The sequence below is a fragment of the Arachis ipaensis genome, chromosome B6, assembly GCF_059453495.1.
Source record: "Arachis ipaensis isolate K30076 ecotype BB chromosome B6, ASM5945349v1, whole genome shotgun sequence".
Classification (NCBI taxonomy): Eukaryota; Viridiplantae; Streptophyta; class Magnoliopsida; order Fabales; family Fabaceae; genus Arachis; species Arachis ipaensis.
The window spans coordinates 69,919,556-69,984,827 of NC_142441.1; the positions used below are offsets into that span (position 1 = coordinate 69,919,556).

The 65,272-nt window shown below is 28.5% G+C and overlaps 3 protein-coding genes across 7 annotated transcripts; 2 read left to right on the forward strand and 1 right to left on the reverse strand.

Moving 5' to 3' along the window:
* Window positions 1-27,026: 27,026 nt before the first annotated feature.
* LOC110265782 (uncharacterized) lies at window positions 27,027-27,582 on the forward strand. The gene is made up of 2 exons (XM_021109031.2): window positions 27,027-27,083; window positions 27,178-27,582. Exons 1-2 carry the CDS (start codon window positions 27,027-27,029, stop codon window positions 27,580-27,582), a joined length of 462 nt encoding a protein of 153 aa, XP_020964690.1.
* Window positions 27,583-41,581: 13,999 nt separating this feature from the next.
* LOC148561254 (adenine phosphoribosyltransferase 5-like) lies at window positions 41,582-45,848 on the forward strand. Of its 2 annotated transcripts, none has more exons than XM_088492012.1 (7): window positions 41,582-41,877; window positions 42,158-42,268; window positions 43,060-43,152; window positions 43,981-44,130; window positions 44,272-44,330; window positions 44,711-44,781; window positions 45,657-45,848. In XM_088492012.1, exons 1-7 carry the CDS (start codon window positions 41,787-41,789, stop codon window positions 45,682-45,684), a joined length of 603 nt encoding a protein of 200 aa, XP_088348138.1. In that variant the 5' UTR covers window positions 41,582-41,786; the 3' UTR covers window positions 45,685-45,848. The 2 variants fall into 2 exon arrangements, with proteins under 2 accessions (XP_088348138.1, XP_088348139.1); XM_088492013.1 differs by lacking the exon at window positions 45,657-45,848 and adding an exon at window positions 45,366-45,577 and having other exon boundaries at window positions 41,593-41,877.
* Window positions 45,849-46,317: 469 nt separating this feature from the next.
* Window positions 46,318-53,487, reverse strand: LOC148561255 (PX domain-containing protein EREL1-like). Of its 4 annotated transcripts, none has more exons than XM_088489340.1 (10): window positions 52,859-53,487; window positions 51,864-51,974; window positions 50,805-50,903; window positions 49,809-49,895; window positions 48,871-48,979; window positions 47,958-48,766; window positions 47,720-47,884; window positions 47,392-47,634; window positions 46,886-47,104; window positions 46,318-46,760 (listed from the first exon to the last, which is right to left on the reverse strand). In XM_088489340.1, the coding sequence occupies exons 1-10, from the start codon at window positions 52,949-52,951 to the stop codon at window positions 46,533-46,535; spliced, it is 2,163 nt and encodes a 720-aa protein (XP_088345466.1). In that variant the 5' UTR covers window positions 52,952-53,487; the 3' UTR covers window positions 46,318-46,532. The 4 variants fall into 4 exon arrangements, with proteins under 4 accessions (XP_088345466.1, XP_088345468.1, XP_088345469.1 ...); XM_088489342.1 differs by having other exon boundaries at window positions 50,805-50,895; window positions 52,859-53,474; XM_088489343.1 differs by having other exon boundaries at window positions 50,805-50,895; window positions 52,629-53,307.
* Window positions 53,488-65,272: the final 11,785 nt, after the last annotated feature.

The following is a 65,272-nucleotide window of genomic DNA, read 5'->3' on the forward strand; positions in this document are numbered from 1 at the left end:
AGCCTTTTTAACCCCCTAGCTATGAAAGAGTCAAGGGACATTGTCTTTATTTAATCATTCAGTTGCTTCAATAATTAAAATACTTGTTATTATTTTTTTTTTTTCTCACGGTATCTCCCAATCTGACAGGTCAAAAATTAATCTGTTGCGGATCTGAGCTCCATTTAAAAGTTTGTCGTTAGCTAATGGGTTGCTACATGTACAAAACAAGAGTCGAATCCCCAACACTTACTTAAACAGACGAGTGAGCTGACCACTCGACCAACCCAAATTGGTTAACATACTTGTTAGTTGTTATTGCCTTTTAGTTCCTCTAATAAATCAATACACACATATACATATATATTCAAGTCCATCAAATAACAACTAGCATATAAAAAATATACTCCCAATTGTCGTATATATATATATATATATATATATCCCGAGCCCCATTAAAACAATAATCCAACTCACCTTTATTTTTGAAATCATTGTAGAAAAAAAAACAAAAAAATGAAACAGTTATTAAATATTTTAGCGGTGTTAGTAATAAGTTTTGTGAGTATAGTTCCATTATTGTGTTCATTAGAACAAGTACCACTAAGCTCTCCACGCGACTATCTTAAATATCACAACGAAATACGTGAAGAAGTTTGGTCTCTTCCGCTGAAGTGGGACACGCAACTAGAAACACATGCACATAATTTCTTGAACACTCACATTAAGGACTGCTTGGGAAGTAAACCTTCAACTACAAGCGGTATTGGTTGGAACATTGCACGTAAATTGGGAAATACAACCTTTTTTGGAACACAGGCTGTGGGGATGTGGGTCAAGCAGAAATTCAAATACGACCGTGGAACCAACAAATGTGTTGGTGGTGACTGTCGTAGCTATACTCAAATTATTTGGAAGCATTCTAAGCTTTTGGGTTGTGCTAGAATCAAGTGCCACAATAATATAGGCACCCTTGTTAGATGTAATTATGATCCTCCCGGTAATATTCCGGGTAAACGCCCAGTTTGAACTTAATACGTACTTTATATATGTTCGTGATTAAAAAAAATTTAATTATTAATTAAAAATTATTATTTTATATTTTTAAAATATTTAATTTAATTTGATATATTTTAATTTTATTTATTTAATTATTAAATTGAATTTTATGTTTATAAGTTTAGAATTTTTTATTTTAATTTAATAAGAGGTTATAAATATTTCATTAATTATTATATAGTAGTTGTAATATAGAGAGATTAAAGGAGTGCCTAAATACTTTTTAGTTTTGTGATGAAATCATGGTATAGATAAATAAAGTTGAGTGAGTTATTCTCTTGTTATATTAGAAAACGGGGATGCTACACATCCATGTAATCATGTAACCAAGTTGGTCCAACACTAAAAAAATTCAATACCATTAAATGAAACGTGAAATACACGCGCCCAATACACACGAAATCGCCCAACGCTTCTTCTCCCCCACGCTTCTTCTTCTTCTCCCGTGCTTCTTCTTCTTCTTCTTCTTCTTCTTCTTCTTCTTTTCACGCTCGTTTACGCACGGAGCGTCTTCTTCTTCTTCGCCTTCTTCTTCGCATTCCTCCTTCTCCTCCTTCTCCTCCTTTTTCGCGTTTCTTCTTCTTCATATGTTTTCTCCTTATCGTCATTCTTTTGTTGTTGTTGTTGTTGCTGCTGTATTTTTTTGTCTTTTCCTCCTTCTCTCTAGTGAAAAAGCAATAGAAGGTGAGGAAGAAGAGTTTTGAATAGTGCAGAATGAACCGAACACAGTACTCATGGTGAACCAAAAACAATACAATTATATAGTACTGAGTGAACGAAACATAATCCATTATATAAAATCAAATTCAAACAGCTTTCTGCAGAATGAACCGAACACAGTATTCATGGTGAACCGAACACAGTACTCATGGTGAACCGAACATAGTACTCATGGTGAATCGAAAACAATACAATTGTATAGTACTGAGTGAACGAAACATAATCCATTATATAAAATCAAATTCAAATAACTCTGCCTACAATTTACGTATTATCAATTCAATTCAATTCAATTCAGTACACCTCCGTCCATTTAATTCAATTCAAATTAGCAATTGCATTCCATTCAATTCGATTCAAAATTGAATAATCTAAACTTTGTCAGTTTGATTCGTTTCAGAAGAGTAATCCAAATCGCTCTCCTGTTTACCAAGAAATTATGAACCCCTAAACACTGAACTCTAAACACTAAAACCAAAACCCTGAACCCCTGAACCCATAAACCCTAAATCCCTAAAACCCTAAAACCTAAATCCTACACACTAAAACCTAAACCCTAAATCCTAAACCCTGAACTCGAAACTTGAAATTTGAACTCTGAACCCTGAACGCTAAACCCTAAACCTTGAACCCAAACCCTGAACACTGAACTCTGAACCCTAAATGCTAAACCCTAAACTCTGAACCCTACCGTAAACCCTAAACCCCTAAAATCCTAAACTCTAAACCCTAAACCCTAAACCTCTAAACCCTAAAACCTCAACCATGAACACGGTGAACCGAAATTAATACACGGGACAAACCGAAAGTTTGAAACACACTGAACCCTGAACCCATAAACCTAAACCCTAAAACCCTAAACCCTGAAACTCTATCGTCATTCTTTTGTTGTTGTTGTTGCTGTATTTTTTTGTCTTTTTCTTCTTCTCTCTCTGGTGAAGACGCAGTAAACGGTGAGGAAGAAGAGTTTTGAATAGTGCAGAATGAATCAAACACAATACTCATGGTGAACCGAATCTTAGCTATGGTGAACCGAAATCTTAATTATGGTGAAACAATTATATAGTGCTTAGGGAAGAAAATAGAACATATTGGTCTAATTTTTGTTAGACTTCTTTCTGCGGACTGAACTGAAAACATGAAAGTGATGAACTACCTCTTTAGTACTTATCGAACCGAAAAGTTACTCACATTTACTCAGAGTTACTCACAATTACTGACACTCACAATTACTCACAGTTACATATTATCAATTCAATTGAATTCAATTCAGATGTAGATCACCTCAGTCCATTCAATTCACTTCAAATAAAATTAGAAATTTCATTCCATTAAATTCGATTCAGAATTCAATAATCCAAACCTCATCAAATTGATTCGTTTGAGAAGAATCATCAAAATTGCACTCATTCAACTGATTTGAAGTTGATTCATTCATTGTTTCAATTCAAAAGTGCAGATCGAAGAAGAAAACGAAGAAGAAGATGAACGACGAATATAATTGCGTTGAATCAATCCAAATCCATAATGCAGAGAAGAAAAACGCGAAAGAGGAGAACAACGAATTTAATTAGGTCAAAGAAGAAGAAAAAGAAGAAGAAAAAGAAGAAAGAGGTTTATGTTGTATGAAAAAGTTTACGTTGAGAAACGTTGATAATGCAAAATAAGGATTCGTTATCTAGGTTATAAGAGGCGCGTGTAAAACAAGCGGGGTGTGGGGCGTGGAGTGAAAGTTACATGGATACCATCCATTTAATTTTTACATGGATGTAGAGCTTTTCCCATTAGAAAATTGGGTAGAAAATTGAGTGAGTCACTTCAATCTAATTTTTGAACTATGGTGTGGACAAGTTAGGTTGAAGAATCCCTTTTTTTTCATCAAGAAATCGAATAAAAAATTGAGTGATTCTCTTATATTTAATTTCAATTTATCCCTTTCATTTCAATGTATACAATACCTCTACACATCTAAGTCTTTTTGACAAACAAGTCCAACCAAGTAGGTTTAAATCTAACAAAAACCAATTTTATTAGTGACAGCATGTAGACATGCTCCAACTCCCAGCGACATCGCATGCCTCTTCTTCTTCGCATTCTTTCTTCTTTTTCGCGCTCCTTCTTCTGCTTCGCGTTCCTTTTTCTTCTCTGCATGCAGTTGCTGCGTTTTTCTTTTCTTTTCCTCTTCATCTTTCTGGTAATTTTTTGTCGTATTATGTATGTCTTCTTTTTCTTTGTTTGATTTTTTCGTCTCTTTTTCTTGTTTTTATTCTTATTAACAGGATAAAATAAGAAGAATTATGAGAATGTGAGACAACAAAAGAAGAAGATGATGATAATGAAAAAGAGGATGATGAGTTTTGAATTATACAAAATTTATTAAAAAATAACCCAAATTTTTTTAACAATAATACCAAAACTTCTTAATTTTGATACTGAAATTTAACTACAAAACACATCTTTTTTAATGCATTATTTTTTTTTCCTTCTTATGATGATGATAATGATGATCAGAGGAGTTTTGAATTGTTATTCTTACTTTTTTAGGAGTATTGCTTCTCATATTATACTTGAATAAACATGCATTATAGTCTTATTTAATTGAATAAATCTAAAAAGTATATTACATACTAAAATATCACAAAATAGCACCCAAATTACATGAATGAATATGTTTGTACTCTATTGCACTCTTATTTAGTTAAATAGATGTAGGTTCACATTTATTGAATTGAATTCTTGTCCGAAACAAAATATACTAAAATTTCTTAATTTTGACACCAAAATATTTTTAAAAAACACAAAAATTTCTTAATTTTGACACCAAAATTTTACTGCAAACACAAAAATGTTATCTTAATGTCTTTTTATACTTCTTATGCTTCAATGAGAACTTCTTTTTTTTCTTCATACTTACTAACTAAAGATAATGAGAAGGAATATATTAATTGGTGTTCTAATCTTGCTAAATAATCATGATGATCAAGATAATGAAGAATAAAAGAAAGAGGAGGAGAGGTGTTTTGAATTGTATATTCTTACTTTTTTTTTTAGTATTGCTTCTCATATTAGACTTGAATGAACATGTATTATAATAATCTTATTTAACTGAATGAATGTAAAAAATAAATTGTGTACTAAAAGATCACAGGATAACACTAAAATTACTTGAATGAACATGTTTGTACTATCTATTAGAATATTATTTAGGTTTACACCGAAATTTCTTAATTTTGACACTAAAATATTGCTACAAAAATATAGAAATCTTTTCTTTAATGCTATATTTTTTACTTTTTTTTTTCTGTTACTTTTACTTCTTTTATGAGCATTGTTTTTCAATTAGACTTAAATGCACACTTATTAGCTTGAAATCTTATATATTAAAAAATTTGAAAGAGAATAAAGGAAGAAAAAAAACTCTATAATTTATGTATAAGAATAAAACGATAAAGACAATGATAACGATGATGATAATGTAAGAGGAGGAAAAGAAAAGAGAAGAATAAATGCAAATGAGAAAGGGAGGAGAAAGAAGAGGAGGAGATGGTGGTGGTGGTAGTGGTAATAATGATAATGAAAAGGAAAGATGAAGAAAAAAATTGAGAATAAAAAAAAACAATAACAGTAGTGATGATGTACAAAGGAAAGAAAAAAGAGCGTAAAAAAAAACGTATAAGCGTGTATGTAAATGATTTAGTTGGATTTAGTTACTAATATAACTTAAATGCGAAATATTATTTTTTTATTCGGTTTAGATTTTTTTTTTATCCTCTTTATTCACTTTATTATTAGAATAATGATATTATAAACATATTTTGGGATCATAGTTCGAGAGCTATATAAATAGTATGCTAAAATAAATATATATATTAAATGTAATAAGTATATAGTTATAAATATTATACATATAAAATTATAGATATTAAATTAAATAAGATAATTTTAAATTTAAAAATGCTTGATAATTAAAGGAAATTAGTTGAAAACAGTCAAAATTTACTTTATTAATTATTTATTAATAATAATTAATAAATACTAAATTAAATAAAACAAATTTTATTTTTTATTTTTTTTGTTTCTTTAGTATTACCATTTTAGATTATTATCTCTCTAATATTATCCGAATATTATCACTTCATTTGTCTTATGTGATTTTTTAATTTTCTATTTATAATTTATAGAAATAGAAACCATGTATCCTCTCGATAACTTTTGGTTTAGATGGTAGAATTATCCTCAATTCAAGAACCATTATTTTTGTTTTTAATGAATGAATGATAACGCACCAAAAGGAATAAGCAGTATGTGAATTATCATCTCTTCCTTCAAGACCTGCTCAAAGACTCAAAGTCATAGGCCTTTCTTTCGGTGTTTGTAAAGTTTTTTTTTTTTTTTTCCCTTTAATTTAGATCTATCTTATAGTATTGAAGGCTAAAGCAAACATTCTTTTACTTTGAATGTTTAACCAATTTTTAAATTTTTCGCAAGTTAATGCCGGCGAGTAGTGATATTGTGGAGTTGGAAGGAAAAAAAATAAAATTTCAAAAAGAAAAAAATAATTGATCTTAGGTACTACAATGTTGAGTTCTTAATTAAAATCAAATAATAAATAAAATTGAGTAAAGTATCATTTTTGTTCCCAACGTTTGGGGTAAGTCTCAAAGTTGTCTCTAACGTTTCAAAACTGACCTAATGTTGTCCTGCCGCTAGAAATCCGTTAACAAAATTGACGGCGGGACAAAATTGAGACGATTTTAAAACGTTAGGGACTTAAATAAGACGAAAACATTAGGGACAAAAATGATACAAAGCAATAAATTTTAATTTTATCTTTCAATAATATCAATTTTTTACTATACATAGTATTCAATTATTTTTTAATCACATCTAAGTAAATTACACTTAATTATATTATTTTTATTTTAAATAAATTATTTTTTTATAATTTTACTCTTAAAGATTATTAGTTATCAATGAAATGTTTGTAAAATGACTAGTATATAAACTTGTAGAAAAGAAAAAAATAATATATATACAATAAAATATAAATTATACTTTTTGTCTCTAATATATCAAAATTCTTTAAAATTATAAAAAAATAAATTTATTTAAAATGAAAGTAATGTGGTTAAATGTAATTTATTTAGATATAATTAAAAAATAATTGAATACTATGTACAGTAAAAAATTAATATTATTGAAAGATAAAATTAAATTAAAATTTATTTTTATGCATTGTTTTTGTCCCTAACATTTTTGTCCTATTTAAGTGCCTAACGTTTCAAAATCGTCTCAATTTTGTCTCGCCGTCAATTCTGTTAACGAATCCCTAACAGCAGGACAACATTGAGTCAATTTTGAAACGTTAAGGACTTAAATAGGACGATTGAAACGTTAGGGACAACTTTGAAACTTACCCCAAACGTTAGGGACAAAAACCATACTTTACTCAATAAAATTTTATACTAGTTCTCTCTCTCTTTCTTTCTCTCTTTATATATGCCAGATGTATAACAAACTCATTTATTAATATAAAATATATGTTAAAATATATATAAAATATAAATTAAAAATAAATTATATATATATATATATATATATATATGCACAATGGCTAATTTTAGTAGTATATATATACATAATATTTTCGGTATATACATATATAAAATTATGTAACCGTTCACAAGTCTTTTTGACCCCTCAAGTTCTAAACGAGCCAAGGTACATTGAGCTGCTTCAACAATTAACACACTTTTTATGACCTTTTAAATCCTCTAACAAACTAATGAATATGTACATATTGAAGTCCATAACAACTGGTATTTTAAATTGCCAATTGTCATATATATCCCAATTAATCCTCATTAAAATAATATCCAACACAAAAGACCACCTTTATTTTCGAAATCATCCTAAAACAAAATAAAGAAAAAAGAAATGAAAAGGTTACTAAATGCGTTGTTTGTAAGTTTTGTGAGTATAGTTCCATTGTGTTGTTCATTAGAAAGACTAAACTTTCCAAAGCACTATCTTAAAAATCACAACATTGTACGTCAACATGTTGGGACTCCAGCGCTGAAGTGGGACCGACAACTAGAAAAACATGCTCGCAATTTTGTAAACGCATACAGTGTGGACTGCTTAGTAAAAAAACCTTCAATTAGCAGCGGCATAGGTTGGAACATTGCACGTAATTGGGGCAATGACACCTTTGTAGGAGCACATGCTGTGGTGAAATGGGCCCTTCAGCAAGAAAACTACGACTATGTAACTAACTCGTGTGTTGGTGGTGAATGTCATGCCTATACTCAACTTGTTTGGAAGCGATCTACTCGTTTAGGCTGCGCTGGAGTCACGTGCCACAATTTTTCAGGCATTCTCATTAGATGTAATTATGAACCTCCGGGTAATATTCCAGGTGAACGCCCCTATTAATCAATTGAAGAGTGTTAGGACAACAGGTTTTGTGATTGAGTAATGTTAGTGAATCAGTAGATTTTGTGATTTATAGTTATCACTTAGTTATTAATAATATTTTTAACAGTATGAGATTATATCTAATAATGTAAGATTATTCACTCTTTTTATTAATTAAATATTAGTCAAATTTTAATAAAAATACTAGTTTCTTAGATTTTTTTTAATTGAAGAATACTAGGGTTATTTAATTAGTTATTTTCTAGTTATGGATCATAATTTCTATTACGAAGATAATTAAATAGCATAAAATAAAAAGGTAAAATTATCGATTAATATGAGTTTGCATTTTCGACTACTAAAGATATTTAAAATTTAACATATTGAATTGTCTTTGACAAAGTTAACTCGAAAGGATGCGCCGTTTACTTAAACCTAATGAGCCTTTTGAAGTGTATTGCGATGCTTCGTTGAAAGGTATGGGGTGTGTGTTGATACAACACCAGGACGTGGTAGCTTACATATCGCGTTAGCTGAGACTTCATGAGATGAATTATTCAACTCATGATTTGGAATTGATGGCGATTGTATTTGCATTGAAGATTTGGAGGCATTACTTGTATGGAGTGAAGTTTCGAGTCTTCTCTGATCACAAGAGTTTCAAGTATCTCTTTGATCAGAAGGAGCTCAACAAGTGACAAAGAAGGTGGATGGAGTTGCTGGAGGATTACGACTTTGAGTTAAATTACCACCCAGAGAAGGCGAACGTTGTAGCGGATACCTTGAGTCGGAAGTCATTGACGGTCTCTTGGATGATGATTAAGGAAGAGGAGTTGATGAGCAATTTTGGGAATTATTTAAGATTGGTTGTCGAGGATCTAGTGGGAGTGTATGCCTAAACCAACTACAGATCTCTAGTGACTTCAAGGCCAAAATTTCAAAAGCTCAACAAGATGATCAGGAGTTATAGAAGGTGTTGCTGGCAATCGAGAAGGAAAAGCGATGGGGAGTTTTGTGGGACGGAGATGGAATATGGAGGTATAAGAGCAAGATTTGCGTGCCAAATATTGGAAATTTGCGGCAAGATATCTTGAAGGAGGCGCATAGGAACGGATTCTCTATCCACCCAGGAAGCACCGAAATTATATGAATGAATATGTTTGTATTATATTGCACTCTCATTTAATTGAATGGATGTAGGTTCACTTTTATTAGATTAAATTCTTGTAAAAAAAAAATTATACCGAAATTTTTTAATTTTAATACCTAAATTTTTTAATTTGACACCAAATTGTTGCTATAAAAACACAAAAAATTTTTAATTTTGACACAAAAATTGTACTGCAGACACAGAAATATTATCTTAATGTCTTCTTATACTTCTTATGCTTCAATGAGAGTTTCTTTTTTTCTTTTACTTACTAACTAGAGATAATGAGAAGGAATATTTTTTAATTTGGTGTTCTAATCTTGCTAAATAATCATGATGATCAAGATAACGAAGAATAAAAGGAAAAGGAAGAGGAGAGTAATTTTGAATTGTTATTCTTATTTTTTTTAGGCGTATTACTTCTCATGTTAGACTTGAATGAACATGTATTACAATCTTATTTAATTGAATGAATGTAAAAAATAAATTATATACTAAAAAATCACAAGATAACACCAAAATTACTTGAATGAACATGTTTATACTATATTAGAATCTTATTTAAGTTCACACTTATTGGATTGAATTCTCATCAGAAACAAAAAACACCAAAATTTCTTAATTTTGACAACGAAATTTTTTAATTTTGATATCAAAATAATATTGCTACAAAATACAAAAATCTCTTTTTTAATGCTGTAATTTTTTTCTTCTTATTCTTTTTTTTTTCTGTTGCTCTTACTTCTTTTACCAGCATTGCTTCTCAACTAGACTTGAATGCACACTTATTGAATTGAAATCTTACATGTTTAAAAATTTAAAAGAAAATAAAGGAGAAAAAAAAACACTATAATTTATGTATAATAAGAAAACGACAATGACAAAGATAACAATAACGATAACGATAACGATGATGATGATATAGGAGGAGGATCGCGGAGAAAAAAAGAGGAGAATAAATTCAAATGAAAAATGAAGGAGCTGAGGAGAAAAAGGAAGAGATGCTGATGATGGTAACAATAATAATAAAAAAAAAGAATGAAAACAAGATTAAAAATAAAAAAGACAATAACAACAGCAATGTACAAAAAAAAAAAAAGAAGAAACGCCAAAAAAAACATATGTACGTATATATAAATAACATGCAGAACATTATTTTTAGATTCTTATTTTTTTTTTGTTTATCCTGTTTATTCACTTTATTATTAGAATAATAATGTATATTATAAACATATTTTGGAGTCATAGTTCGAGAACAATATAAATAGTATGCTAAAATAAATGTACATATTAAATATAATAAATATGTAATTATAAATATTACACACATAAAATTATAGATATTAAGTTAAATAATATCATTTTAAATTTAAAAATATTTGATAATTAAAAAAAATTAGTTAAAAACAACTAAAATTTATCTTATATAGTATTCATTAATAATAATTAGTAAATACTAAATAAAATAAATTTTAATTTTTTTTATCTCTCTAATATTACCATTTTAAATTATTATTTTTTTAGTATTATCAAAATATTATCACTTGATCTCTCTTATGTGATTTTTTTTTAATTTTCTATTTATAATTTATATAAATAGAAACCATGTATCCTCTCGACAACTTTTGGTTTAGATGGTCGGATTATTCTCAAATTTTTTTCTATTATTTATTCTCTGTATCTTTTTATGTGATAGCAAGTAACCGTTCCTGAATTCAAGAACCATTATTTTTGTTTTTAATGAATGAATGGTAACGCACCAAAAGGAATAAGCAATATGTGAATTATCATCTCTTCCTTCAAGACCTGCTCAAAGTCATAGACCTTTCTTTCATTGTGTTTGTAAAGTTTTTTTTTTTTTTTTCCTTTAATTTAGATCTATCTTATAGTATTGAAGGCTAAAGGAAACATTATATTCTTTAACTTTGAATGTTTAACTAATTTTTAAATTTTTCGCAAGTTAATGCCGGCGAGTAGTGATATTGTGGAGTTGGCAGGAAAAAAAAATGAAATTTCAAAAAAGAAAAACATAATTGATCTTAGGTACTAAAATGTTGAGTCAATTAAAATCAAATAGTAAATAAAATTCTACACCATCTCTCTCTCATGCGAGATGTATATCAAAATCAGTTATTAATATAAAATATATATTAAAATATATATAAAATATAAATTAAAAATGAGTTAAATAATATATATATATATATATATATATATATATATATATAAATACACAATGAGTAATTTTAGTAGTATATACATAATATTTTTGGTATATACATATATATAAAATTATGTAACCATTCACAAGCTTTTTTGACCCCTCAAGCTCTAAACGGCCAAGGCATATTGAGCTGCTTCAACAATTTTAACACACTTTTTCCCTTCTAGATCCTCTAACAAACAAATAAATATGTACTTTGAAGTCCATCAAATGACAACTGGCATTTAAATTGCCAATTGTCATATATATCCCAATTAATCTTCATTAAAACAATAATCCAACACAAAAGAAACTCACCTTTATTTTCGAAATCATCCTAGAACAAAATAAAGAAAAAAAAAATGAAATGGTTACTAAATAGTTTAGCGTTGTTCGTAAGTTTTGTGAGTATAACTCCATTGTGTTGTTCATTAGAAAGACTAAGCTCTCCAAAGCACTATCTTGAATATCACAACGTTATCCGTCAACATTTTGGGTCTTCAGTGCTGAAGTGGGACCGACAACTAGAAAAACATGCTCGCAGTTTCGTGAACGCAAACAGTGTGGACTGCTTAGCAAGAAAACCTTCAATTAGCAGCGGTATAGGTTGGAACATTGCACGTAACTGGGGCAATGACACCTTTGTAGGAGCACATGCTGTGGTGAAATGGGCCCATCAGCACGAAAACTACGACCATGTAACTAACTCATGTGTTGGTGGTGAATGCCATGCCTATACTCAACTTGTTTGGAAGCGATCTACTCGTTTAGGCTGCGCTGGAGTCACGTGCCACAATCATTCCGGCATTCTCATTAGATGTAATTATGAACCTCCGGGTAATATTCCAGGTCAACGCCCCTATTAATCAATTACTTAATTAGTTATTTTCCTGCTATGGATTATAATTTCTATTATGAAGATAATTGATTAATATGAGTTTGCATTTTTTACTAAAGATGTTTAAAATTTAGTTCAACAATATGATTGATGTACAGACACGAAACACGACACGATATGAGATTATTATGTGAATTTTAAAATTTTATAAAACACGGAGATACGCATATATATAAAATAGAAAATATTTTTTAGATAAATTATAATGATATTTTGATATTTTATTGATATTAAAATATAAATTATTTTTTAATTATTTTTAATATTTTCTTTTAATTATATCAAGTATTTAAAATATTTTTTATTTTAATAAGTAATAATATATACTATATTTAAATTTATTTTAAGAATATATGTTAAAAATAAAACTAGACACACTGATATGGGATGGTATTTAAGTGTGTCTAAGCGTGTTTAAAGAAAAATTTTTTATTTTTTATTAAGACACAATTAAATACAATAGACATACATATCGAAAAATGTCAATAAATATCGTATTCGTATTCAAAATGTGTCCGACATGCAGATATAATAACTCTGTCAAAGATCCATACTTCATAAATTCAACCTAAAATCTCATATGGACTATGGACTTAAAAATATATTTTATTTGATATAACTTTTATATTAAATTCGAATCATACTTTTAAGTGGATCTGACCTAATTCAAAGTCATGTTATATAACTAATATGTATATATATTATCATAAAATTAATAATAAAATATTATATTTTTATATTTAGTTAATACTAGTATTTTTACCCGTAATAGTATTACGGGAATATAAATTTTTTAAAATTACGTCGATCCTAATATTATAGATTATGACACAAAAAATTTATAATATTAAACTACTTTTATAAAATGGTCGTAAGGGACAAAAGTCTCCGTCGACTAAGAAGACCAGAATCTTAAACAAAATTAAATAATAAGTTTTTAGTTATTATTTTCAAATGAAAAAATTTAATTTTTTACTTAATTTTAACATTCGTTATCTAAAATTTGAAAGAATTTAACGTGTATATTTTTATATTTGATTAGATATTAAGTTTGTTGTACAAATAGAAATAATTAATTTTTATATTTGCTATTTAAAAATAATATTTTTTTCTATATATATAAAAATATAATTAGATATTAACATAAAAAAATTTATATTGATAGTTATAAAATTAACTTATTTTTTTTTTAAATAATTGAATCTTAATTTTAACTTTTAATCACAACATTAGTATTTTTTTAAAATTATATGTAATAAATATTAAAAAAAGTAAAAATATATATTAAAAAGATAAGCAGTAAAAATTTAAAATTAAATAAAAAAATATGTATATAATAATATTTTTAATTTAAATTATATTATGTTGTTAATTCTATTTTTCGTAGAACTTAAAGGTAGAGAAAAATAAAGAATGAGAGAAAGGAGAGAGAAAGATAAAGAAGAAGAATGAGAGAGGGAGTTTGTTAATTTTGGAAGCTAAGAAAATTTTTTATTTTAATTATAATAAAAATATCTGGTGATACATTTTGATTTGTCAAATTACTAATATAAAATATGAATTATAAATTATATATAGAGTGGGAAGGATAAAGAGAAATAGAAAAAAGAGAGAGGTAGATAAGAAAATATAAGAAGAATGTTCACTAATTTAAGAGAAAAATATTTTATCTAAATTTTAATAAGAGAGTGTCATGTGACACATTTTAGTTATTAAATTAGTTAGTAATATATAAATTTAATATATAATATAGCTATATTTTAATTTTAATTTAATTTAATTTAAATACAATTAGAAAATGTTATGTTGTATATTTTGATTGTCAAATTCGTAATTAGTCATTGATAATGATATATAAGAGATAGAGTAAACGAAAAAATGAAAGAGATAGAGAAAGGAAGAGAGAAGAGAAGAGAGTTCTTTAATTTTGGAGGGAAAGATTTGATTTCAATTGCAATGAGAGAATGACATGTGGCACATTTTGGCCTTAAAATTAGAGATATATAATAGAATTTTTACCCGTAATACTATTACGGGAATATAAATTTTTTAAAATTACGTCGATCCTAGTATTATAGATTATGACACAAAAAATTTATAACATTAAACTACTTTTATAAAATGGTCGTAAGAGACAAAAGTCTCCGTCGACTAAGAAGACCAGAGTCTTAAACAAAATTAAATAATAAGTTTTTAGTTATTATTTTCAAATGAAAGAATTTAATTTTTTACTTAATTTTAACATTCGTTATCTAAAATTTGAAAGAATTTAACATGTATATTTTTATATTTGATTAGATATTAAGTTTGTTGTACAAACAGAAATAATTAATTTTTATATTTGCTATTTAAAAATAATATTTTTTTCTATATATATAAAAATATAATTAGATATTAACATAAAAAAATTTATATTGATAGTTATAAAATTAACTTATTTTTTTTAAAATAATTGAATCTTAATTTTAACTTTTAATCACAACATTAGTATTTTTTTAAAATTATATGTAATAAATATTAAAAAAAAGTGAAAATATATATTAAAAAGATAAGCAGTAAAAATTTAAAATTAAATAAAAAAATATGTATATAATAATATTTTTAATTTAAATTATATTATGTTGTTAATTCTATTTTTCGTAGAACTTAAAGGTAGAGAAAAATAAAGAATGAGAGAAAGGAGAGAGAAAGATAAAGAAAAAGAATGAGAGAGGGAGTTTGTTAATTTTGGAAGATAAGAAAATTTTTTATTTTAATTATAATAAAAATATCTGGTGATACATTTTGATTTGTCAAATTACTAATATAAAATATGAATTATAAATTATATATAGAGTGGGAAGGATGAAGAGAAATAGAAAAAAGAGAGAGGTAGATAAGAAAATATAAGAAGAATGTTCACTAATTTAAGAGGAAAATATTTTATCTAAATTTTAATAAGAGAGTGTCATGTGACACATTTTAGTTATTAAATTAGTTAGTAATATATAAATTTAATATATAATATAGCTATATTTTAATTTTAATTTTAATTTAATTTAAATACAATTAGAGAATGTTATGTTGTATATTTTGATTGTCAAATTTGTAATTAGTCATTGATAATGATATATAAGAGAGATAGAGTAAATGAAAAAATGAAAGAGATAGAGAAAGGAAGAGAGAAGAGAAGAGAGTTCTTTAATTTTGGAGGGAAAGATTTGATTTCAATTGCAATGAGAGAATGACATGTGGCACATTTTGGCCTTAAAATTAGAGATATATAATAGATTTTTATATTATATGATAATATCATTTTTATTTTACTATATAATTTATTTTGATAAAAATATTATTTAATATTTAAAAATAAATTTTATTAATTTATTATATAATTTTGTAATACATAATTACACAAGAAATAAACCTGGTTTAATTTGGTTTATTTCAAATTAGTTTACAACCGAATTTAAATAAACTATTAAAAGTCAAGTCTAAATTTAATTAAATCCGATCACGTCTGTCCGTATAAGTCCTACTTTTGAGAGGCTTTTATTCGAATAAAAAAGATTATTTACCCAAATAAAACAGATTATAAAAATTTATAAATTTAGTTGTATTTTCGCAAATAACAACTGTGATAATGAATTTTATAAGATTTTCGGAATCCTTGACTGCGAGAATCAGGCGGAAATAAGGGTATAAATATTAAATAGGAAAAATCTAGGGATCAGTAGATTTTTTTTATTATTAGATAAAATTTCACACTATTAAATATACTATTGATGACTAATTAATAACTATAACTCATAAAATCTGCTGTTCCTCTAACACTCCCTTATTATTTATGAAATTCACGTGTGAGTAACTTGGCATGTAAAAATTATAAGGTGTGTTGCAATATATTAGTAACAACTAACAACTAACAAGTAGCGTTTTTTTCAAAAAATAAATAAACAATTCTGCTACGTTACCAACAATATTTCTGTTAACTTTTACCAACTCTTATTTATAACGTATTTAATAGAAGTATCTTTGTAGATGTGTCTAATAAAAATATTTTCTGTATAACTGTGTTTAATAGAAGTGTCTTTATAGATATATTTTCTTGATGTGTCTCTTTATATATGTGTTTAAAATATAATAATTAATTATTGTTGGTAATAAGTTGACAGATAATATGTTAGTATCCTATACTCTTTCATAAATAAAAGAGTATAAATATATGAATAATTAAATATGTAATAAACTTGTAATTAATATGAAATGGACTAAAACAAAAATAATAAGCTAGTCCATTTATAGATTAAAATAGTCCAAATAAATAAACAATCCTGCTACGTTACCAACAGTATTTCTGCTAACTTCTGCTAACTCTTATTTATAATTGTGTTTAATGGAAGTATCTTTGTGGATATGTCTAATAAAAATATCTTTTTTATAACTGTGTTTAATAGAAGTATCTTTATAAATATATTTTTTGGATGTGTCTTTTTATATATAAGTTTAAAATATAATAATTAATTATTATTGATAATAAATTGACAGATAATATATTAGTACCCTATACTTTTTCATAAATAAAAGAGTGTAAATAATGAGTAATAGAGAGTTGGTCCATTGTAAAGTGCGAGACTCACCAAATGGGCTGCGCAGGAAGCCCGGAGTGGAGCTAGAGCTTTAAATTGAACGGACCAATATGAAAATTATATGTTGAGAAGGAAAAAATAAAATAAAATTAGGAATGGTTTGTCATTACTATCATATCCAATATAGGTAATTCTAAGTTATCCAATATTCGAGAGAATAACTAGTTTGAGTACAAAATAATAATTATTCTTTAATTCTTCCCCGTCACTATAATAGCAACATGTTCAAATTCCATAATTTTGGAAGATACGAAAAAGAAAAGAAAAGAAGATATGGATGATTCTGTTAAAAAAGAAAAAAGGAAGAAGAAAAGTCCACAGTTTCTAACGTGGACTTCCCCAATGATTCACATTATATGACCAACTCGTCATTATATTTCATATACAAACACACACTTTAATCGTCACAAATCTAACATATAGAAGAGCTTCTTCGTTGAGCATTATCTTGTGAAGACTAATAATGCTTCTTAATACTTGAACAACTTCCCCACAACATCAATGAAAATTGCATTTGCTTTTAAAACTATATATATTATATTCCACAAATTTTCATTACAGAAATGACAGATATTATGTTCAGTTAAAAATAATTATTTTTCAACGTTGGAAATTTTATAGAATTAATACTCAATGTCTCAATTTAATCCTTGAATTTGTATATAAATTTTAATTTAATTCTTAAAATTTTAATTTTTTCTATTTAGTCTTCAAATTTTATAAATGTAATTCACATTATTCTTTGGAACAATTTCCATCATACAAATGTTAAGAACATTAACATAAATCGTCAAATGTCACACTAGAATCCTTAAAATTATGTCTTTTTTTGTTTTGGCACTTAAATAATCTAAAAATGATGTCGTATCACTTGTTTTAGGAGAAAACATTTAATAAACACCATTTATAATCACTCTCGGGTTATTTAAGTGTCAAAATCAAAATGACATCATTTTAAAGAGTCCAGCATGGCATTTGGCCATTCATATCATCACTCTAATTATTCTAAGAACTAACGTGAGTTACATTCATAAAGTTTAAAAACTAAATAAAAATAATTAAAATTTCAAAAATTAAATTAAGACTTACGTATAAATTTAAAGACCAAATTGAATATTATCTCTATTTTATAACTGTTTTAGAAGCATATTATAACTTTTTTAATAATCTGCGGTGCCCGTTTAAAATTATAGGTAGTCTATCAAAAACAATCTTATTTAAATATTAGAAAGGATATAATTCTGTTTTAATTTTCAAAATTTAAGTTGAAAAATAAAATGGTCTAGAATATTTTAATTTCCATGTGAAAAAGCATTTTTAATATGGCACAATGCAAAATTTTTTAATTGTATTATATGATGTTAATTTTTTAACAAAATTGTCACTTGTGCACTCTAGTTATCTTAAATAATTTATCACATCACATACATATTAGCATCTTTTGAGAAAAATTCTACCTTTACGAATATAAAAAATAAATATTAGAGGATCATTAAAATTTATTTTTTTAGTCATCAATATTTAAAAGTATGGATTAAAATATATTATGAAATTACTTTACTAAAAAAATTAGGTTGATAATTAAAAATAATAAATTCTGATAATTTTTTAATATTTGTCCGTATAATATAAAAATTTTACTTAGTCATCCCCGACACAACAGCAACCTTCAACTCCCATTGTGTGTGTCTGCTTTTTTTTTTTTCTATTTCAATTTCCTTTTTAATTAATTCAATAACTATTTTAATTTTTTTTTTTGCAACTATCAAAAGGAATAATTTTGTCCAAAAATAGATGTTGCTTAAAGGAATTACTATTTTTAAAATGGGTAATGCTAGGTAGACAAAAAAAAATAGTCAAAAGTTGCCTTATTTAGCATTAATTAATTGTCGTAATAATTAATAAATGCTAAATAAGGCAAGTTATGACTGTCTTTGACTGATTTTCTTTGGTTACCAAACATTTTCGTTTTAAAATTTTGTGTAGCGTTAGGGATTTTTCTTTACAATAAAAAATATTAAAGACTATTTTGGTTTTCAAATTAAATTTTGAAAACTAAAACAATATTATATCCTACTAAAAATCTATATGAAATATAATTTATTCCATGTCTATAAGTTTTTAGGAACAAATATCTGGTATGATTTTTAATGAAAAAAAAATACAAATCTCTCTTATTAAAAAAAAACATTAAGATACATCCAAGTTTTTTTAAATAAATAAAATAAATATTTTATTTATCAAAATATGTAATTTGTAGCAATAATACAAAAATATACCTTATCTTTTTTATCTCATTTACAGTATAAAACTGTAAATGAAATAAGATTATACGTATCTCGTTCATACTTTATCTCGTTTACAATGTAAACGAGATTCGTGCAACGAGATAAGACTAAACGTGGCCTATATATACAATTCGTTTGATTTCTTCAATTTTTCTCTAACTTTTACCCTCTTCTGACCAAATTATCGACCTACTAGACGAGTATGGCGCGTGCAGATGCAAATGATCTAGACATCAATCGTTTGAATGCGACATGGCACATCGCAGGGGCAGTCGACATCGAAGTTAGTGTTGTTCTTTGTGTTTATATTCGAACGTGTACGAATGAAGTCATAATTAGGGTACTTTTATAGAGCTAATGTATAAAATATGTTAGTTGGATGAACATATTGTTAGGAAGGATATGGTTGATAAGGTTTACTTTTAGATATTAGTTAAATTAAGTTCTTAAGTAAATATTATTCATTTTATTTTTATTTAGAGTAAGTTGTTAGGTAGACGTTGGGTGATTGAGTTTTAAATAATGTTGTTATTTATGTTTATTTATTAACTTGATGTTTATTCCTTCCTTCACCTATTTTTGTATATAGTTATATATATAGTAAAATATCGTTGTACTTGTATAGAATCTAGTGATGCAAACAGAAATTAAATGCATCAATTTATTTAATGTTTGTGATTTGTACATGGTCTATACCATGATTTGGGTGTGTAGGACCTCACCGTGCATACTGATCATACTTGACACTTCTTAATTTCAACAAAGCTACCTTTGATTATGAATGAGTCATGAGTACTTTCTTTCTGTTGCTTCTTCATTTCAACAAAGCCACCTGGCTCAACCTCGTGTTCCAACCAAGTCTTACAACCAATCGTATCGTCCTGATCACTGATCAACGGGATCGGATCCTGGGTACAGAATTCTATAACTCTTAGGTTCGGCTTTTATTATTAGTCTCCTTTTTGTTAATTTTAATTCTAATTTTTCTTTTTTTTTTAATATAGTAATCAATAAATAATTATCCTAATCTATATAAGTGCTGTGGAAAATGAGGAAGCCACTAAAGTGAGTACTTTATATGTAAGCCTTAACATCTTTTTTGGTTTGTCCCAAGAAAAGATAGAAGTACTGTGGATTCTTTTGCATAGGGTGGTGTTGTTTTTGTGGCTAGGATAAAGGAAGGAAAAAACTAAAAGCTTTGATTATTGTTTGATTTTCCTATTTTGACAGTTAAGTCATTTAAAGGGTTCCTATTAATCTTCTGATACCCTTTTCTATGTTGGTTTTGGTCCCTTCACTCTCCTACTACTACGATATTGGAAGAGGCATGTGTATGTGTGTATTCCAGTTCTATTTTTATTTTTTAATTTAATTCCGTCTTAATCATAAATATCTTTCTTTTTCATCATGGTCAATAGTGGCTCTTTTAGTCTTTAAGCTAAATAGCTTATTCTTGTTAGCACCATCTTCTTCTATTTCTTGTTAAAGTGTTTGGCTCTTTTTAGCTGATAGCTTTTTGGTCTTATTTTGAAAGACACATAATTGGATTTTTTATTAAAATATCTGGTTTGAAAATTGGATTTTTAAAAACTAGTTTTAAAATTGAATTTTTGGTTGAATAAACTGGTTTTAAAACTGGATTTTATAAAAAAAAATCGGTTTTTAGATTTGGATTAAAAAAAAAAACTGGATTTAAAACCGGTATATAAATAAAACCGAATTTAAAACCAGTTTGTAAATAAAATCGGTTTAAAATTGATTTTGTTTTTTCAAATCGGTTTATAACCGATTTTTCTCTTCAATCCAGTTTTAGTTTGGTTTCATGAACCATAAAACTGGTTCTGAAGTAGATCCAGTTTGGATTTATAAAAATTCAAACCATGCCCACCTTGAGTTTCATATATAGCATCTTTTTGTTAGAATGGATGATTGTGCTTTGCTCTGCTTAGATTCTATTTGCTCATAAAAGTTCATTTACTTTTGTCTTTGTCTTTTCTCCCAATCCCAGTCCCACTTTTGATGCTAAATTTAATTTATTAGGTATATTTATTTATTATACTGAATAAAAAGTCAAGACTCTAAATATAAGGAATTATATTTTATAAATGTTGTATTAATTAATTCTTATGGTTTAAATCCGTTAATAATATAATTTGATATTAATCCTAAATTATTAAAAATACAACATTCATATATTCTAAGTTGATTATACATACACACATGATATATAGATATTGATTGTACAGGATATATGGTACCTTAATTTAGTTATCTTATTATTTTGAGTTGAAAACTTTGGTCTATTTTTTTTATATACATATATATAAAAAGATTATATATTAATATGTCATTCTACTTATCATATATACAGTCATGTTAATCAAATCAAGCCTTTCATTAAAAATATGTGTTAAGTAGATTTCTTATGTAATTTCCCTTCTCTTTTTTCATTATTTTAGACTATTCATTAGTAGGTTATGCGTATTTTCCTGTCTCTTCTTCCAATATTATGATTACAGATAAGTGTAACTCCATGATATTTTTATTTTGTTTCTTGAAAATAAATGAAGGATCTAAACGTCGTTTTGGATACCAAAAAACAAATAAAAAGGCCTAGTTCGGGAATCCAACAGTCTCCCTTATTCTCCCACAGCCGCTGCTGTTCTTCCCTTTCTCCTGCCGACTGTCGTGTGTTTTTCGTCTCTATGTCGTCCCTTCACTGGTTCGTATTCTTTCCTTTTTTGTTCATGTCTTTATTTTTTTATACTCTTCAATGTTCGCCATCCCCATTTATTTGATTTTAGTTGCTTGTTCCGTTCCTTCTGTATTTTTTTTCTTGGATTGCATATGTTAATTCTGGGTTAATTTCGTTGGTTGTTGCTGCTGCTATGTTATGGCTTATGAGATAAGAACTTCTTGATATGGTTTATTAATTGTCGTTGAAGTTATGTTATCAGCTAATTAATTTGGTATGGTTGCTGCTGATACTGTGAGGAATGTGTTATTACTGTGAGTTTGACCTTGGTTGATGGATTTGGATTATTTGTGCATTCTTGATTTAAATTCTACTCCCTTTTTTATCGCCAAATATAAGTAAGGTAAGTAGGGAGCAGGGAAGAGTTTCAGTAAAAGATTCATTAGGGAACCCACCTCTACATAACAACTCACCTTTCTATTTATTGTAATATTATACCATACCACTATTATTTGTTTATATATTCGAATATTGAATATCCAATTTACACTACAACAAAATCGCCATTTAGCGGCGGTTCCTGGAGCCGTTTAGCGGCGGTTTTGAACCGCCGCAAAACATTTCGCGGCGATTTAATGAAACGCCGCAAGATGGGGCGCTGCTAAACGGATAGCGGCGGTTTTATTCAACCGCTGGAATAACCGCCGCTAAACGTCTATCAATTTTGCGGCGGGTTGCAAACCGCCGCTAAATAGCAAATAAACGAAAACATCATTTTTTTACCGCCGCTAAATTTCAGTATTTCCATTCATAGTTATTATAGTCAAACCAACCGGTGGTCCAATGGTCCAACCGACTCAATCATTAAATCCGTGCCCACCAATAGACCCACAACATGTAGATCACTGTAGAATATCAACTCTATGTAAACCTTCCACAAATGAAGAAGGCAGGGCTCGAACCTGGAACCTGGAAGAAGGAAAAGCTTTAACAATGTTATGTTACCACCAAGCCAAATGACTCTTCGATGTATATAGCGCTAATAATTATATAGATGATTGATTGGTTTTCATATAAAAATATTTTTATTCTATTTAGTATTTAATTTTGATAAAACATTAATTAATTTTGAATTTAGTTATTATGAATTCTTATATCTAAGAATACAAGTTAAGATTGTTATTAAATAAATTTTAAATTTTTTATTTTAATAAATGCTCAACAAATCATTAAAATAAAAAATTTAAAATTATAATTTTGGTAAAATTATAAAGTTTTGAATTTTTAATGACTTGTGGAAAATATTTTTAATTATTAATTTTTCGCCAGGTCAATACGATGTTGGAGAGAAATTTTGATTTTTTTATTATAAGAGTTACGTTGATTCCCTTAATTTAATGATTTGGGTCGCAGGTTTACATGTTTATCTACTCTTAGAGTTTCCTGATTTATGTTTAGTAAGGCATAACTTCAAAGAAGAGTAACTTTAATATATGCTAGTTACAACTTTATTTTAACTTTATAAAATCAGCCTATGACTATATTTTCTTATTTTACATTTATATTTGAATGCAAATTTAAATGACAATAAAGTAAACGAGAAAATCTTATTGGTAAATTTGTTCACATGAGTTAACATATATAGCTTATTTAATTTGTGAAATTTTTTTATGTAAAACGGATCTAAAAAAAGTGTTATGAAATTAAGTAACAATGATTAAACCATATGTAGGCTAAAATAGTAGTCTTAAATTAACTAAATTATATCCAAATGGTTGTTATTAAAGGAAGGGAGCCACTTAGATAAAGACGCTTAAAACGTATTTTTTTAAAGATGTTTTTAAGTAATTAAAATTCAATACATATAATTGATTAAACTATGTTATTTTTATCAAAATTAGATAAGATAAATTGATTTGGCCAAAAAATCAATAAATTATACTTTAAACTGGTCTAAATTAATATTTTTTATAAAAAATAATTACAATATTTCTATTATAAAAATTGACTAAAATATTCTTTTATATATAAATATATTTTAAGAATCCTAAATTCTAATATTTTTTTCCTTTTTTTTGTATCGTTATAGGGTTAGAATTTAAGATTTTTAAAATTAAAAAAATATATATATAATAAAAATATTTTACTTATTTTTTATAATAAGATTATTGTAGTCATTTTCTATAAAAAAAATACTAATTTAAATCGGTTCAAAGTTTGGTTTATCAATTTTTTGACCAAATCAATTTGTCTGATCTTTGACAAAAATAATATAGTTTAATCAATTATATGTATTAAATGTTAGTTAATAACAAACATCTTTAAAAAAAGACGTTTTAAGCATCTTTATCGGAGTGTCTCCCTTAAAGGAAACCAATGAAATATGTTGTTATACGCATTTTGCGGCGGTTGGAATAAAAACCGCCGCAAAATGTAACATGATGAGTCACTTGACATTACAGATAGCGGCGGTTCGCTGAAAAACCGCCGCTAAATACAATCCTGATTGAAGCATCGCCGCTAACCGCCGCGATATGCGCCGCAATATGTCATTTGGCGGCGGTTCAAGAAAAACCGCCGCTAAATACAATCCTGATTGCAGCCTCGTCTCTAACCGCCGCGATATGCGCCGCAATATGTCATTTGGCGGCGGTTTTGTAAAACCGCCGCAAACTTTCCGCCGCTATCTGCCGGATTTGTTGTAGTGTTAGCATAACCGTTGCAGTTTGTCAAGCTTGATTACTGGCTTTTGATAATAAATAATTTTACACTTATACAAGTTGTTTTACTTACCGGATCAAGAATTAAATTGATATACACATTTTTAATTATGACACACTCAAATTTATTGAAAAACCAGTTATTAATCCTATTAAATAGTAAGACTTCAACTAACATTAAAACTAATTAATGTTTTTTATTTTAAACTAATTTAATTAGACTTAGTTGATTATGTTGTTAATTTATTTAAAAAAATAAATTCTAATATTCTATCAGTTTATGATGTATCATGTAATGTGCCTTATAGTGTTCCATATAAATTTCATAATTTTTTATTCCCTATTTTTGGGGTATAATTTGTATTCTCTATTTGCTTTAAGCGTTTTTTTATGTTGTGCTTGTCATTTGTCTACTAATATTGTTTTCTATACAGGTTTGTAAGGATGCCTAGGAAACCAAGGTACAACATTATACGGGAACCCCCGAAAGATGCCGGAACTAATGCCGGTATTGAAGAGACAACGGTTAATGTTTGTGGTTAATATTTCTTAACGTAACCTTATGTGAAAATTATATGTCCTTCAATTGTATCATTGAACCGCATTAATTTTTCTCCCGGCAAAATTATTAATTTATGAAATAAAATAATTCTCAATATTAACTCGTTCTCTAAGATATAATTTTAAATGGTTTCACATCGCTTTAAGGTTGGGTCCATGACTAGAGGAGCTCAGACATCACGGGAGCAACCACGTGATAGGGCTCCTCCGATTTCATCCTCAGCTAATAGAGCTCCGGCAACCCGTATGAATGAACCGTTTTGTGCACCGCGCATCGATCATAGGAATGCACAGTCGAGTACTGCTGATGACCCTCAAACTCCAACAGACAACATAAAGACTCGGCATCGCACGGAAGTGGCTGATCATAAATTAGGGGATGAGAATTACGACCCAAAGGCGGATGAAGTTCCGTCGTTTGATGACCACATCGACGACTTGTTTGCTGCCCAAGAAGTAGAAGGTCAGCATAACAACAAGAAAGCTAAAGATACAGATTTCTGGGAAGTTACTGTTATCGGTAAACATTTTTTTCCTCCCATTTTCGTAAACAGTTATCTTCATAATCCTTTACTTCTATTTTTCTTTTGTGCAATGATTATATAGTAATTTTGTTTTCCATACACTTCTTAGAGGATGGCGTGAGAAAAGTTTCTAAGCTGAGCATGAATGAGGCTATAACCCTCCCTTCCAATACAAAGATAGTACTCCCATTTAACAGTGAGCTGCAACCGATTGGTCAGGCGGCAGGATTATTGAGTGGTTTCATAGGGAGTTTGGGTGCGGATTATTCCCAGTTCCTCATACACTTACACAGTTGGAAGCTGGTGAGCAAAGCAAAGAGGGAATATGCGTACGACATGCTTAAGGTACAGCTTTAAGCTTCTACAATTTAAGCAATTTTAGTATTCGGTATTTTTTTAAGGTCTTTTGCATGGGTAAATTATATGGGTAGTAAAATTTTCATATTGTGCTTTTCACATCATCATTTAAGCACTTCTCATTTATACGTAATTGCGACTGCTTGTACTGGATTTGAGGGTCATACTTTAACAATTTAAATTAGCTTGTAATACATTTCTTCAAATTATTAGTCTTATACTTGTTTGTTGGTCTTCGTTAATGACAATGTATACTAATTGCAGCGGGTCTTTTACAATGAGAACGATACTGGAAGAAAAATAAAGCGCGATATTTTGAAGAGAATAGAAAAGAACTAGAAGGATACAAGGCACCACTTGTTTCATAGGTGTTACAAACAAATAAGGACTTATGAGGAAAATCTTCAGCATCACCCGAAAGGAATAGACAAAAATTATTGGAAAAAGTTCGTTGACTATCGCCTGAATGAAGAAACACAGGTAAGCCTTGGTATATTTTATTATTTCCACAAAAAAAACATGTGTATACATATTAATTCCCTTACATTTTATATTCAACTTTTTCTTTCTCATTTACATTTATTTTGTTATTTGTTCATAAAAAAAGTGTAAACAGAACACTTTAAATCGGAGCAAGCAACTTTACACACATACTAGGGACTCCAAAACATTGGCAAGAAAAAAAGACGAAGTGGTAATAAGTCATTATTTGCATTAGATTTTGATTAAGCTTCCTGAAAAATGTTGTTATTTACTAAATTGTGGCAATATCAACGATATAGGAGAGAGAGCAAGGAAGGCCCGTTGGTAGAGGAAAGTTGTTTATCATGACTCATAAGAAAAAAGATGGCTCGTATATCCATCCCCATGCGCGTGTTGTTAGTGTAAGTCATGTTTGAAAATTTGAAGCAATATATAGCTTACTATATATATCGTGCTACTGTTAACTTCTTCCTTTCCAATGTTGTATATTTGTAGGAAGCAATTGCGAATGTTGAGAGGCAGGATGGATCCTCTAAGCACCTTTCACAAAATGACTCGCTAGCACAAGTTTTCGGAAAGGAGCACCCAGGACGAGTTCGTGCCCTAAGTGCTGGACCATGTTTCACCCAAGTCTTTGGTAACGCTGCTGGACAACCGTTGGGTTCTGCAGAGTCCAATGCGGAGGATAAGAGGATGATTGCAGAATTGACAGCTAAGCTAGAAGAAGAGCAGGCGAAGAGACAGTCAATACATAAGGTCTTGGGATATGTAGTCCAACAGTTAGGAGGCAATTTGCCATTTGAGATTGCTAAAGAGCTGGCTTTTGTGGGCGGTACACCGGACTCGTCATGCGCAGGGCCATCTTCATCTGGTAATCACGACCCGCAACAAAAATTTTGAATTTCAATTAATGGTCTTGGATACTTTTACATTTAAATAGGTTTAGTACGTTATGTTTATTTTATTCGACTTGAGCATTCTTAGTTTATTTTGGATGATGTTATGACAATTTCGTTATATATGTTATGTTTGCATTCGTTTAATTTGGTTTGTTATGTTAATTGAGCTGTTTTACTTGGTTGTAATTTGTTTTAATTAGTTAAAACGTAAAAAATTAAAGTTTAATAAACTATTTTTGTCAAAATAGGCAAAATAATAGAAAATCTAAAATTTTAATGGGAAATTTGAATTTGGGTTATAATATGTTTTCTTCCTGTCTGACATTTAGCGACGGTTTGTAACCGCCACAAATTGGGCAATTACAATTTTTCTTGACATACTGCGGCGATTATTCCAGCGATTAACAAAAACCGTCGCTATCTGTTTTGCCGCGCCCTATCTTCTGGTGTTTTATAAAACCGCTGTGAAATATTTTGCGGCGGTTCAAAACCGCCGCTAAACGGCTCCAGAAATCACCGCTAAATGGCATTTTTGTTGTAGTGATAGTTAGGGACGAATCTATATAGAGAGCCTACAGTAGCCATGATCTCTCCAATTTTTTAAATATATATATATATATATATATATATATATATTAGTTAGTTAGTTATTTAGTATATATTAATATATTATACATAAAAAAACATGTTTAAATAACTCATTATGTATCATGTGTATTAATAATAAATAGTGTTTAAAATAATAATAATAATAATAATAATATAGAGTAAAATGTATTATGTTTGAATATATAATTTTATAATAAATATAGACTAAATAAAAATAATAAATTAATCTATTTAAAAATTAGGACAATTTACACAAATAAATTGTTTGTCCCTCAAATTTACGCAATTACATTGTTTTAAATATGAAGACGCAAATACATTGTTTCATATATTTATAGAAATCGCTACTGCCAGTAGCGGTTTACGAAAACACATAATCCGCTATAGCCAGCAGCGGATTACATGTCAATGGGGAAACACAGAAACCGCTAGAGACTGTCGCAGTTTCTGTTTATTGATGCTTGGCCATAAACCGCTACTGGCAGTAACGATTTATATGTATTAGGATACGTGCGTAAACCGCTGGAGGCAGCAGCGATTTACGTTGAGTATGAAAACAAATAGTAAAATTAATATTTATCTAAAAAAATAATTACAAAAAAAATTAATGGTATATACTATTTAAATAATATCATAAATAAAAAAATTTAATTTATCATTTCACAGTATAATTTAAAAAATATAAATATGCATGTAATAAATTTTTTATTTATATTTATTATTAAAAGTGAGACCAAATTACAAATAAAAAAATACAATACTCAAAATATTAAATTATATAAACTAAGACTAATTTTTTTTATTCTCATCTCTTTTAAAATTTATAAACCAAGACCAAATAATATATATTTTCTGTAATTGTAGAAGCCTTTTGTTAAAATTATATTCTATTTAAATATTTAAAAAATTAAAATAAAATTAATTTTAAATTTTAAAATATAAATTTTTATATATTTATTAAATCTATGTTGATAGAGAGGTATAATTATTTTGATAGATATTAGTAATTTTATTTTTTTTTAATTTATAAAAATAATTCATAATAATATAAAATTTTATCAATTAATATGTATTTAAAAAATCATCTTCAAACTTTAGCCATATAACTCAAAAGATCATTGCATTTATATTTCTAAGATTTAAAAAAAAAAAACTATTTGTATTTTATAGTTGATTGATTGGATAAATAATAGTGATAGTATCATAATTTTGATGAATAAAATAGAAAATATAAATATGTATGTAATAATTTTTTATTTGTATTTATTATTAAGATGAAACTAAATAGCAAATCAAAGAGTGAGTACTCACAAAGTACTAAAATATATAAACTAAGACTATTTTTTTTATCTTCATTCCATCTAAAACTCATGAATGATAAAATAATTTATTTTTGGTAAAAAATTCACTAAAGTATACATTTTTTCTTTAAAAATTACTTTATTTTTTATCCATATAAATCATATGATTGCAAAAAATATATACTCAACGTAAATCGCTGCTGCCTCCAGCGGTTTAGGCACGTGTCCCAATACACATAAACCGCTACTGGCAGTAGCGGTTTATGGCCAAGCATCAACAAACAGAAACCGCAACAGCCTCTAGCGGTTTCTGGGTTCCCCCATTCACATGTAATCCGCTGCTGATTATAGCGGATTATGTGTTTCGGTAAACCGCTACTGGCAGTAGCGGTTTCTATAGATATATAAAACAATGTATTTGCGTCTTTATATTTGAAACAATGCAATTGCGTAAATTTGAGAGACAAATAATTTATTTATGTAAATTGCCCTAAAAATTAAGATGATCTAAATAAATTAAAGTTATTTTTTAATTGTTAATAAATTTTTATGTTTTCATGTTTTTTTATGTATTTTTCATAAAAAAAATTAATTTTTTTTCATATCACAACAACTACTGAATATTTTTTTGTAAATATGAAAATTATAAAAATAAGATATTTTAAACAAAGATGAAATACGAATAAAATTATATCATTGTATATATTAAAAAAATATTTTAAAATTCACTTCAAATATGATAATTGATTATTTTAGTTATATAAAATATTATCAAAAAAATCTACAAATACTAAAATTTTAAAGTATGTTGTTCAATGTAATTTTTATATAATATAATTATTGACTTGACATATATATTATAAATTATAATTTGTTAATTTTTTATATATTTTAATTTACTTTACATTTAATTTTGATCTCCTCATATAAAATTTATGGTTCCGCACTGCACATAGTTATCTGGTTTTGGCAAATAATGGTCCTTTTTAGGCACATTAAAAAAATATTTTGAGAGTTAAACAAAAATTCAAAATAAAAAGGTGTAAAAAAATAGTTGATGAATTTTTTTATAATTATCTAAAATGTCTAAAAAAAAGGGAATAAAACTATAAGAAGATATTCAAGAACAAGCTAAGGAAGCAGATGTGGAGAAAATTATCAATAACTCATTCCAAAGCTACAAAAAGTAAAATGGTGTGAATTTTTTTTTGTAGTTGATCACAATGTTAAAAATAAGGTTTAATTACTTTATTAGTTCCTATAGTTTTGCGAAATTTTTAATTGGATCCATATACTTTTTTTCTTTTTAATCGGGTCCTTGTACCAATTTTTTTTTAATTAGGTCCCTCTTAATAGTAATTGGCTTAATTGTATAGAGACCCAACTAAAAAAAAATTGGTGCAGAGACTCAAATAAAAGGAAAAAAAAGTATAGGGACTTAATTGAAAAAAAAATTTGGTGCAGGGACCAATTAAAAGAAAAAAAAAGTATAGGGACCTAATTAAAAATTTTGCAAAACTATAGGGACCAACAGAGTAATTAAACCTAAAAATAACAATGGAATAAATTATTTTGTTACTTATATTGTTTGTTTGTTTATTTTTTGTTTATTTTTTTTGTTTCACTTTACTTTGTTGAAATTTTTTGTTAAAAAAAACTAATCTAATATAAATAAAGTGATGATTTTTTTTTTCCAATCTCCAAAACTCAAATATAAAATAACTAACTAAAGAAGAAAATATATCTTCCACTCTAACTAATCATATATTAGTGGCAAAACTTGATAATTGCACCATGAAAAAGAAAATATGAAAAATCTCATCTTGATATGGCAAAATGCAAGTGTCCAAGATCTCCATTTAGATCATTATCTGTACTAGGTATTTTTAAAATCAACTTGCGACTGCTAAAGTCCAAAAAAGGTACTAGTAAAGAAAATGGTTAATATTTTAGATTTCGAAAGGATCTTCATTGTTAGGCTGTTAAGGTATTTTGATTGAATACTTTTAATTAAACAAAGAGTGGGGGTAGTATATGTCAGGTTATGATTAGCCATAAAGTGTAAAAAAATTGTGAAAGTTTAAAAGATTTGGTTGGGGTTAGGTGGAATAGGAAGGTGCCTCTTTCCGCATAAGGGAGAAAAGCTCATCATATAGGTATATGTTTATAGTACGGTCCACACCTAAGATATAGAAAATTTAATAGCAATTCATCATAATTGATATACAAAATCATGCACTCAAATTAAAGTGGGGTCACCGATCCTAAGAAGATCTAAGTCAATCACATCCATCATCAACACTAGTATATAATTACTTTGTACCAATCTATGGATTACTATCACTTGCATTCTTGTGGCCAATTAGCATTCTTATTCCAAACCAATAATACAATGTTCACAAACAACTTGAACGAGTCAAGTATCTAGTTTTGGTCCGTTTAAATAAATGTTAAAAATTTGAATATTATTTATTTATATAATAATTTATTAGTTAATACTAGATTTTTTAAAAGTAATATAATGTTCAAATGATTTTTTAATTAATAAACTAGAATTTAATATTTATAAATGATTATGCTGCAAATAATATAAAATAAATTATTATTTTTATCTCTAATATTTAGGGTAAGTCATGTTTGTATTTTTAATATTTTAATTATCTTAACGTTTAAATTATACTAATATTTATAAAAGTAGCTTAATGTTATTCTACAATCAATTATACTAACATCTCAAATTATATTTTTTAATTATTTTCACTTAAATGTATCTATTCTCAATTAGATCTCATTTAAAGGTGTTCGATTTTAGTATTGTACCTACTATTTGTGTTCAGGTTCAAATATATATATCTTTAAAAAAATGAATTATGTAAATATTGCATTGATTAGTTTTAACTTTTAATAAGCTATTATCTGAAGTAGATCATTAGTTCTGTCCCAGGCTTTTATATTCTAACTTTAAGAATAAATTTTTAAAACTTCAACTAAAGCTCATGATGTGTAATTAATGGTAGGATAATATTAAATCAGTTCTACAAATGTTAAGGACACAAATAAAATTTATTTTAGAATAAAAATAATACTTTATTCTAATAATATATTTAAAAGACTGATTTGATTGATTTATCTAAAAAAAAGTAATAACTTTTTTGTTATTTTTTTAAATCAATTTATATTATATTGTTTCATGAGTAGTTTTAATATCGTAATTTTTCACAAAAATAATTTATCATTCACTTATTTTCAATAAGAGAATGAGAAATTCTCCACATACAAGCATTTTTTTATACAAGTCTTTACAAGTCATCTATATTAACATGCTTCGAACTGTTTTCACTGCAGCTCCTTCTTCTTTTTGCTGCACGTTATTCTTCCTCTTCCTCTTCTTCTTTTCTTTCGTTTCTTGCCTTCTCTTTCTCCTTCTTCAACCGTTACTGCACGGTTTCACTGCACCTTCTTCTTCTTCTTGCTACACATTCTTCTTCCTCTTCTTCTTCTTCTTTTCTTTCGTTGCTTGTCTTCTCTTTCTCCTTCTTCATTTACGTGCTTTTCTCTCTGTTTTCTTTCTTCGTTATTCTCAATTTCCATTATTTTTTGACATCAAGCTCTGAAATCATTTTTGAAGAAGAAGAAGCAGCAGAAGATGAGGAGGAGAAAGAGAAAGAGTTCTGAATTATGCATAAAGTGTATTTCAACGAATTTTAGGTGTATTTCTTAAATCCTTTGAGTGTAGTTTTTGTAATTCTTTAGGTGTATTTCTGTAATCCTTTTGGTGTATTTCTATAATCGTTTTGGTGAATTCCTGTAACCGTTTGGGTGTATTTCTGTAATCATTTGGGTGTATTTCTATAATCCTTTGAGTGTATTTCTGAAGTTCCATTATCTTCAAAACGATTTCAAAAGCTTGATTTCAGAAACCATGAAAATCGAAAAAAAAAAACGAAGAAGAAGAAGAGGAAGAGAAAGAGGAAGAGAAAGAGGAAGAGGAAGAAGAAGAAGAAGAAGAAGAGTCGTGAGTGTAGCGCTTTGAAAACAGGAAACGGTTGAATAACGCATTGAAAGGCCCGTATGTGTAGCAACTTGTAAAACTTGTAAGTCAAAAAGACTTGTATGTGTAGCAGGCCTCGATATATCTATAAATCTTTTTCAAAACAAAAATAAATATTCAATTGAAATAATATATACACTTCCTTTTTTTTCCTTTATCTAGAGTAATCCTCAAGTCCAAATCATCTAAACGAAGCAACTATTGTTGCAACTTGCAAGAACCATTCCTTGTAGAATGAGTCCAATACCCTGAAGAAAATTAATTATTTTTAATAGGAGACACTTGTTCCAAACATCGATTGGAATTTCTTGTCACGATTGCTTTCAGAGTACCATCTCTCATGGATAATATTTTGAGCTCCAATGTTGATGTTAGATTCTTTGATGGTGTTGGCAGAAGATCAAGATAGAAACTGAAGAAGGGTCCCATGAATCGTTGTGGTTGTTTTTCTTGCTGGATTTTGTCTCTGCTGATTTGTCATTATCTTAGCCGTTGATTTATTTAAATGGATAAGTTGTTTGGACTTTAGTCTAACACACCTTTTTTATTTCTTTATTTGAAAAAATTTCAATCTTCGATCAAAATCAAAACTCTAAGATGGTAACCTATTTATTAGGGAGGTTCTGCCATACAATGTTGAAAATCAACATACCATAATAATTTGTTTTGGTTATGTTTGATGTCTTTTAAATCTTTTAATGTGATTGAATTTTACTAAATGACCTATAAGTGATTATTTTACTAAAAAATGACACTCCTTTTTTTAAAAAAATGTCAAACGTCTAAACATAATACTTTTCTCTCATTTATTTATAAAATATACACTTTTTTTTATAAAATTAAAATAATATATTTTTAGTCTATTTAACTAAAATATCCTTCAATAATTATTTAGTTATTTAAATAATAATAGATAAAATACATATTTATTATTAATATAATAAATTTTATTTATTTTTAATATTTTATTATTAATCAATAAATATATAAAAATTTTAAAATAAATATTTTCTATTGTGTTATAAAATATTAAAAATAAATAAAGCTAGTACATTAATAATAAATATACATTTTATATTGTTATTATTATTATTTGAATCAATTAAACAATTATTAATAATTTATATATACAATTGTAATGATTATTCAAGGATATTTTATCCAAATAAGCTAAAATATATGGTATTTTAATTTTGCAATAAAAAATTACATTTATAAACGGAGGAAGAGAAATATCATTTGACAATTTACAGAGAAAAGTGTCATTTTCTCCTATTTTTATTAATTTTAATCATTGTATAACTCTCTTACTCATCGCTTCATTTGATTTATTACGAGTGCATATACTTTACATACATTATTCAAACAGTTTAAATCAAAATCTTTAGTTGTAGGTTTTATCAAATAATTTAAAAGTAAAGAACTCTTTACTCTTTTACTTCACAACTTCTCTCTTCACAAAATATTCTGATTCCATATTTAATTTTCTTTTTACTTCATTTTTCATTCCACTTTCTCTAGTTTCTATCTATCTAGATTAGAGCACCAGCACATAGAATGTCACAATTAAGTACTCAAAGCAATAATCCACTTGCAGTTAAAATAATGATCCAAGCTAGATTTTGTATTTAGTTAGCGAATTGAATATATTATTATAATAATTTTTTCATAAATTCTACTTTTTGATGTATTAAATTAATATTTTTTTTTCTTTAGAAAAGAAAAAGAAAAAAACTAATGACAGCTATGATATGGTTGTGAGGTTGTGTTTGGATTTATTGGATGGGAAAAAGAGAGGGGGAAATGAGAATGATAGGCTATGGGAGATGGGAAAAAGGGATAGAAGAATTGAGTAAGTCACTACTTTTTGTTTTTTCCAAAAAGTTTTTGTTTTGATAAAATCATATTATTAATTATTTTGGAAAATTAAATCTATTAGACAAAATGTATTAAATATAATATTTTTTGGGGATATAATATCAATTTTATTTTTTAGTATAATTTTATCTAAAATAAATCTTTTGAATAGATAAAATAATGATTTATTATAAAAAATTGAATTTTTATTAATTACTAAAGTTCTAATATTTTTATTAAAAAGATTATTGGAATTTTTATAAATATGTAATGAATGATAATTAATTCTAGATAGTTGAATAATCAATTTATTTGTCTGCTTAAATATTGTGGATTTAAATTCTATATTGTGTATATAATAATTTATTAATTAATAATAAATTCTTAAATAAAATTTATATTCGTAAGCCTATGATGCACGGATACGGACACGATACGACACGGATATTTTAAAATTTTATAAAATACAGGGACACACATACATATAAAATATAAAGTATTTTTTAGATAAATCGTAATGATATTTTGATATTTTATTGATATTAAAATATAAATTAATTTTTTAATTATTTTTAATATCTTATTTTAATTATATCAAGTATTTAAAATATTTTTTATTTTAATAAATAATAATATATACTATATTTAAATTTATTTTAAGAATATATGTTAAGAATAAGACTGAACACGCTAACACGTAATGGTATTTAGGTGTGTCCAAGCGTGGTTGAAGACGAATTTTTTACTTTTTATTAAGATACGATTGAACACAACAGACACACGTATCAAACGAATATGGATAAGTCTCGTGTCTAAAATATATCCGATACGTAAATATAGTAACTAAATAAAATGTCTATGTTTCATAATCATAAATGAATAGTTTTTGACTTATCAAATTGAGAGACTATAGTTTTTGACTTGTTAGGTTAAGAGGCGATGTGGGTAACAAAAAATTTGTGTAATGATTTGGAGGAGGAGAAAAAGGGAAAGGGAAGGAGAGGATATTGTAATCTAAGGGATGTGATAGATGGTCTAAAGGTATTAATTATAAGGTTATCATGTTACACATTGGCGTGCGCGTGAACAGTGCTTCTCTCTAACACTTACGTCTCATGGGTCCTCACTCCTCCCACACACACCAATCCAATAAAAATGGCTGCACCACTCTCCTCTCCTAGCGCGTCTGCGTCCTTCCCATCCTCCTCTAAGGCTCTAACTCCATTTTAATGAGTAACTCTATTTTAGTTTAAAAATTGAAATTGAAATTGAAATGGAGTAGATTGGTTTTGTGGTTATAGAGTGATGCTAGGGAAATTAAAAAAAAGGGTTAAAATTTATTTTATTTAATATTTATTAATTATCATAATAATTAAATAAAAAAATTTTGATTATTTTTTGTTAATTTTTTTATTATTAAATATTTTCATTAATTTATTAATTTATTATTAAATTTTTAAATAAAGTTTTGATTTATGATAGATTAATCATTGACTTATTAAATTAAAAAATATCATGGATAACAACAAAATTAAAATTGAGAGATGATGATATTAAAATAGAATAAATAAAATAAAAATAGATTAAAATTAAATAAAAATTACTCTATTATTAATTTTTATCCATTTTTTTTATGAATAAAAAAATTACTCCCAAATGAACATTGTACGAAAATGTGGAGAAAAATAATTCAAATACATATCCCACTAAAATGAATAAATGAATTTTACTAATTCGGTTAAGGGTTGGTTTGGATTGGCTTTTGAAAAAGTATCTATTTTTTTATTTAAAAAAAATTAATAGATAAAAATAATTTTTTATTTAGATAATTTTTTTTAAAATAATTTTCAAACATTAAAAATATTTTTTCTTTTTTTTTTTTAAGTAAGATAATATTAATTTTTAAAAAAAGTAAATAATTTGATTCTTTTAATAAAAAATTTTTTTTTCAAAAAACTTATCTAAATACATTTTAAATTAAATAAAAGTATTTTATTTAAAAAAAATCCTTTTGACCATTAAAAAAAAAACAATTCAAACCAATACTAAATAGATCAGATTGGTCTGTTTAAGATTTTGATATATTTAAGTCTACAAATTAAATAGGTTATATTAATTATATATTAACTATTTATGAGTCTACCAAATAAAAATTCGACTCGTTTAATAAAAGTTTCTCGGATTAAATAGGTATGCCTGTTATATTTTTAAATTTTTTCATAAAAAAACACAAAATAAACAGTTTTAGGCCAAAAATATTAAATTTGTTGCCTATTCTATCGGATTTGAATAGGTTTATATTGATTGTTTTTATTTTCGGACTCTAAAATAGGATAGAAGATAAATTAATATATCTTCAATAATCTATATGCACAAAAGTATGCGATAATATATCAACAGAAAAATAAAATAATAATCTGCATTTAATACAATTTTTAATTTTAATATTAAATAAACAATAGTGTTTTTGTCAAGTTATAGCTCAAATGATATAATTTTTTTTATATTCATCTAAAAAGTTGCGAGTTCGAGTCTTCTTATTTTTGGTAAAAAAAAAAGTGATTTTTAATATTATTAAAATTTGGTGTGTTTTACTATGATATAGAGTTGGACATTAACAATTAAATAATCAGATTTTGAGATATACAAATTTAACTTTAGATTTATATTTTTAGATTTTTTTTTTAAAATATGTAAATCTAACTCTCGGAGTAGTATATCGCTTTTCGATTTCTGTTTTATTAAATTTTAAAATTTTTATTTTTATAAAATCTGATGGTCAACTTTTTTTAATAAATTTATTATTTTTTAAATCCAACCCTTAAATTTATTAATTAAATTAAAAAATAACATCTATATTTAAGAAATACTAAATTATCATCACATAGAAGTTTTTATTTAAATAAATAAATTAATTATAATAATTACCGAAATAAATATCTCTTTTATCTCATTTACACTGTAAACGAGATAATTTTGCATGTATCTTGTTTACAGTATGTATTTTTTTAAAAAAAATTGAAAATATTAAAAAATATTAATATTATCAATAATCCAAACTTTTACATATAATTAGTACATAAAAAGATTGATAGAAGAGATTAAAATAAATATGTTTGATGGTATATTGATAAGAGAATGGAAACCGTTATCTCTCACGTTATCTCCCATTATCCACGTGAGATATACACATTTCGCGTCCACCTGTCTTATCTCGTTTACACGGTAAACGAAATACATGCAAAATTATCTCGTTTATAGTATAAACGAAATAAAAAAATATTTATTTTAATAAATATTTTTTAAATTATTTATTTCGGTAATTATTATAATTAATTTATTTATTTAAATAAAAAATTCTAAAATATTATACACATTATTCTTCCGTCTTAAAAAAAGCCAGCCTCTTCAATATACTAGTTTTGTGAGTTGTGACAACCGTAAAATTAATACTTAAAAGGAAAAAAGTCTTTTGTCGTGACGTAAAACTTTGCTAATAACTAATAAGTGCTTTTTTCTTGCCATTCTCTTTGCAAGACTAACCAAATTGAATTAACAGTTAGTCAGTGTCAACGATAAAGAGAAAAAAAAAGTCAAAAGAAGAAAGGAAGAAGTAAAAAACAGCGCGTGATATTTGGTTAATAAGCGTGTTTATCACTTTATAGAACTTAGAAGACATGAAAACAGTAACAGTTAACATACATCTACAATTTTATGGAACTATAATTTAAATGGTATAATTTTTTCATTTTTATTTATAGATTTTGAATTCAAGTTTTGTTCCTAATTTTAAAAAGAAAAAAAAAATACATACATCCACAATTTAGATAGCAATACACAAATTCTGTGTCTGAGACTTTGAGATAATCTATGAGAAATTGAGATAAACTCTTTGTACAATTTTAGAGTCGAGACATTGAGATAAGATCATCTACGAGTTACTATTGTTTTTTTTTTTTTAGGTTTTGCTCCTATATATTTTTTAAAATTTCAATATTATATTATTATCACAATATTACAATATATTTTTTTCAAAATTTTCAAACCTAAAACCTAATGTGCTCTGCCACTCCTATTTTCCTACCCTTCTCTTCCATTGGCTTGGCTTGGCTCTTTCTGCCTCCAACTTTTGGGGAGAGAAATGTTAGTTGTTGGAGTGAAGGTGATAGATTACACACGAGAAATTTTTATAAGTTCGGGTGAACAAGTCAAATTTTTGTTCTAATTTATTAATTATCTTTTATATTAGTATTATAAATTTATTATTATTTTTAATTTAAATTTTTAAAAGGTAATAAGAGAAAATTAACTTCAAATTAGCTCACATTATTGAGATAGAAAAAATGAATGATATAAAACAAAAACATTCACTTTTACTCCCAAAATACATAAGAAATTCTCTAGAATACTCTTGCTATTGTTAGAGAGATATTAATTGAAGAGAGGATATTGATAGAAGTTGAAAAAAATAGAGTTAAAAGAAAATAAAAATAGTATGTATACATAAAAATTAATTACTAAATATATTATTATATATTTATATATAAATATATATTTTATTTTTAATATATATTTTATATGAGTAGTTGATTTGATGGCTGATTTTTTATTGTATATACTAATCATAGTTGATATAAAAAAGATATGAAAAATATTTTTGTCTTTATATGTTTATAATTTATATTTTTAATCAAAATAATAATTGTTTTAGTTAGTGTACATAAGTGAAAAAATTCAAATAAATTAACGATGGAATGATACCCTTATAAAAATATAAATATCATAACAAAATTCTTCTAATGGTATACTAGAATAAGATCCAATTAATTATACTATATGTCTATATAGCATAGATTTTAAAATGTTATATATTTTAGAAATAGATTAGATAATATGTAAGTTAATGTTAAATTTAAAAGTTAATTTATAAAAAATACTGTTCAACACATTGATTTGGTAGCGTCAACAAAAAAAATAATAGAAAGACTAATGCGATTAATTTAAAATTTTTGAATGACAAATTTAATTAAAAAATCTTTAAAAAAAATTAATTTAGTGAACGAATGATCTTTTAGAGATAAATTTAATCATTTACCTACTATATTAAATAGCATGTGCATAGAAAGAAAATAACCAAACTTTTATAATCAACAACTCCTTAACATTTTTGTATGAATAAAACAGTTTATTTATACCGTTATAAAAGAGTAATTATTTTAGCAATTGATTATTTGTTAAAAAACATATAAAATAATAAATATAAATATACACAACTATATAATAATTAATTTATCAAAAGGATAATGATATTTTTATACTCAAAGAAATGTCCAGCAAAAAATTATTAAATTCAAATGTATCAAAAGATAAAATAAAAATAAAAAACATGTTAAAAAATCATAATTGAACTAACAATTATGCTAGGTGTATACAAAAAATCAATTATCAATATAAAATATATATTAACATATAAAACATCTAATAATATTTATCATACATATAGTATTTTTGTTAAATTAACAATAATAGATTAGGTAAAAAAAAAATTTTCAAATATCATTCTCCCTAAAATTCCACTTTTTTTTTGGTAAATGGTCCAATTTAAGTTCTTAAAAAGAAGAAAAATTGTGTAGTCTATGATGACTTGTGAGCTATGATGCACGGACACTGACACGGATATGAGACACGATACGACACGAAATACATCGACATGCGAATTTTAAAATCTTACATGATATGGGGACATGTATACATATAAAATATAAAGTATTTTTTAGATAAACCGTAATGATATTTTAATATTTTATTGATATTAACATATAAATTAATTTTTTAAATTATTTTTAATGTCTTATTTTAATTATATCAAGTATTTAAAATATTTTTTATTTTAATAAATAATAATATATACTATATTTAAATTTATTTTAAGAATTTATATTTAGAATAAGACCGGACACGCTAATACGTGATGGTACTTAAGTGTGTCTAAGTGTATCCGAAAATTTCTTTTATTTTTTATTGAGACACGATTTGAACATAACAGACACACATATTGAACGAGTGTCGTGTTCGAAATGTGTCTGCAGACACGACAACTCAGCAAAGTGTGTGCTTCATAGCCGGCGAGTGAGTTGGAGTGAGAGATGAGAAAGCATAATAAATAAGCCTGAAACAAAGTATCCACACTTTAAACTCAAACCAACCAAACCCCTTCTCTTTCTTTCTCTTTCTCTGCAACACTTTCGGAGGGAAACACTAAAAAAAAGCAGCTTGGTTTTTACCGAACAACACAACAAGAGTCAACAGTCAACACAGTACTCATCGAAGCTGCCACACATATACTCACACACACTCTTCACACTTCACACACAAACTCAAAACAAAATGTTCGCTGAAGAGAATGGCCTCAAGGGTGACCCAAGGCTTCAAGCCATTTCTCAAGCCATCAGAGTCGTTCCTCACTTCCCCAAACAAGGTCTCCTTTTTTTTTTTTTTTTTTTCTTACAACGTTTTTATTTTCATTTTTTAGAATAACTAAAAAAGAAAAAAATATTTTTTTTTGGTTGCGGTTTCTTTAATTTTTGAACTTTCTTCATCGAACAGATCTGCAGCTGTGGCTGTCTGGTTTCATAATATTCTATGCTTATTATATATTGCGCTGTTTCATTTTTAAGTAATAGTAAGAAGAAGAAGAAGAATAAAGTGAATGAGATTATTATTATTTATTATTATTAATATTATTTTGCAATTTGCAGGAATAATGTTTCAGGACATAACGACATTGTTGTTGGATCACAAGGCGTTTAAGGACACGGTCGACATTTTTGTCGATCGTTACAGAGACATGCACATTTCCGTTGTTGCCGGTAACCTCTGCTTCTTCTCACTCAACTACTACCTTTTTTTTTCTTAAAACAAAAAAAAAAAAAAAACGAAAAAAATGATAAAAACATGTTTTTTCCACATCCACCTTCTTCATCACCAATTGATCGTCGTTGTTACCTTTTGTTTTGTTTCCATTGTCATGGTAGAGCTTAATATCTATTTATTTATTTTAATTTTGGGTAAGGAATGAAAACAGGGGTAAATGCTTCTTCTTTTTTTTCTTTTTTTTTTCTTTTTTTTTTAATTTTTTTGCGAAACAAGTTGGCAGTGTCACGTGGGTGCAGTAGGGTGAAGCTGAAACTATTTTTGGTGAGAGAATGAGAATGAGAATGTCACCATGAATTTGTTTAACTTATTTTTAATGTGAATTTTGTATTTCAACAAATTTATAATAGTGGCTGATTTTTGGTATGCACAAATCATTTTTGTAGTAGAACAATCTATCTTACAAAATTTCACCTGTGTGATTTTCATTTTTGATTTATGATTTATAAAATATAATAAATATGGTGACATTGGAGCCACGTATAGTTCTTGTTTGTAATAATCTCTTACAGAAAACAAGTTCAGACTCAGAATCTTTTGTTGTTATTGTCATTCTAAGCATTGATGACTCAGCTGAATTGGATCCTTCTTCTGCTCTAAAATGAATTCATACTTAACCACTTAGATGGGTGGTGGTTTGTTTGTATGTCATAAATCACCAATATTATATTCCCATTTTGCTTAATATATATATTTTTTTCTACTTTAAATGATATTGCTTGTGTAGGAGTGGAAGCTAGGGGATTCTTGTTTGGTCCCTCAATTGCATTGGGGATTGGTGCAAAATTTGTTCCTTTACGCAAACCAAGGAAGCTGCCAGGTATTAACTCTGTTTCTATGTTGAGAAAGATTTTGGATGTTTGTTGAGCACATTTAATCCGTGTTCTAGGCTCATTTTTTTATTTTTTTCGGAAATGCTAGAGAAACAAAAAAAAGAGCCCGAACATGTCTTATTTAGCATTCATTAATTGTCGCAACAATTAATGAATCTTAAATAAGACAAGTTATGACTGTTTTTGGCTGATTTTCTCTGATTACCAAATATTTCTGATTTTTTTTATCAACTTTTAACTAATATAATTGAAATTGAGTGGTGGTTATTGCTTGTGGAGCATTCATTGAATTCCCTTAAAGAGCCGCAAAATTGCAAAATTTTCTGCCATGTTTTAATTATGGCTTGGAAATTTTTTTGCTACCAAGTCTCTGTTTGTTGGAACGTGACATTGTACCTAACTATGACCAAAACAACGTGACAACACAATCTATATGTCACTTTCTTTTTGGAATTGAATTGGGGTCTCTCTCAGTGAAAATCTGTCTCTAATTGTGTTGTTTATTACTTAATGTTTACCTTTACTTGTGTGTGTTACATCACTTAAGATCAATTTACTCTTCAAACTTTATTGAAGTCTCGAGTTAGCTTGTTCTCTTACGAGTTAATTTAGTTCAAGTCCCCAAATCGAGCTTACTAGTTTAGAGTAAACTCTTTTTTATGAGCTTACGAGTTGAGTTTTGTAGTTCAAATTCACCTAACTGCCACGAATTTAGGCGAACTTGCGAATTTGATAACCTTACTCTTCAGCCTTTCGAGTTATGTATGTATTTTGCCTTCACATTATGACTAGACTTTAACATTCTTCACGTTTAGGCGAAGTAATATCAGAAAAGTATTCTCTAGAATACGGAACTGATTGTTTGGAGTTACATGTTGGTGCTGTCCAGCCGGGTGAACGAGCCATAGTTATCGATGACTTGGTGGCCACAGGTGGAACTCTCTCGGCAGCAATAAGACTTCTAGGTGATTTTTGCAGGCTTTTTCTTTTGCTTTCAGGGTTTCACTGCTTTGGCTTATTTTTCCGGCCACTTCGACAACATATAGATAATTACTCCGATTTATGTTGTCTCAAGGACATGGTTCATGAAACTTTTTATTTTGTAGAACGTTCTGGTGCTGAAGTAGTGGAATGTGCTTGTGTGATCGGTGTGCCGGATGTTAAGGTAATAATTGCTAAGCTTTTCTAAGTTATGTTTATGTATATGGCTTGATAAAGTAGCAGAAAATTCTATCTTGTTACTGGTAATCCAAAAGACTCAGAATTTATCAAACAAAAATGAAACTCATAAATGTTACAATTATTCTTGGATGGAGGGAGTACTAAAATGAATCATGAGTTTTAAACCAACTAGATTCTAGGCATCTAAAGATCATGATATTTAGGTGAAAATACACTTGGTATTCTCATGTTTTGTAAAATATAACATTAAACACCCCATCAACATAACAATAAATTATGTAATATTTGTAACTCTTTTTCATTCTAATTTGATATTTCTTGAAATCATAGAGCTGAAAAGTAAATTATGGCTTTGTGTTTCAGGGACACTGTAGGCTTATCGGAAAACCACTCTACGTCCTCGTTGAGCCACGTGAAGTAGATAAATGTTCCAGGTACTCGCAACTTTTTCCACCAAGAATGGTTGGCTTTGGAATGATTCCATTCATTCTGCTCCATGCTTTGTGTCTGAAAGATTTCAAACAACTTTTATGTTTTTCTAAAGCCTTTGGAGTCTTATTGGCACCTTTTTATGGCAATTGCTTCCAGAATTACTAGTGCCCTTTTTCCTTGGCAACATAGAAATCAAGAAAAAGACACATTACTTGGTTTGTTTCTGTTTACTACTAATTTCTACCAAGGGCCATTGTTGGGGCCACAATATAGTTGTTTTTACTCATTAAAACAAAAACAACTATGAAAAATAACTGTTTTGTTTCTTATTAGTATTCTTGGATGAGAATCTTTCCCTCATTCCAATCAAATATCGACAAATTTAATTAAAAAAATGATAAACCATGATCTTCAACAGTTTTGAAACTTTAAATCTTTTCCTATGTGTCAACTCTTGGTTCATGAGACAGTATTTACTATTTACTATTTACTTCCTCTGTTTCAATTATTTGGACAGACACAATTTGTGTCCGAACATAATGATTTTTCTTAAATTAGTTGAGCGCGACATTGATTTTTGAAACAGAGGTAGTACATGTGTAAATACCAAGTCATTCGATTGCGTGTCACATCAAGGTTGGGGTGGATAAGAAGGTAAAAGTAGTCATGAAAACAATGGCTAATGTGAGTATGTGACATGTCAATGTCGGATCAAGTAATGACTTGGATAACATAAATTCGTTTTCCAACTTTATGTTACTATTACTATCGAAAATTCAATATCCACGATAAAAAGTAAAAAAAAAAAAAATCAATATCACTATATTTTATTATTTATCTTCTTGATAACTGATAAGTTTACTTTCATTTCATGCAGATGTGAAGTTGATTCTTCCTTTGGCTGAGTAATCAGAGGCCATAATGTGATCACTGATCATTATGCTCTTCCCCCTCAAATGATCATCCTGGAAATCTCTCTCTCTCTCTCTCTCTCATTGTACATGTTAGGCAATTATGTATGGCTAACAGTTTGGATCAAGCATTAATGAAGCAATGTAATTTTCTGGCATCAAGTTGTCAATTGAAAGCCTCATCTTCCTCCCCTAGTTTATCAATCAAACGCCAAAAATAAATTCAAAAAAGTAAAGAATTAAAAATCTTAAACGGTTCAAGAGAGATCATAGTAAATATTTTATTTGTATATTATTGAAAAAATGATTTAAAATTTTTTTTTACCGAGTGTACTGTGTAGGAGTGAATTTTAGTAACAAGTCACTGGTTTAATATTGTGAAAAAAGCAAACAAATTAAATACAACCACATTTAAATGAGTATAGAAATAAATTATGGCCAAGAGTTACTATTTTAATATTGTGAAGAGAGCAAATAAGTTATATAAAACTTATTTATAATGGGTATAGAACTATGGAATTAGAATCTCTTATGGGTCACAAAATATTGCTTTGTAAGACACGGAGAGCATTCCTCTCAGCCAAGAGCAGACAGTTTTTACCTTTGATGAGTTCCAGATTTTGATTATTTAAAGTTCCTTTCTAGTAAATAAATAAAGTGGTGCAAAGTAAAAAAGCTCGTATTATCTGTGCAAGGTAAGAACTGGTACAAGTGGAAAATACACGAGGGGGCTACTTCATTCAGTATTGGGTCAAGTCACCTAATAGGAATAGCAAGTGATCATCCACAGGGATAAGTGGAAAAAGGAAGAAAAAATATATACTGCCGCTCCATAAATATTCCTAAATACTTGTTACATTTTCCGTAGGAGAAGCATCATTTTCTTTCATGTCCAATTTGAAAGCTTGCCTTGTAATGCGGTTTGTCTGTTTTCTCAATCTAACATTGTCCATGAACAAATCTGCAATGATCTTTCTCACTTCATCATCACAGAGTATACCATCTTTAATTTTATTGGTTTTATCTACACTAGAAGCACCACTTCCGTAGTCCTTCCCTAAGTTTTCTACCTGAAATTTGAATGGAGATTATGTAACCATGTTGAGTAGCATGGAACATAAAAATGGTTACAATGAACTGTAAAACTACTTAATTGGTAGAAACAGTAAACCACAGATAAAAACATATCTTGTACCTCTCGTATTAGGAAGTCAATTTGTCCATCAGATGCTGCTAACTGATTAAAAGTCTCACTTGATGATGAACTCTTGATTGTTGCCCTATCTTCATCTTCGCTAGGAAGATTGACATCGCACTCTTGAAGCTGGTTGAAAAGAAGCCGGGATTTTTGCAGCAGCTCTCGCCAAGCAGTTTCTGTCTGCTCCCTCCTCTCTCTTTCTAGTTGAATAAGTTTCTAAATACACAAATGCAACACAAGCAAAGCATTATATTTCGAGTAGATATTTATGTAAAAGCTTGGAAAGGAAGGAAACTTAATAAATGCATGATAATAAATTCAAAATACAAGGAAAGGAAATTCTAGAGCAGACAAAGAATTTTGTTGTGTAGGAAGAAATATAGATAATATGTTTTTGAAAATAAGATTTCTTTTAGTTTAGTTGTAAGCAAACACAAACGAAGAGATTTGAAGCACGGAAGAACATCCAGATAGATGTAACCATTTACAGGTTGATAACCTACCTCAGTTTCACACTTTTCCTTTACTGACTCACTAAGCTCCTTCTTCAACTCCTTTTGGGTATTACGAAGAGATTTGACCTCTTTAACCAGAATCTTAACATCTGCTTTTGACTTTACTTCTAGCTCCCCATACTGTTTTGACAAAATTTCCAGCTGCTCTTTAGCAGCATTTAAATTCTGCAACAGTACATCTTTCTGCTGAACAACTGCATCCTTTGATAAATTCTCACTTGAATTTCCACCCTGTATCTCACCATGAGTCATTATCAAGATCAGTTTCCTAGAAAGAAAATGTTCGATAAATGTGGAGCAAACCCAAATATCATACCGATTCAGACTTCAGTTTCATCTCCATTTCGAGTGACTTCCGCCGGAGTTCCTCCATATCCCACTGCATTTGCGTAAACCTTTCCCTCTCAATCAGAATAGCCTGCTGCAAGTTCTCCTTACTTTTCTGTTTGGTAGTTTCAAGTTCTACTTCCAAATCCTTGACCTGAACAGATCCAATCAGTAATTGCATGTGAATGCAAGAGTTGAATCAATACACAGATTTTAACGAAATTTACCTTCGTTGTGAGGAAATCCTTTGCAGCTATCTCTTGATTTAATCTGACTATAAGGTCCTCCATATCAGTTTTTGCACTGACTAGCCTTCGCTGCATGGTTAAAAGAATCCTGTTCAATTTATTGCGTTGATCTAGTGGAAGGACTATTTGACCATCACCAGAAGACTGTGATTGTGCACGGCCCATAATATCTGTTGGTCTTGAAACCATAGCACCTCCAGGAACGTCATGAGAACCATCACCAGATGAATTTCGAAATCCAGAATTAGACATATCACTACCTCGTATTGAGCTACCATCACTCCCAATACTCTCAGATGAAAGCTTGCGAGTGTGATTGATAACAGGAGCATGCTCAGTCTCAGAGAAAAGCTCCATAGAATTATTAGCTAAATGTGAAGCATTATAAGAATTACCATTATTCTTTTCCTTCTCTGTAACATAATTGACATGTCTGGCATTTACTTTATGCCTAGGAAGGCCTTCCAATTGCTCTAGAATAGTCTGACCCATGAACAAACCCTCATCAATATTTGATATACCGTATTTCATAAGCTTTTCCATTGGATTTGTGATCTCTTCATCTACTGTTAGATCATCTGTGCCGCCTTCAGAATTGTCATCACGTCCAATTCTTGGAGTTCCTAGATCAGATGGCTCATATGCTGTATCACTACCATAATCAGAGGCAATAGATGAACTTCCAGCAGCCAATGATAGGCTTGAATGGAGAGGTGATTGAACTGAATAAGCTCTGTTATTGGAATCAGGATCTGATTCAGAGCTCTGCTGGCTTGCATCTTGGAAAGCTGAGGGGAAATTCAGGTACAAGTAAAAAAAAAAAAAAAAAAAACACTTGAGATAAAACCAATACGTGTACAAGGCACAATAAATGTAGAAGACAATCACATACAGGATCTAGCAGCAGCTTCTAGTTCAAGAAATGATGCCACCGCAGCGCACCTTGATATATCAATGTCAGACAAAAGTTTGGTGATCCACTCCTCCAATGAGGACTTTCTCTGTAGGAAAAGTAGTATGTAAAAATATATTGTGCTGATTCGACTCTTTCATTCACATATAACTGTCTACAACTGCAAGGTAGCTCGCTCAACCCAATTTAAATTAGAATCCATCTAATTTTAGATGGAGCTACCTGCCTATTGTTCATAGCATTGTAGATAACTCAAGAAAATAGAAAACCCCAAGTTTAAGATTTAATTATTCAACATTACATATACAAAAAAAGAAAAAAAAAAAGAAATGCATTTAATGAGTATTTAGAGAAATTCTTCTGAAATGATTTGCAACTTATACACTTCAATCTAAATAAGGAGTAAATGGAATGGAGTAACTTTCACCTATGTATTGTATGCTCCATAATCCCCCAAAGTATACTTTATCCAATTCAAGTATTTGTTGAATGTCAGGGGTAAAACAAAATTTAGATGGAAACGCATGAGGAAAATTATTGTGGCTGCAGTCATACACAAAAAAATAGGACACTTCCTGCTGTTATCTTTAAGAGAAAAGTCCACCAACTCAGAATCATCCACTATCCAGGACTTTAACAAAAGTCCAGATAAGAATAAATGCTCTTTAATTAATAATTATTAAGCATATTTCAATCTTTTTGGTAAAAAAAATTAATGGAGTCCATTTTTAGAGACAAGGCATGCAGATATAAAGGACACACTACTAAGCTTCAGTTGCCACACATCCAGGCATATATTCTCACGACATCTTATTATATCAAATAGACTAAATTGAAAGAAAATTCAAGCAACATGCTCTATGCAGATCCATGGTGACAAAGAACTGTTACTACAGTAAGTTTAAGGCATTTCCAACCTCTTCCAACAAAGCCCGGCTTTTCAATCGCATGAGTCCCTTGGGTGGTGCTGGAGGGATATTTTTCCTGGGAAACTCCTTTTTAACCTAAAAAGACAGCATGTGGAAAAATATTGTACACATCAGTAACAAAAAAGATGCACAATCTTGATCTAGCTTTCTATCTATCATACAGCATGCACACACATGCAAAATTTCTAGGTCTCTAGGTTTCTTCCTCATATCTACCATCGGTACAAAAAAGATGGCTTCCCTCATGTTCTGATGTGACATTGCAAGCACACACTTTTTTTTCAAAATTTCCCAGCAATATCTCTTTTGCCCGTCAAAAAGTAGGCATCAATATTCCTTCAGATTTGGTTTGGCTCCAACTTTGGAATTATGGAAATCAATTCTCTAATAGCATTTTAATTTGGATAGATATACAAGGTTGAATCTAAATACCATGTGCTAACTACTCTTTCAATTGGCATCCCTCAATAGCCCAGCCACTTGTCTATTCATCAAGGGATGTTCATTCATTAGTTATGAAGCATGGACACTTTGCTGAGTTGCCGTGTCTACATGTTGGACGCATTTCGGACACGCCACTCATTCGACACTCGTCCAACGGGTGTCTTTCGTGTCCAACTGTGTTTTAATAAAAAGAAATAAAAAATGCTTCTCCGGTGCATCATAGTTCATTACTAATGCCTTTTGCATTTTAACAAACAGTTTAGATGGCAATAGAGTGGACCCCCCCCCCCCCCCCCCCAAAAAAAAAAAAAAATTTGTCTCATTCTTTCGTATGCGTCTTCACTATTAAATTTCAGAGGCACTAGAATAAATTTTCAAGTGGGTTTATGAAAAAATAAATCAATGGCTTGGCAATAGAGTTTACCACTAACACAGGTGTACATATACACACAAAATCATATTACCAATTGATTGCCATACTCCAGGTGAAGTAATTACATGACAAGAAAATTAAGATTCAATTGTAAAGCATAAACTTACATCGGCAAACAACTTTAGAAAATCATTGAACCTTCTAAGTACTACATGCAGTGTTGTAATCCCGTCTGGTGACTGAATGCCAACTTGCACCCTGTAGAACTGTCCCTTAATAATGTTAAAAATTAACACTGACAAAAATACTACATTGGAATATGGACAAGCTATAAATTAAAGCTTAGACACCTCAGTTAGTGTTTTAAATATCCCTCCTTTACATTCATTTGTTCTGCTCTGTTTAGAATAATGTTATTCCAATTTAAACATTTGAACGAGCTGAATAAAATGCCTATGAAGGAGGAATCCACTTTATTATTTCTCAATTAATCCAACCCATCTGCCATTGACAGCATAAGCATAGTACTGCTAGTTTGCTACTACTCATCCCATTAGTTTTGACATACTAGGTACTATTTGTTATAATAACGGCAGAAGGAACCATCAGGTAGCAGGTTTATTTGGTAGGGATTAACAAGTAAAACACAAGGGTACTCTTAAGATCCCATTAATATATGACTATAAAGACAAATGCTGCCATATTGGCATGAATGTATTATTCTTAAAATAATTATGGCAACATTATAAGAAGACTCCCACTGCATGCTTAAGGTGGTAACCCTATGCACAATAATTAGAAAAAAGAACAATAAAAAATTTCACACTGGTTACGTATTTGAAATTGAGAGTATCCTGTAATATCTATACCATTATACAAGAAGTTCCCGACTCCCATGTTGGTCAAACATTATAGTTTAGTTTGACATTTAGTATTAGTGTGAACTAACTCATGTAATATTATACTTCTCTGATTACATGTGCAAAAAGTAGGATTTGTTCCCCATTACATCTCTCACCCATTCAATAATATAGTCTCAGTACACCTAGAAATATTTAAGACCGACCATATAAGGAATAAGATAGGAGTAAATGATGATTTCCAATTGCATCAAAATTCAAAAAAGCTCATATACTTCTAGTCCTTACTAATACAAAGCTGAAAGGTCGTACAAATAATACATAAATCTGACCATGAATTAAAAACAAGTTATTTATCAACTTTACCACTATAGGATCTGAATTCTTTGATTTCGGAAGGAAAACCCAAGAAGGTATTGTGACACAGTAACTCCAACCAGTACGATGATTGTGTGGCCATACTGTATCTCGCCCATTCTGTGCAATAGGGTTTCTGAATTAGAAAGTAGTCCACACCAAAAATAATAAAGAAGAAACTTTACAAAGTTTCCAATTTCTTCATGTAATAAAAGCCAAGAAGATAGGAAGCATATAACAAAAATTGGAAAATGGTAAACGGAGATAAATTAGCCAATAATGGCAGAATATACAACACAGAACAAACATATCTGAAATGACAAATAAAATTGAAGAGAATTCCTTGCAAAAATGAAACTAAAAATTAATGGGAGAAAAATGAAAATGAGAGAGCCACCACTGATCCTGTTTATATGACTACTTTAGATTTTCAAAATATTAGATAAATTGAATATGTATCTTCCTCAGAGAGAAGAAAAAAGCACAAATCAATAGCTTTGTTTTGCCATTCGCTGCAAGCCCACATGCTAACTATAAAAGGAAGGGTCAACACACTCTTTTCAACAAAACACTTCCATGATAACTGAACTGAGTCCAGTGTTGTGGTAAGGTACTAATTGACTCCAGTAACGGTATCAATTGACACTGAATGTGATTAAAAATGAAGCAAAATATAAAGATAGACTATACATGAAGATTCTTTGCTCAAATCAGATGGCATTCCAATTGATCAATGAAGTGATTTCTACAATTCCACACCCTAAAAGCACTCACAAAGTCACACTCATCGATGCTAAAAGAATAGATACAGTTTCACCACGATCACGCGCAAGCTTTCCGCATCAATCAATCCAAAACCACTGAACCTCGAAATTGAACTCGCTATTTTAACTGATGAAGTTGATCGAACTCGCCAACATAAAAGATAAGAAAAGGGATAAAACTTGCACAATTGCGTGAATAAAAAGGTTAGAATTATTAAGCAGGGAAACTAAAAAGCCAACCCATTTTCGAGGTGCGGGACTCCAATCCATGCCGAGAGGCAGCGGCGAAGTCCCATCGTGCCTATGTTTCGGAGGACTCCGTCTCTGCATCATCTTCCTCTTCGTTTCCTCACCTAAAATTCGCTCTCTCTCTCAAAAATTCCAAGATCATATCACCATAACAATCAGAATTCAGAATTCAGTATTCAACGGCTATTCCCAGCTGAAATCGGCATCAGAATCAGAATCGAATCTCGCAATCAGAACAACAACGCGAAATCGGGATTGAAACTAGGGTTTGGATGATCGGATCGGGAAGCGGTGACAATAGTGGCGCACGTTAAGAGGAGAAGCGGCAGCGCGGCTAAGAGACGCCGCGAGCGCAGTGAGGGGTACGGTGTGTTATATGTTGGGAGTGGACACGTGGCGGGTCCAATGAGAAAGGAACAACTCAGATGGAAAATGTGTCTCTGAAATGTCAATAGTGGGTTTTTGGTTTTGGAGGTATGAGAAGATGAGAATGAATGAAAGTGGAAAAAACAATGGAGAGAGCCACACACCTAACTGTCTTCTTCAGTAATTGCACTCAATCTTTCTCAGGGACGATGGCGATTACCGAAGCTACGAAGCTCACACCTTCTGTCTTTTTCGCTTTTTTACCTCTTTCTTTTTTATTATTTCTTCTTTTTTGTCCCCACTCCGTGATCGGGGTAATGGGCCTGGGGTGGACCTAAGCCCAAGTAGTACAAAAATTTAAAACAAAGCAGTAGGCCCAATTTTGTACAAACCTAATAACCAAACCGGGAATCTGGTGGGTCCATTCTGAATATGCATACTGATTCAGTAAGGTGTTAGAGTTAGAGGCTCCCCCTCGATCATGCACTCTCATATAATGAACTTAATTAATAACTTGAGAATTCAGCTAAAAGTATGAGAGTGTATAAATAAAGTAAAATCCTAAGACTTTATTTAGTAATCTAATTATGAGAATTTGAATATGAACGTCATCTTTCTAGAATTCCAATTTAAATATCATATATATGTATATAACATTATAACATTGTGTGAAATTGAATATCAATGCATATTGGTGGCTGGCCATAATAAATAAAAAAAAAATTATTATTCTATTAATCTCTAAAATTTCACTAAATTTATAATTAAATCTTTAGATTTTGTTAATTAAATTTTTATACTACTTTTAATTTTGTAATTTAATTATTGTCAGTGTAAAAAAAATAGAATTAACGGAATATTTTTTTGTAAATTAAAGGTGTATGTCCTTAATTAAAAATTTAATTATATCTTTGATTTCATATTTTTCAAGAGAAATATTTTATTAATTTTAATATTTTTTATACATAAATGACCTAATTATAATATTAAAAGTAATATAAAAACTTAATTAAAAAAATATAAAAATCTAAATTTAAATTTGGTAAAATTATAAAAACTAATAGAATAATTAAACCTAAACAAAACCGACAATGAAGCAATAATTTACAATAACGCTATTCAAAAATACTATGTGTACACAAAAAATTAGTCATCAATTAACCAAAATTTATTTATATAAATTTATGTATTATTTAATTTATTTTTAACGTATATGTCATATTTTAACGTATATTTTATACCAATAATTAATTGAACATCTATTTTTTAATACACATCAGATATGATTGAATTCTGTTTATGATGTTTTGTGGACCAACACAAACACAGAAGGGTTTTGATTGGGATCAATGGGATCCAAAATGAAAACTTGAAGCCATGGAGATGGAGTCACATCCCCTTTATTTCACATTCACCATCCACTCAAGAGTTTGACTACACTCTCTCTAATAAAGCTTCTCTTTTGCCATAGTCGGTGTTCACCTTCTACTATCAGCAATTCAATATGGATCACTTTTTTGGGAAGAATAATTTAGTGGCCGAAAAGGAGAATTAAGTGATTCTCATTCTCCCCCTAAAGATTCATCATCCATCAGCTTTTAAAAGCAACAAACAAGAATCATCTCATCAGCTTTTGCTCTATGGAATGTCCTTGTAACAAATTAATAACCAATCAAATCCAACAGTTTTGGTTGCACAAATCTTCCTATGTAATATACATTTAAGTAATCAATACATTTTTGTTAGGATAAATTATGTGATATTAGTCATTTGTAAATTTGGTAGAAAAAATTTAGGGACGAATATATTTTTAATTAAAAAAATGAAGAATTTGATAGTATTAACTCAAATGTAAAATAAATACAAAAAGAAAAAGATGAGAACCGGTATTACTTTTTAAACTATTTGGCTCAAACCACACACAAATTTATTTCACTTTAGTTTGAGCAGATATTCTAAAGTTTTCTTTAATCATCAGTTGAGTAAAAAGAATTCATGATAAGTTAGAGTAGTTGCATATACTTACTTTTTCCCCTTAATTAATAGTTCTAAATTCAAATTCTAATATAATTAAGAAGCTGCTATAACCTCACCTAAGATAAAAAAAAAATTGGGTGTGACTTAAAAAAAATAGTTGAGAATATAAATCTTAATTACTTTTCTCGTGACAAAAAGTATTCAATACAAGAAATTATTAGAATAGCGACTAATTTTAGCGATCAACAAAATTAGTTATTAATAACAACTGTTTTAGTGATTGATATAAGATTTATAGGATCAAAGATAGTTGGTCGCTAATTTCATTCAGCGACCAATTTTACCAATTAATAAAATTGGTCACTGATAGCCTATGATGCATGAATACTGATACGGATACGGATAGGAGACACGACACAACACGGAACACGCAGACACTGGAATTTAAAATTCTTATAAGACACGGAAACACGGTATATATATAAAATATAAAATACTTTTTAGATAAATTGTAATGATATTTTAGTATTTTATTGATATTAAAATATAAATTAATTTTTTAATTATTTTTAATATCTTTTTTAATTATATAAAGTATTTAAAATATATTTTATTTTAATAATTAACAATATATACTATTTCTAAACTTATTTCAATAATACATGTTAAGAATAAGACTAGACACGCTGACACATAATGATATTAGGTGTGTCCAAGCATGACCGGAGAAATTTTTTTTACTTTTTATTAAGATACGGTTGAATACAGAAGACACACGTGTCAGACGAATATCGACGTGTGTCGTGTCTGAAATATGTTCGATACGAATACATGATAAATCAAGAAAGTATCAATACTTCATAGCTAATAGCAATTGATTTGACGGCCGATAAGTCTTTTTTATGACTAGAATAAAGTTAGTTACTAAAATCGATCAATATTCTTTAATTTTGGGACTGAATTAGCAACCAAAACTCCATTAACTAATTTAAGGAATAACATAGTATGGAATGCCCTTTTCCTAATGTTTCCAAAAGTGGCATGAAATTTATTCTTAGTTCAACATATATATAGCCAAGAGTTGCAAAACTTGACTTACTTTGTTTACTATAGGGACATAATCTCCAAGAACCTTTTAGAAAAGACCAGACACAAATACACAAGTTTCTTTACCACTTTTTCTTGAAATGCTCATTTAAACCGAAAAGGGAAAATTGATTCATCGATATTGTACAACAATTTAACTTACATTATCATGCATCAATCAAATTTAACTCATTCAAGTCAATTATAATGTAAGGATATAAATTTATGCATGCAAAGAATATAAAAAATATTTTTAAACCATAGAAGTTATTATCTCACAATATTAGTGATATTGTTTACATCGTGTAATTGTCCTCAACCACAAAAATAAAATTTATGCAAAATAAATTTAACACTAGTGTGTCCCAAATAATTGTTATTATTGAATATTTTTTCACTAAAAATATAAAAATTAGATAAAATAAAAAATATTGATACTTTTATATGTAACGTATCAAATTCTTTAATTCTTTTGTTTAATTACTCTTGTGGTCTTTATAATTTTATTAAATTTATAATTAGATTTTTATATTTTTTTAATTGAATCTTTATATTTTTTATTTTATAATTAAGTTTTTTTTATATAAAAAATATTAAAATTAATAAAATATTTTTTTTCAAAAAATATATGGTGAAAGATCTAATTAGATTCTTAATTGTAGCTATATTTAATTTGCGGAACAAATATTCAATTAATTCTAATATTTTTTATATTAAAAATGACTTAATTATAAAATTAAAAACAATATAAAAATTTAATTAAAAAAAATATAAATACCTAATTATATATTTGATGAAATTATAGAGACCAATAAAATAATTAATTTTTTTTTTTTTACAAATTAGAAAGGCCTATAGCCATAGGTGGTTGTTTAAACAAAGTGGGAAAAACATATATAGACAGCGATTCTCTTTTATTTATGAACCATATACTTCAGTTCTTGTTGCATTGATTGTGAAAGAGAGAGGATTTTAATGAGTTCTGACTCTAACGTTGCTTTTATGTGTTTGGTAATGAGTGAAAAAGAAAACGTACAATTCCATTTACTTATTATTTAGCTATGTGGGGTGAAAACTGAAAACAATGCTTCCACTTTGGCTTTCAATTCATCATGCTCATAAATTTTCACTTGTGTGTGTCATCATGCCTCCTCTGGTTTTCTTTTTTTGCTTCCAACAATGCTGAAAAAGACAAAAAGAGACTCCATCAACAAATGTGTATTTATAGTTTCATGAATTGATGATCAGTGATTTTATTTATTTATACAAAAAATGATCTAATAATAATTAAGAATAAACTATTTTATAAGCTTTCAATTTTATTTTAATTATTAGAATATTGAGTGTGACTGATTTTATGTATAAAAAATGGATCCTATATATACCTAGATCAAATAAACTATTTTAGAAGATTACAAATTTTATTTTAATTATTAGAATATTGTGAGTAATAAGTAATTCAATTCTAAAATCCGATTAAAAATCTAGCTAGAGGTTATCCCATATTTATAAAAAAGATTATAAAAATTATATATTTTTAGATGTAAATTTATAATATATTTTTTTCTAAAAACTTAAAATTTGTAGGAAAAAATATATGGGAATGACCTAATTATATTGAACCAGATAATATATATATATATATAATTCATCCCAAAAATTAACATGCACATACATCATATATTTATACTTATATATGTGAACTTGTAATTAACACATTTAAAAGTCTCATCTACATAATTTTATATAATCTAAACCATTAACATAATAAATCCATCAAGCTCTTAGTCACCTATAAAATTATTAGTATCTTGTGAATGAAATATTTATAAGGGTTTATATATCTAATAAACACATATTATATGTATGTATATCTCATTTTTAATTCATCATCATCATCATAATAATAATAATAAGGAAAAACGAAGAAGAAAGCAAATGGGTATAATTGTGCAGAAGATAAAAAATTAAAAGCATGAATTAATAATCACAAGGTGGAACCTGAAAACCAATCTGATATAGCTAGCTATGAACACAAGGACGAAGGAAGAGATCATGCCCTTGATTTTTCACAGTTTTCTTGAACTATACACATAAATACATACATACAGTTCAAGAAAGCTGTGGAAGATCATGAACAAGATCTTTCAAAGAATTGATGATGAGAAATTTTGGTTTCGGAAGAGAGAGAGAGAGAGAAACAGAGAGAAGGAAGCGAAGATATATATACACGCTGAAAGTGAAGTGATGAGGGTACTAATGTACTATACAACTCTATGGTGTAACGTTATAATTAATTTAACCAACCCTCATCATCATATAACAGTACTTTAATTTTGATTACTTTCTATTAAGAAAAATTATTAGGGATCAGAAAATTTTTGAATTTTTTTTATTATTTTATCAGTAATAAAAATATTAAATTATTTTTAATAAATAAATTTTATTAATTTATGTGTATTAAAAAACATGAGTGTAAATTATACGTAAAATTTTGGTAAATATAAGTATTAATTATATGTTTTTTGGGTGTAAAACGTCCGTAAATATATATGTAAATTATTGTTAATCAAGTACGGATAAAAAATAATAATATTTACTGATTATGTAACATTATTCTTCTATTAATATTTATCTAACTTAAAATGTGGGTGTTTATGATAATATTATACAATAAAATTAGGCGTCTAACTATTTTTTAAACCAAATAATCTTCAATCAAATCATTTGTCTACCTCATTTTTTTCGTAAGTACATGTGTATTTTTTTTCTTTCTCCTCCTCTTTTGTTATTGTTGTTGTTTTTTTTTTCTTCTTTTTTATGCACTTCTTTTTTTTAGCATTGTCTTTTCTTTTTTATAATTTCTTCTCTTTTTTCTTTTTCCTTCTCATTCTCCTTTATTATTATCGTCGTTCTTGTCATTTTCATCTTCTTCTCTTATATTGTTTAAAAAATTAAAGTACAAAAATTTTGATGCATAACACAAACATTTTGGTACATTGCACAAATATTTTAATATATAGTAAAAAAAATTTTTAAAAATCACATATTCAAAACATTGACACTCAACTAATAAAATACGTACAATATAAAAATTTTAAGGCACAACACAAAATTTTTTAAAAGTCACATAGTCATAATATTAACTCGTCCAATTAATAAAATATATTTATACCAAAAATATGCCGTGCATAAAATTTTTTATATTGTATGAAAATATTTTTGTATTTTATACAAAATTTTTTATATTATATCAATAAATTTATAATTTTTGTATTATATTTAAAAATTTATATATTATATTAATAAATTTTTATACTTTTTAACAAAAAAAAGTTATATGATAAAAAAAAATAATAACACATACGCACATTTTTTAAATTATTTGTGCCAATTTAATTAGACTCGTTTAAAAAAACGTTTATTTATATATGTTATCTGTGTTGTGCCTTAAAATTTTATATTGTACGTATTTTATTAGTTGAGTGTCAATGTTTTGAATATGTGATTTTAAAGTCACCAAAAAAAAATATATGTTATCTCCGAACATTATATATACTTGCATGGTGGGGCCACATCATGTGTGTTCAGTGTGCTTGCATTGTGATATCTACTTTTTGTGCTCCTGCAATAAATAAAATCCAATATGCTTTTAATTAAGAATGATATTTAAACACGTTTTTTAAACCAAAATATCCATGCTAGTAATTATATCTTTAGAAATATTACTTGATAAGCAAATCAAATTTTCGTCAACATTTAACTAACTTATGAAACTCCGCCTATGTTACACTTGTGATATATATAATTGGTCCTAAGTTTGAATAAAGGAAGAGGATTGTGTTAGATTTTCGATAACTAACATAAAAACATAGTCGAATCCCATGACATGAATCAAAGACATTATTACGCTAAAACTAGGTCATTGTCCGGAAGCAACGCGCTGTATGGCTCGAATACAGTGTTAAATGAGTAAGAGCCGCTGCATCGGTACCCGAATGTAGTGTTACATGAGCAAAGGTTCCCGCGTTTTCGTGAACGGACGATGGTAAATAAGCTAGTTCACAAAGTAAAAGGTAAAGGTCGGAGCGACAGAAGGTTGAGATTTGGGACTTGAAACATAGACACTCTAACAGGAAAATTTATGGAGGTGGTGGACACCATGACAAGGAGGAAAATTAACATTACGTGCCTACAAGAAATAAAATGTGTTGGTGCGAAGGTTAGGGAGTTGGATACTTCCGGTTTCAAACTTTGGTATACAGAAATGGTGAAGAATGGGAATGAGGTTGGTATTATTGTGGATTAGCAGTGGAAGAAGGACGTAGTGGATGTCAAGAGGGTGGGAGATCGGATCATCTCTATCAAACTTGTGGTGGAGGGAGGTGCTTTTCATGTGATTAGCGCCTATGCACCGCAAGCGGGTTCGGACGAACAATACAAGATAAGGTTTTGGGAAGATTTAGAGAGTTTGGTTCAAGACATACCTTCAGGAAATAAGATTTTCTTAGGAGGAGATTTAAATGGCCATGTTGGAAGAGAAGTGACTAGGTATGAAAGTATTCACAAAGGCCATGGTTTCGGGGTGATCAACGCCGAGGGTAAAACTATTTTGGACTTTTCCTCAACCTTTGACCTTCTCATCGCAAATACATGTTTTAAAAAGAGAGACAACATCTTATAACCTATAAGAGTGGCATGACAAGCTCTCAAATCGACTTCTTCTTGTTGAGGAGAGTCGACCGAAAATTTTGCATTAATTGTAAAATTATCCCGTGAGAGAGTTTGACAGCACAACATAGGATGCTCGTCATGAATTTTCGCGTTGAGCAAAAGTTGAGAAAAAGACATCATACGAAGAACCCAAGGACGAGGTGGTGGCAGATGAAAGGTGTGAAACAAAGAAGCTTCCTAAGACGGGTAGGAGAAGAGGCAAAGTGGGATGGGAATAGAAGCGCGAAAGAGATGTGGAGGGAGATGGCAGAAGTTATTAGAAAAACAACAAAAGAAAGTTTTGGTGAATCTAAAGGAATAAGACCAAGACACAAGGAGTCCTGGTAGTGGAATGCGAGTGTACAAGAAAAGATAAAGATAAAATGGGAGTGCTTTAAAGAGTGGTCTTTATGCCACAATGCAGATAATTGGAAAAAATATAAGACGGCTAAGAGAAAGACAAAAATGGCTATAAGTGAAGCAAGAACAAGAGCATATGAGGGTCTCTACCAGTCTTTGGGTACGAAAGAAGAAAAAAAATGTATATATAGAATCGCAAAGAGCCGTGAAAGAAGAACGAGAGATTTGGATCAGGTTAAGTGCATAAAGGATAAGGATGGAGAGCTGCTAGCTCAAGAGGAGAAGATTAATGAAAGGTGGAAGAGCTACTTCTACGAGTTATTTAATGAAGGGAATAAGACTCTTTCGAGCATTGGTTGGTTATGCACAAGGGAAGAAGATCAAAACTTTGACTACTATCGAAGGATTCAAGATTTCGAGGTAAAGGAGCCTCTAAAGCAGATGAAAAATGGCAGGGCAGTAGGACCTGATAATATCCCGATTGAGGTTTGGAAGGGTCTTGGAGGAAAAGGCATCAACTGGTTAACCAAACTTTTTAATGAGATTTTAAGGTCAAAGAAGATGCTTGATGAGTGGAGAAAGAGCACCTTGGTACCTATCTACAAGAATAAGGGAGATATACAAAGTTGTGGAAACTATAGAGGGATCAAGCTCATGAGCCATATCATGAAGTTATGGGAAAGGGTGATAGAACAGAGGTTAAGAAAAGAGACACAAGTAACAGAGAACCAATTTGGATTTATGCCAGGCATATCCACCACCAAAGCGATATACCTGTTAAGAAGGATGATGGAGAGGTATCGTAGTAATAAAAGGGATTTACATATGGTTTTATTGATTTGGAAAAAGCGTACGATAGGGTACCAAGGGAGGTCTTGTGGAAGATTTTAGAAAGGAAGAGAGTAAGGATCGCATATATTCGTGCAATTAAAGACATGTATGATGGAGGCATAACTAGTGTGAAGAATCAAGGTAGTATGACAGAGGAATTTTATATTGTTATAAGATTACACCAGTGATCATCCTTAAGTCTATACCTTTTCACATTAGTCTTGGAAGTACTCATAGAGCACATCCAAGAGCCTGTTCCATGGTGCATGCATTTTTGCCGATGATATCGTCCTTATGGGAGAGTCAAGGGAAGACCTAAATAAGAAGTTGGACTTATGGAGAGAAGCTCTAGAAGTGTATGGTCTGCGCATAAGCCGTAGCAAGACAGAATATATGGAATGTAAGTTCCGTCTAAGAAGGGAAAACCCTAATATAGAGGTGAAGATTGGAGAAAATATCCTACGAAAAGTTAAAAGTTTTAAGTATCTTGGTGCATCATACAGGATAATGAAGAGATTGAATAGGATGTAAATCATAGGATCCAAGCAAGTTGGTCAAAATGATGGAGTGCATATGGTTTTATATACGACAAAAAAATGCCTTTAAAACTTAAAGGTAAATTCTATGGCACTGCTATAAGATCGACTATGCTTTATGGTACGGAGTGTTGGGCGGCCAAAGGGGAGCACGAACATAAGTTGAGTGTGGCAGAGATGAAGATATTGAGATGGATGAGTGGTCATACGCGATTAGATAAGATAAGAAACGAAGATATAAGGGAGAGAGTTGAAGTAGCACCCATTGTGGAAAAGATGGTAGAATCGCATCTCAGGTAGTTTGGACATGTGAGAAAAAGACCGACAAAACACCCAGTTAGGAGGGTGGATGAGATAGAAGATGGACAAGGAGTGAAAAGCAGAGGAAAACCTAAGAAGACCATCCATGAAGTGGTCGAACGAGATCTACATGTAAACGATCTCTCTGTAGACATGATACATGACAGAGCTCAATAACATTGTTTGATTCATGTAGCCGACCCTACCTAAAGGGACAAGACTTTGTTGTTGTTAACTAACGTATGAAGTTAAAGTTTATGAAAATATTTGATAGTCAAAATAAATTAAACAAAAACATTCAAAATTTATTTTTAGTATTTATTAATTATTATAATAATTAATAAATATTAAAAAATTTTGACTTTTTTTTTTATTTTTCTAATATTTTTGTAACCTTTATCCTTTGAGCAAGTGTTTGGATAATAAAAATTTGGGAGTCATTTAGTAGATTAGAAGTGGCGTACTATACTCATTTTTCCTCATTTTAAGCATCAATAATAATGTAATTAATGTTTAATTTTCAATATACATAAGCAATTAAGCATGCATATGATCTTACAAAGATAAAAAAAGTTTAACTAATTTGATGTAAACATTTTTTTGAATATTAATATAAAAAGAATTTAAGAAGCCCAAAGTGTTGGTGAAATATTTTCTACAGCCTAAAAAAGAGTTGATTTAACTCTCTTTTTTTCATCTGTAAAGTGTTAATAGAATTAGAAAGTTCCACTTTTTATGTATTATATCCTAACACTTATCTATTTTCTTAGTTAAAAATAATAGCTATCTTGTATCTTAAAAACTCATTATAAGAGTATAATAATGAAAATTTTAAAAATGATCTTTTAATAATTTTTAATAAAATATTTTTTATGATATTCTTAAGATATATTCTTAAAGCACAAATTAGCAAAATCTAAAAAAATTACTCCAATTTTATTTAGTCTAAATATGTGCATCATATGCAATTGAATTCAAAATTTAATTAACGTACGATTATCACTTATACATTTTATTTAAGTAGGACGATCTAATGATTTGGTGTTCAATTATCATCCTTTCCTTTGATACTGTTTTTATTAAAAAATACCATATACAGGCCAAAAGTTAAGATAGTACTAAATCTGTTATTATATATTCGTGTATGTATAAATTTATATATTATTTAATTTATTTTTAATATATATTTTATATTTTAATATATATTTTATATAAATGTTAAATTTTTTTTTCCGTATATACGTATAGTATGATTGATTTTTATTAATGTAAGTCATTATTAAAATATTGACAATCAATAAAATTGTAAAATTAAAGTGATGATAAATTAGTATAAAAAACCATTATACAATAACTATTATTTGTCATGATATTTTATTCTATTGTAATTTTATGAGTCCGTTTGGAAAGTTTTAAAAGTTACTTTTTTTAGTTTTTGACTTATGAAAAGTAATAGTATTAATGTTTGGTGCAATTTTTAAAATCAACTTGTAGCTTTTTAAAAAGTTATTTAAGTGAAGGAATCCTTAGTTGTTAAACTCTAGCGCAGCTCCTTTCTCTCTCTCTCCCGTTAAGATAAACCGCAAAACTCTCTTGAGGACCACTGTCGCTACCTCAGTCTAGGCTGCGGTGGCCCTCCTATGCTCCTGTCTCCTTTAACCTCTCCTTCTTTTTCGTTTTTTTTTTGTCTTCCATTCTTTCTCTTCCTTTCTCTGTTTTTTCTGTCTCTCTTTTTCTCCGCTTCCGTCCACACCGTTTTGCCACCTTTTTATTTCCTTCTCTCTTATCTTCTTTCTTCTTGTTTTTTGTTTTTTGGTTTTTTTCTATTTTACTTTTAAAGATTTAGATTTGAGATCCAGATCTAGATTTAAAATAACTTTTTTTTGGACTTGAATTTAGTTCTGAGTTCCTGATCTTATAACCTATATGTGATTTTTTTCCTTTTTATGGTGGTATTTTGGTTCACTTTATAGTTACGAGTGGTTCTCTAATGTTATTGATCTTTTCAGATCTTAAAAGAAAATTCTATGAAGAAATAGTTTTATTCATAGAAAAATTTTTAGAATCGGAAAATATTCAGATCTCTACAGAGAAGAAGATATATCTTATTGGCTTGCAACACATGTGTGTGGATTTAGAAACAAAAAAGATCATATTTAATTTTTGTTTCTACTTTTTAAGATTCTTAATAATCGAATATTAGGCTTGCTATCAGATTATAGTTCAATCCATAGTA

Coding starts and splice junctions, on each gene's coding strand:
- LOC148561255 (XM_088489340.1), bottom strand. CDS start 52,951: ATGATGCAGAGACGGAGTCCTCCGAAACATAGGCACGATGGGACTTCG. Junction 51,975..52,858: donor GTCCCGCACCTCGAAAATGG/GTTGGCTTTTTA, acceptor CCTATTGCACAG/AATGGGCGAGATACAGTATG. Junction 47,885..47,957: donor AGGATTTCCTCACAACGAAG/GTAAATTTCGTT, acceptor GGATCTGTTCAG/GTCAAGGATTTGGAAGTAGA.
- LOC110265782 (XM_021109031.2), top strand. CDS start 27,027: ATGACTCATAAGAAAAAAGATGGCTCGTATATCCATCCCCATGCGCGT. Junction 27,084..27,177: donor CCCATGCGCGTGTTGTTAGT/GTAAGTCATGTT, acceptor GTATATTTGTAG/GAAGCAATTGCGAATGTTGA.
- LOC148561254 (XM_088492013.1), top strand. CDS start 41,787: ATGTTCGCTGAAGAGAATGGCCTCAAGGGTGACCCAAGGCTTCAAGCC. Junction 42,269..43,059: donor GCACATTTCCGTTGTTGCCG/GTAACCTCTGCT, acceptor TTGCTTGTGTAG/GAGTGGAAGCTAGGGGATTC. Junction 44,331..44,710: donor TCGGTGTGCCGGATGTTAAG/GTAATAATTGCT, acceptor TTTGTGTTTCAG/GGACACTGTAGGCTTATCGG.